The 60,948-nt window shown below is 37.0% G+C and overlaps 1 protein-coding gene and 1 non-coding gene across 6 annotated transcripts; one reads left to right on the plus strand and one right to left on the minus strand.

Moving 5' to 3' along the window:
- The first annotated feature begins 1,154 nt into the window (after positions 1-1,154).
- On the plus strand, positions 1,155-1,282 carry LOC143666437 (small nucleolar RNA SNORA11). The gene has a single exon (XR_013167635.1). It is a non-coding gene; the product is annotated as a small nucleolar RNA SNORA11 (small nucleolar RNA).
- Positions 1,283-7,492: 6,210 nt separating this feature from the next.
- Positions 7,493-51,886, minus strand: GUCY1B1 (guanylate cyclase 1 soluble subunit beta 1). 5 transcript variants are annotated; one of them, XM_077139702.1, is made up of 15 exons: positions 51,027-51,081; positions 44,211-44,286; positions 43,409-43,541; positions 32,904-33,004; positions 31,257-31,375; positions 23,765-23,962; positions 21,124-21,354; positions 19,231-19,347; positions 18,178-18,311; positions 15,294-15,491; positions 12,044-12,281; positions 10,942-11,082; positions 10,281-10,435; positions 9,810-9,936; positions 7,493-8,669 (listed from the first exon to the last, which is right to left on the minus strand). In XM_077139702.1, the coding sequence occupies exons 2-15, from the start codon at positions 44,227-44,229 to the stop codon at positions 8,646-8,648; spliced, it is 1,935 nt and encodes a 644-aa protein (XP_076995817.1). In that variant the 5' UTR covers positions 44,230-44,286; positions 51,027-51,081; the 3' UTR covers positions 7,493-8,645. The 5 variants fall into 5 exon arrangements, with proteins under 5 accessions (XP_076995817.1, XP_076995818.1, XP_076995821.1 ...); XM_077139703.1 differs by lacking the exons at positions 43,409-43,541; positions 44,211-44,286 and adding an exon at positions 51,754-51,886 and having other exon boundaries at positions 51,027-51,100; XM_077139706.1 differs by lacking the exons at positions 43,409-43,541; positions 44,211-44,286; positions 51,027-51,081 and adding an exon at positions 47,609-47,697.
- Between the last annotated feature and the right edge of the window lie 9,062 nt (positions 51,887-60,948).

Below are 60,948 nucleotides of genomic sequence, written 5' to 3' on the forward strand. Positions count from 1 at the left end.
CAATCTGCGATCCAACCAGCTGGCAAGGAGGAAACAAAACAATCAAATATCTAAGATGATTTTTCATTTTCTATGGCAGATCCATTCTGTATCTTGTTTAACGAGACCTGTGCCATCCAGCCTGATGGTTACTAGCATCACATGACCAATAGGCACTTGAAATTTGATTGGTCTGTATCAAGGTATGTTGCAATGTAAAATAAACATAAGAATTTGAATATTTAGGATGCAAAAACATGACAAATATCTCATTAATGATTTTATATTGCTTATATGTTTAAATTATAAAATCATGGCTCTATCGAGCTTAAAATATATATTAGAATTAATTTCACCTATTTCTTTCTACTCCTTAAAATGTGACTACGGAATATTTTAGATACAGAATTTCATTTGTGACTTGCGTTTGTGTCTCACATCAATTAGACTGTGCTTATGTCGACTATTCTAGAAGTTCTAGACAGATTTTTAAAATATTCTGCTTTGGGAGAAAAAAATAACTGTCCTAATTTATCAAGGAATTACAACCACCCCATTTCACGTTTTCCTGTCCTGTATTTACAACTGAGAATATAAAATTATTAAACTAACAAGATGTTCCAAAAATTTCACAGAACACACAAGTGGGCACCCTGCAAAAGGCTTTGGCCTCTAGACATACTTAACTCCAAAATCCTTCCTGCCTATCATTCTCCAAACTATTGACCTTTCTCACTAGATCTTGAAATTGAAATCTACATATTTCCGGATAAATATTTTCTTCCAGCCCTGTTCTTATCTTGTCTCATATTCCAGGATGAAAACTCCTCATAGATGGATCCCGTCCCATTCAGAGTGTGATTATCCAGGAGAAGAGGAATCAGTAGCTGCGTCTTATACTCTGATGATCCTGAACTCCCTTTGGCTATGTTATTTGTACTAATACATTCAAAGCGATATGTAACACACACTGACGCTTTTAGTCATTAATTTTTAAAAAGTCACCTTTCTTTTCAAAGGATGCCCTTCAGATTTGGGGATTTAAGCCCTATTTGGGAATCTAATGTGCCACAGTCCTGATGCCAGAACTGGAAGACAATGTTTCAGATGAAGATATGTTTTCTTCCCTTATTTGTAAATGATCAAAATATAACTTTATTAAAATTTTGAGCTCAGGGATGTTCTCAGAGCAGGGGGCCTGCAGAGTGACTCCTCTGTTTACAACACACCCAACAGGAATCTGGGTTCATTGTGACAAGGGGCACAATACTTGTGGCCTTCTCTGAACAAATGTCCTCCTCCACATGTCTCCTTTGCACCTCCAAGGGATTTCTGGTGAGGGCTAATGGGACAGAGCTTGATACTGGAGGAAAAGCTGCAGTATTTAGTGAGGTTGTTTGCTCTCTAGAGTCTGTTCAGTGTGTGCATGGGTGGACCAGGGGTGATCTTAGTTAGAAATGAGGGCAAAAAGAAATTTTTTTTGAGCTTAAATAAAACGAATTAAGTGCATGCGTTAAGGCAACTGTTTAAAGAAACAATATATATTAATACCCATCCACCCTAACCTGGCTCAGGTCTATTTGAATTTTACCTTGGAGTAAAAAAAATCTCACCAGCTGTTTCCCTCTGATTTGCTTATTTCCTGGAGGTTAACTGTAAAGTCCCTCAGCTCATTTACCCAATGTTCTTTGACGACTAAAGCTAGTACAGTTAAGATTTGTTATAGTCCCCCAAGAGTCACATCAAAATCTCAGCGTTTTGGGTTGGAATTTTTAAGAAAAAAACAATGAGATTTTGAAGCAAGAATTAACCTTAGGTATCATATTCTCCATCCCTTTTTTAACATATTAGGAAAATAAGTTCTAAGTAGTTAAATGATTTGTCAAGACCACCTGCCTGGCTTTGCCAGACTTTAACTGAAGTCTTTGTCACAACTTAAACCTTTCCTCTATCCATTTTGTGTGTGTGTGTGTGGGGGGGGGGGTGTTTTTTTAAAACCTATACTGTTTCTGCTCTCTGATATGGTAGACATAGCAAGGAAGAATCACAAATGCATTTCTTTCTTAATACAAAACGAGGGATTTTCCAATTTCCTCTTTCTAAATAAACAGCACTTCCTTATCTGTATAGGATAGCTTTGAACATGTTGGATACAACTAGTTTGCTTATGGTAACACTGTAAAAAAAACACAAGTTCTATTACAAAATGCCTCTTGTAACAATTTATAGAGCTTCGTACAGAATGAAAGACTTGTGTGAAGTTTCTGAAGAAAAGAAGCGTGAACAATTTCATGTTCGTAATTGGGGTAGAAAAGATTATTTTTATGACATTCCTTCGAACGTGAGGGAAGGTGGAAGGCATGAGATCAAGGTCACGCACGGAAAAAGGGACAGTTGAAAGTAAAGATGATGAAATGCACTTTTTTGAAATTGTTACCTCTGAGGTCTTTTCTGGACCTCAATTCCAAACAGTGTTCTCTGCTGCCCCCTGCAGGTTCTAAGAGTCATTAGTGAGGGCAACAAAAAACAGGCTTACAAGTAGGCGGAAAAGAAAGCAAAACATATCACTTGACAAATCATTTGTAGACTACAACCAAACGAAGTAATAAACTAGTTTGGAAATGTATGCTTACACACACATGCACACCTATACATACACACACACATATACGTCTACAATATACACATATGCATAGACACGTGTGCATAGGTATTTATGCACCCCTATATTAAATTGGCATTATATTGTAAAGGCTTCGAACAGGAGATATGTTTTCAATTCAAACCCATAAACAGATAGGTTTTCTTTAACATTTGGTTCTAATATTTCTGTTGGTTTTTATTGGGTTTATCTCAAGATTCAGCAAAGTGAAAAGTGTGTTCACTGATGTTTCCTGTTGTCCTTCCTTTGGATATACAGGCAATGTCCTGTCCACGAAATTCCCTATAATTTGAAAGGCATCAGAGCTATCTCCATGAGTTAGTTTAATAATACCTACTGCTAGTGATTCTCAAATTTGTGTCTCTTATAGGATCTTTCCAGTATTCTGGAAAGGGCCATTTCAACATCCCAGCACCTCTGAATTCTCCTTTGTACTTAAATCCACCCACAAGTGACAAAACAGAGTGAAAGAAAGGTTACCTGGCTTTACCCAGGACTTAGAGCTGGTAAGATGTTCTGAAACTCAAACTTGGGTTGGCCCGATTTGAAAAAAAAAATTCTCTGTATGCATTTTAATGCCAGCTGGTGGGTATATTTCTCTCTTGAACATATCCACAAGAAATTCAAAACTTATGTTTAATATTATTTTAACTGTGTTTTTTCCTAAACTCAGTCACCCTTCTACATCTTCCATATTGCTTAGTGCTACTGTCATCTATGCACTCCCCCAAGCCAAAAGCCCAGAACTTTACTTTCTCTCTTTTCCAATAACCGGTAAGTTATTACATTCTTTTCATTCTGAAAATTCATTTCTGCCTAGTTTCCTTCCCCACTACCACCTTAGATCTGACTCACACACAAATTATTGCAACAGCCTCCTGCCTCTACCCTCACTGCCGGTTCTTCTTTCTCCACTTCAGCTTCTATTCCAAGGATGGCACGAGTTTCTCCAGGCACAGATTTTGTAATGTTATTTTTAAAGCATGGTTGTCCTGCTCTTCTCTGTATTCTCATCTTTCATTCTTCATTCGTTTCTAGTCTAGCTTCTATCCTACCACTTGAAAAGACTACACTCAATTCCTTCACCCAACATTTTATCAAGTACTCATTTTGGGGTAGGATCATGGGATATCTAGGGAATCCATTCTTAGCCTTAAGAAACTTAGAGCCTAGTAAGGAAACATATGTGAACAGAGGTTTATAGTACACTGTGCTAAGTATTGTAAGAAAAAGATCATAAGGAGGTGGGGCAATAAGGTAAGGAAGAATTGTGTTTTCTGTAGAGTCAGGGGAATCTCAGATGACAGGGTATTGAGTAGAGCCTTAAAGAGAAATAGGAGGTTGCCAGCAGATTATGGGTAGAGGACATTCTAGGAAGAGTAAAGTACATAATTACAGAGGTAGCAACTAGAAGATAAGACTGGTAAAGGAAGCAATTCTGCTGGCTCTGCTAAGAAGTATAGACAATGGGTAGCAATTACATGATTTTAGGCAAAAGAATCATCTTCATTTGGCAAAGATCTCTCTGGCAGCAATTTGGGAGGGGAAGGGAAGGAAACAGATTCATAAGAAGGATTTTGGAACTGTTCAGGTTATTGATAATGAGTTCTGAAATAGAATGATGGAGACAGGAACATTTAAATTTAAAAAAATATTCAAAGTGTAAAAATGGGAATGTAAATTCTTGAAAGGCAGGTGTATTTTGTTCATTGGTATGTTTCAAACGCCTAGAAGAGTCACAAGTATGTACTCAATAATTGTATGCTAGTTTCTGGGAAAATGGCAGTATCAGTGAAGTCCTTAAAACTTACCCAACCTCCATTAAGATAGGCAGAAAAACTAGGAATACAAAACCAAAAGCCCAGACATCTCAACATAAACCAGATGCCCAAATTCACGTATAACTGTCCAAATTTAAAATTAAAAAAAACCCAAACCAAAACATATCCAACATGTGGGACTTTGGGAGACCACTGAAAGTTACAATAAACAAGCAATGTCATCATCTATGTGGGAAGAAATAGAAGGGAGGAAAAGATGCTAAGACAGGAGAATCCTCATATCACCAGCCCATACTTACTGGAAAGCTCCTGGATCAATATGAGAATACAGTAGTCAAAATTGGGAGAGGAGTCTAAAGACAGGAATTGATTTTTGAGTGCAAGGAGACTAGAAGATCTAAAGATGTTGGGATGGGCTTGGACATATGATAATTGGAAATAACAAAATCTCCTTTCCAGGAGAAATGTAATTGTACAGAGAAGAAATTGCCAGTATAATCCATAATGATAAGGATGGAACAGATGGGACAAAGAACAGAAGGCACAGATAGAAGTGGAAATTAAAAACACATGATTAAATGTTGGGACAAATTTGAATCCAATGTAAAATTGCAGATTTTCCAAAAATAATGATAATTTAAAACAAGACATATTAAATTCTACTGAGTATACCCCAAGTCAGTAATCAGTTAACATTATGCTGCTAAGAAAAATTTATAACATTAATTTCTTAAATCAATAAAAAAGAAATTCAATATCTCACACAAAAAAAATGGGCAAAGAAAAACAAACTCAAGTCAAAAGGAGAAATTAATGAAGATTAAAGTCAAAATTCAGGAGAAAGAAAAACTGTACAACTAATTAATAAATCAAAAAAGTAGTTCTTTGAAAATGAAGAGAAGACAAACTGCTAATTTACACGATGTTGGAAAAAATAGAACAAACACTATTTGAGGCAAAATAACCATCAAAAGTGAGAAAACTGTAACATACTATAAAAGTAATTTTTGTGTGGTTATTAAAACAAACACTCTAAATGAAGTTTCCCCAAAACTGACAAAGACTGCATCATAAAAGAAAACTATATTCTTCCTTATAAATATTTGTATAAAATCCTTTGAAATTTTCAAATAAAATATGAACACATTAAAAAGTAGAACCTGCTTAGCCTTTAGGCTGTTGGGATGTTGTTGTTGAGAGAAAGCATAGAGAGTACTGAAAATAGAACCTGGCACAGGGTAAATACTCAATAGCTGTTAGCTTATGATTAGTAGAAGTCACACGTTTGATAGACCATTAAAGGAGATAAGTTCAGAATCTTGGGGAATACCAATGTTAATGAAGTCACTAGAGAATAAAGTTGGAGGACAAAGACGTCCCAATTTCAAAACTTACTACAAAGTTACACTAATCAAGATTATGTGGTACTGGCATAATGTAGACACATAGAATACAGAAAGGAATATAACTGAGAATCCATAAATAAAATTGTGTATTTATGGTCAAGTGATTATAGACAGGGGTATACAAACAATTCGATAGTGATGGTACAACTGGAGAGCCACATGCAAAAGATGCAAGTTGGACTCCTACCTCACACCATATACAAAAATTAATTCAAAATAGATCAAAGACCTAAAAGTAGTGCCTAAATCTATAAAATCCTTAAAAAATGTCTAAATCCTTGTAACCTTGGATTAGGCAATGGTTTTTAAAATATGGCACAAGCAACCAAGCACAAAAATTAAACTGGCCTTCATCAAAAGTCAAGCTTTTGTGCTTTAAAGGACACCATCAAGAAAATGAAAAGGCAACCTATAGAATGGGGGAGAATATTTGTAAATTATGTATCTGGCAATGGTCTAGTATTCACCATCTACAAAGGACTCTTAAAGACTCAACAATCAAAAGACAAAAAACAGAATTTTAAAATGGGAAAAGTATTTGATTAGCCATTTCTCCAAAGAATACATGAGTGAGCAATGAACACATGTAAAATGTTCAATATTATTTATTTGGGAAATGAATACCAAAACCACACATGCTATGCCTTCATCCCCACTAGGACGACTAGAATTGAGAAGATGGATGGTAACAAGTATTGGCAAGGCTGTGAAGAAATTGAAGTCTCCACACATTGCTGGTGGGGTTGTAAAATTGGATAGCCGCTTTGGCAAAGTTTGGCAGTTTCTCAAAAAGTTAAGCACAGAATGGCCATATAACCTTGCAATTCCACTCTTAAGAATACAACTAAGAGAACTGAAAATACATGTCCACACCAAAACTTGTATGCCAATGTTCAATGTACTCATAATAAACCAAAAAGTGGAGGTAATGCAAATGTCCATGAACTTATAAATGGATTAATAAAATGTTTTTCCCCATACAATGGAATATTATTTAGCTGTAGAAATGAATGAAATACTGGTGAACCTTGAAAACATTATGCTAAATGAAAGAAGCAAGATGGATGATTCCATTCATAAGAAATATTCAAAATAAGCATGGTAATAGAAACAGAAAGTAAAGTAGTGGTTGTCAGGAGATGGAGGAAAGAGTGAATGGGGGAATTTCTGCTATTGGACACAGGGTTTCTTTTGGGGGCGATATAGTAATCTGGAATTAACAGCAGTGATTGTCGTACAACCCTGTGAATATACCACTGAGTTGTACTTCTAAGAGGTTGAATTTTATAGTACATTAATATTTCAATTTTTAAAAATTAATCCGACCACAGAAAGTTAGAAAAAAGATTGAGGGAATTGCCAGAGACACAGCAAATTTTAGAATCCAGTGGGAATATGGGTGCACACTGTACAATTCTTTTCCCTTAGGTTAAAAATGTTGAGGCAATAATGAAAAGAGAACTAAAAAACAAACCACGAAGCAGCCCTCAGTGCCGATGCATTACAAACATTGCAAAGATTAGTGTTCACTGAATTCAGCAAATCAAAAGACAATTCAAAGTCGTGAAAGCAGGCGAAATAGTAAAATATATTTACAAAAATGGCATTGATAAGATGAAAATAATCATGTAAATATTTTTATTAAGATAAAAACTGTCTAGAGACAAGTGACAAAAATAATTTATTGCAGAGTCCTTTACATAGTAACATGGAACATTTATACATACATTCGTGCTGATATGAAAGACTAAATTTAAAGAAAGGCATTTTTTTTACACAAAAGTCTTTGCATTATATTTATAAAGATAGATAGTAATAAATTATCAGAGACTTGAAAGAACCACAGGCTGATTATTCCAACAGGAATGCATTCTGCGTTGAAATTAAACTAACTTTTCTGAAGGTGATGCCCTGGGTATAATCACATTTTTCTAAACTAAGAAAAAGAAGCTCATTTCTGGGAAGGAAAGGTTCTAAAAGGAGTATCTCATCAGTGCCTCCAGCTTTGTTCTTGGATGTGGTTAGAGCTCCTAGCATTTAACCCAAACCAGTGTGAAACAGGTCAACTTTCTACAACAGCTGCATGTGGTTAATGAGATTCAATTAGAGGGATACAATATAAATGATAGCATTTTAGAGGAATTGCAACTGCCACATGATTTGAATGAACCAACAAATATCTTCTTTAAAAGAAATGCATATTCCTTATTCCTGAAAGGAAATTAGCTTATTTAAAAAATAGTCACTATTTTCTTAGCATGGTGTATTAATGCTTACTTTGGAAGTCGGAAAATAGATTGCTTTTTTTCTTCCTAAAACTTAGAATTCACTCCTTAAAAAATGATTTCTATAATGATAATATACACCAGCACTATATAAACTTTGTTAAGTGTTCTAGTCATTAAAATATACATATGCATATATACGAAGCACTAAACAGACTTGGTAAACCATGATATACATACACATGGCTAAACATTGTTTAGTTTCAGTTAATTAAATTCAACAAATAATGACTGGGTGCCTACTATTTGCATGTCACCATGTTAGAGGCAATGCTAACAGTAGATTTTTTTTTTAATAGTAGATTTTAAGACACATGAAACTCACATAAGCCGAACTTCAGATAATGTACCTTAAACAAAATAATCAAAAGCAGAGCTAAAGTTGAATAATGACTAGGAAGAAAGGCTTGGGATGATTGAAAAGGGCACAGCAAAATATGTGCCCATATAGAAAAATTGCTACTGGGCTTGGCACGTGTTAGGGTATAACTGGAACCTAATTTGCAATCCTCTTCATCTCACAATCCAAGATTCAGTTTTCATCCTGTTTTGTTTCCTTTAAAACATTAAAGAAATCGGAGATTAATTTTAGGTGATAAAACAGCATGTAATACCGTCAAAATATTTTTTCTGTATATGAAAATCTACCATTTTGTATCTACCATTTGTATGAACCATTTTCACTACATTTCTGGGTGAAACAGGACCTCCCAACTAAAATGACCAATGCTTCAGGTATAGTTTGATTTATCACAAGAAAGACAACAAGCGTGCCAACCTGTGGGTAAATTATTTAAAAATAAAAGCAGTTTAAGGAAGATAGAAATAAGTATTTTAAGTCTTGGCATTCCTTTCCCTTCAGGACTTGTTATACTCCAAATCTATTTTAATGGATGTACACATACATCAAAAGAAATATAATCCACTATTCTCACACCCTCTGAAGACTAGGCACATCAACGGGGGCCCAAAGCGTCAACCATGCTTCTGATACACAGGTTGTAAGGGGGGAAGGCAGGGCATCTCTTCTGGGCACACACCCCCGCTGTGAGCTGCAGGAATCCGGTATGGACATGTGGGTATTCTGGGGCATACTGAAGCCCCCAAGCTCTGGGTGGGGTACAGTCACAGTGCTAGGAAGGACCTAGAGCTTCCCCCACTGAAGCATTTAGATTCTGGAATATTGTAAATCCCTCTTCTTCCTAGGAGAAGCACGCAAGAGGCTAGAATTTTCCAAAAGTCCCTAAACACTCCACAGGGAGAAATCTTGGCCCTTTGATGGATCTTAAGCTTCAAGGTTAAGAAAACTTCCAGGAGCTGCTGACTCGACTTGGCCTCTTCGTTCTGACCTCCGAACCAGCTTAGGGAGCTGAGGGAAAGGGTCAGAGAGAGTCCCCTGACAGCATACATACCTCGATTGCATTTGAGTCAAAGGAAAAGAAAGAACAAGGCCATCTAGATCTACTGTCTTTGGGTTTAATTTCATTAGTGGATAAAAGCCGGCGACCATAAAATATCCCCTAAGGAGTATTTATTGTTCTGGCTCACTAATGTTTCAGTATTTCCGTTGCTTTATTTAAGAGTTAATTTCTGTAAGGAAGAATTCTTTTCACATGAAACATATTTTCAGTGATTTCTGATTCACTCCCCCTATTTATACTATCTTAAAAAAGAATTATGCTGTGATTAGTCATACCTCTGATCCTGTATTTTTTCTGGATAAAAACCAAACTTGCATTGGCTCCTTTTTGCCCTTCATGGACACTGGGCCTCTGTGCTCCAAATGGAATTGTGGATCTGAGTTTTCTGGTGTCATAAGACATCTAAAAATCGGGTGGCAGAGAGTGGGGAGAGAAGCACACAAAGGATGTATGGGAAATGTTATAGGTTCTCTGGCATACATTGAGATGAAGAAACATACTCAGCTGCATCTAAAGGGAACTAAAGGAACATTATTCTTAGTAATAATGATCGTATCAAGAATCATAGGATGGTGTGGAACTATTTTAAATGGGAGCAATGGCCCAATCTTCTCAACCCAAACATATCCACAATCCTAAGAGAGGGGGTGATAACTGTTTACAGATAGCAAAATCACTCAGAGACTTAAACCCAAGCAAAGACATTTCCCCTGCAAAGCAGTCATTACTGAGATTTTTTTTCTCACCTGTATGTATATTCAGACACATTTATTTTTCCCTTTTCTCCAGTGGTTTCTGTTCTGCTTGTGAGGTTAACGGTATTTCCAAAAAGACAGTATCGAGGCATCCGCTGTCCAATGACTCCTGTAACCACTTCTCCAGTGTGGATCCCTATCGTTATCTGCAGAAATAAAGGCTTTGCTTCACTAACTTCTGTCATTAAGACGCTTTTTTTGCACCGACTTTAGATTACAGAATGATGCAGTCATCATTAAATATATAAAACTCTCTAGATGAACTCCAAGTATGTTACAACTGTTTTGAAAAACCACGAAAGCTCTGTCTTCTGAGCCATTCTCTTTCGAAAGGTGAAGATTTCAGAGATATGAATCTGTCAACTTACACGTGATAAAAGAAAGTGATTAAAAAATAAATAAACCAGAAGGAGTTGGGGGGGAGGGTTGACGTCATCTTTATGCCTTTCAGCAGGCGGGAGAGACTAGGTCATTTCGAACAAGTAGATTTCTCATCCACATGAACAGATGTGATCCTACCAGCTCGAAAACACATAATCTTTGTTGTCACGATGTCTTTCCTTGTGCTCATTAAGACTGCCTGGTCAAAACGATGAATCAATTGACCACAACGGTCCACTGCCACCATCATAATCTTGTTTTATTGACTAACCTGAACAGGTTCACCATCTACTTGAACCTGGCCAGCAATTTCCATCATGTCTAAGGCCAGGTGACAAATGGATCGTGCGTGATGGATGCAGGGCTCTGGTAGACCGCTCACTGTCATGTACTTATCACCAACAGTCTCCACCTGACAGGGCACATATTCAGAAGATCGCTGGTTAGCACAGAGATTCATGTGCTGCTCTTATACAAAAAGAAATAAATGTATAAGCTATCAGAACTTTAATTTTTTGCCCCCTTCATTCTCTTAAAATTCGAATACAGTCACCTCCAACAAGTATAAACCTCATAATCATTTGAAACTTATGCAGCTCTAAGGGTCTAAGATTCTAAGCTGGTAAATATGTAGCATTGTTTTCATTAGTAGGCACTGCTTTCCTACCTCAAGTTTCCTTATAATTCAGAAGAATAATTTATTACCATATTTCCTCCTAAAACAATAATAGTTTGATGGCATAAAAGCCACAGCTTGAAGTTCAGTGACTGATCGTGGTCGTTAATCATTTATCTTTATGATGTGCTCACCAAGTGCTGCATTGTACTTTAGAAAAAGACTATAAAATAAATAGTCCTGTTAGAGCTTATATTACCCCAGATGCCTGAGGATGGTTTAGTTAACATTCTTCTCTTATGAAGCAGAATTCCACAAACTTCACTTTCCCAAGATTATATTTGTTTCTAATTGAAACAAAAGGCAGCGATGCCCTACAATTGTTTATTTTCTAGTCAATGTTACCTGAAGGCAGATTTGAGATTTTTTTTTTGCTGTGCAAACCACTTACATGTTTGAGTCAAAATGTCTCTTGCAGAGTGTCAAAACTAATGTTTATACCAAGCATGATAAGCAACTTGCACTGATCGGTTAGCCTAAGCGCAAATAAGCTGTGGCATCATTTTATCTAGGGAATCATCTGCTCCATGAAACATTCATTCTGGTTGCAAGAGAACGTTTTATAACAAGAGGTAATGATTTAAGAAGATGGTGAGTCCTGAATGAATGGAGGCTTCAGCATGGGAGTTAGAGCCCAGCGGGAGTGTGTCTCCTGGACTCTGAAAGGTCCTGCCTTAGGCTACGGATGGGGACTCGCCTTATAGACAAATGGGTTCTTCCGTGAATCCGTCAGCGTGTCAAATCTGGTATAGAGGTCGTTGAGAAGATTTACTATCTTCATGGCCCCTTCTCCTGATGCATGCTTGCTACAGAAAGCGTTGAAACCTACAATGCCACTGAAGAGGATGGTCACATTATCGTATCTTTTGGCAGGCACCGGACGCTTATGTCTCAACTCATTGGCCACAGAAGGAGGAAGGACAGAATACAGCAACCTGTTCAGTGGAATGAGAAGAAAGCAATTGTTGGAAATGTTGGGCATATTTTTGGCACTTCTCCCCTCTTTTTCACAGGACATCAGTCTCCTCTGTGCTGTAAAGGAATGGAATCTGATGGGGCATGCCTCTAAAATTAGCATCAAATATTAACCATGTGTATAAGCAAAGAAAGAGGCGTGTAGAAAACGTAAATTATTTGTTGGTTCTAAACATATAAAATGCCCCCAAACCCAAACCCAGTCAAACCAAACCAAAATAAGTCAAGACAAATATTATAAAAGTACATAGGACTGGCCACAGAAAAATCAGAGTTCTCGTTTGCCTCCCAGAATTCTGGGACTGCCATTATGAGATTTACAGTATGAAGACTGTCACTACCAGTGTTGGTACAGCATATCACCAGAAACATGTCATGCTATTCGGAAAGAACTCTATCTCAACTTTAGTAAAATAATACTAAAAGAATTGGGATTTCCCTCCCATCTCATTCGTGCCTCTCTCCTATGAAGAATAAACTGATAAAACAAGTGGAATTTGGTCTAAATGGGAAAATATTTTATTTCTAATAATATTAACAATATAAATGCTTTATTCACATAATACATTTTGTATTGTGCTATATATAAAATTATTTCTAATAATATTGCAGCATTGTGTCCACTGTCATGGGCTTAGAACCATGCTGAGGGGTGAGTGTGGGAAGCTCAGCAGGAGAAAGTGAAAACAGACTGATTAGAGGGAGAGAAAGCAAGCCCAAGGGGACTTCAGACTCTTGACTTTGAAACTCAGAGGACAGTCTCTTTACCTTTTCCTCTCTAAAGACAAAGAGCACATCATGCTGAATTTAAATGTATCAAATGGAGCTGAGTTCTTACTGGTTTACTTACCCACAGTGGAATTTCTCTAGGTTTTTGTTTGTGATTTTTTAAACAGAGCACATTTTACAAAATATCTTAAAGCTAGATTCAAATATAAAATGTGAACAGTAAAACTATTTAGCTTTTAGTGAAAATTGATAGTCACTTTTAAATTATCCTTGCAAACCTAGTAGATGCAAAAAAACCTAATCATAAATCTAACAATTTAAAGTATATATTAAGGATTCTTTAAGCACAACAACTCTAAATAGTATAGTTTCAGAAGACCAAAATGCAGCTTGGAGAGCCAAAACAAAGGACAGTCCTGTGATGTGTATTTATAAGCTACTCATTTGAAACACGCTCCCCTAGCTGTACCCGCAATACCTATCAATTTTGAACTCCTGGTCTAGCGAGAGAAGCAAGGGTCCTGGTTAGGTCAGCACCAGCAAACTTTGATTCACAGCACAAAAAAAAAAAAAAAAAAAAAAATGAAACTGAGCCATTTATTAATGGAACAAAGCAGTACATTGAAAAACTCAAAACCATTATGACGTGAGCTTAACTCTTAAGTACTATCTTACAAGTTCCGTCACATGTGCTATGTTTCATGAATGGAGTTGTACCACCTACCAATAAAGCACACGCTTTGAGTTATTTTTCATGAAGTAAGAGGAATTTGGACTGCCTGCTCCTCACTCTGTCTGCAATTTGCAAAGAAACATGGTTAGACTTAGAGGTACAATTTAGGACCATCAAGAAAATGAAGTGGTCTCAAAGGACTATAAACACTGCTTTCAACTTCACGAAATAAGCGAAACAAAAAGATATGAATAGGTGTTATGTTGTTATATGGTGCCAATATCAACTTTTAAAAAAAATCCATGGAACTGCACAGCATAAACAACCCTAAGTTAAACCATGGCCTATGGTCAGTAGCACAATTATAAAAATATGCACTCATCAATTGTAACAAATATTCCACACCAATGCAACATTAATAATAGAGTAGTAAATGGGAATCCTGTGTTTTATGCGTGATTGATTATTCTGTAAACCCACAACTTCTCTAATAAAAAAAAAAAGAAGAGACAAGGATAGGCATTTAAATGACATTCTCTATCTCACCCATGTTATTAATAAGTGGTTAACTGATGCGTATATTTATATGCATAAGGGGAATCTACACAGGTATCAATACAGAAGAAGTAATACAGGAATAACGTGAGTAGTTTTCTGGATGTTCAAGTAGTGTGAAATGGTGCTTATGAGAGGTAAAGCAGATAAGTTCATTTCTTCAAAAGAAAGCAGTTTCCTAGTATAAAACTTTAAAATATGAACACAACTTCTAGGGTAAAATCTCTTATGAACTTCAGGAATTTAGTGCTTCTTTTAATCAATATTGGGAAACAAGGCCAAGCTGTCTATGTGATGTGCATTTTAAATAATAATTGTTTAAATGCATTTACCTGAAAAGGGAGTATTAGCTTTACTTTCCCAGTATTTTTCATAATTTAATCCACCATTCATAGGAAAATAATAGTTTTATATTTATATTTTTGCTAATGTATTATATGTCAGATTCATGCCTGCCAAGTCCTAAAATAATTCAGAGATCAAAGAAAGAAGTCTTGCAAATTATAATGGTCAGTTCTAAGCTCAGTGCTCAATCTAAGCCTCAGCACTTGGGTAGGGGTGTCACAAAGAAGATGCCCAGCACATATTTCTTATATGAATGAATGAATGAATGAATGAACGATTGAATGCGTGGACTTTAAATACGTATATCTAAATCATTCTAACAATTCTCAGAGAGGCGTCTGACTTGTAAACAGAGAAAGTATATTCCCTCTACTAGTAATTTCTTCCCGTATGCATAATTTTCATGTTAAGAAGAGATGTGGGGTGGGCCACGGTGGCTCCGTGGCAGAGTTCCTGCCTGCCATGCCGGAGACCCCGGTTCGATTCCTGGTGACTCCTGCCCATGTCCAAAAAAAAAAAAAGAGAGAGAATAGATGTGGAAGACTTTACTGAGTCCTCCGAAACTCGCATACATGTTCAGTGTGGTTACCAATTTTAACTACACTACAATCAAAATACACCGCGACTGACAGCCGCGCCCTTCTTTAACCCGAGAGGATTACGTTCTTACGTGTCGGTCTTTTTCTTCTCATCTTCCAGCGCGCGTAACGTGAGCTGCAGCCGGTCTGTGAGGATTTCCAGTTCTTGGGTGAGTTTGTATTCCTCTCGGAATTGCTCTCCCAGAAGGACGAGGTCGCGGGTGGCGTCGTGCAGAGGGATGTCACTCAGGTAGAGACCTCTCCTTGTCAGGTCATCCAGGTTCATCACGCTGTGGACGCAGAAATGGGGCCACATCAGTCCCAGCCTGCCCAGGGGACAGTGGCAACCCCGATGACTGTCAAGGAGTAAAATCCTGACGTCTTTACAAGTTACAAGCCTAGCCTGAAGGGGGGAAAAAAACCCTGCAGGGAATGGCATGGAGAATATTATCTTTACTCTTCCAGGTATTTAAAATCGATCAGAGGGAGCAGAGCTGAAATGCATTTTTGCCAAATGGACATTTCAGTGCCATCAGCCTGAAGTGAGAGATGGCACAGACTTCCTTAGGAAACCTGCTCAGGTATTTAAAGCAAGGCTGTTACTTATTATTATCAGGTTTTTCAGGAGACAAAAATGTTAGCTATCAGGAATAACAATGGTGGTTCTTTTGAGGAACTAGTGCATTTTCGCTTAATGGATTCTATGAATCTTGTCAACTGGGTGCTTTTTCCTTTTGTATGTGAGAATTAAAAGTTTACAATCAGATTTATAAGCCATTTTCAACAGGTATTTTTCATATTTAAGATTTTCTGACATGTATTTTATGTGCTACTCTTAATGTTCGATTCTCTTCTATTCTTAGTTTCTTTGACCTATGTTTTTTTGAAACTTTTTATTTGAAACATGAATTGATCTTGCTGAATTGTATGCATCGTTGTAGCTTATCTTAAATCAGTTATATCATATTTATTGATTCAGTGAAGACCTTGTAAGTAAAAAGTTGACTTTCTTCGTTTGTTTGGTTTTACTCTAGCTGAAAGACAATTAAAATATTAATTATTTGAATTTGCTAAATACAAGGCAATTACACGTGGTCTTTCACAATTATGATTTCTTCAAAATGATGTCAGTGAATTAGGACTTCGGTGAAGAATTTTGGGTAAATAAAAGTCTCCCTAAAATATCTGTTCAGCAGAATTGTTCATAAGTCAGGCAAAAATAAGTGTTCCAGTATTGAAAAGTCATCAAAGAGTTTACCAATAAAGACAGAGTCTCTTTAGATTAATTTTGTTTAAATGCATATCTAGGTCGGGCGGGCTACGGTGGCTCAGTGGCAGAGTTCTCCCCTGCCATGCCAGAGACCTGGGTTCGATTCCTGGTGCCTGTCCATGCCCCCCAAAAAATGTACATCTAGGTGAAAACCCACTTAGAGAACACCTGCAAACAGGCCAGATACAAATAACATATAAAACCCCTCCGTGAGCAGAGAACAAAAATGACTATCAGCTCAAAATGGAAATTAATGGTTAAAAAGGCTCAAATTGCTTTAGAAAATTTCATCAAACCATAAACATCTCAGTGTGCTAAACAATTTTTTTATTATTTTAATGGCTTCCTAACACATTTTTCAAAAATGTGGTCTAAATCTTTTGGAAATATTTGTTTTATAACTAACGTTTTTAATTGACATTGTTTTATTTACTGTGGGTACAAATCTGGTTATACACAGGGGCAGGTCCTCTGTGACAATCTGTGAGTGTGTTACTACGTGAACAATTACTGCATGTGGCAATTAACAGACTCCAAATTTTCTCCTCCTGTTTCCGAAGAAACATCTCTCTCTATAAACAGAAACTGTTCCTGCTGAGATGCTATCTTTCAAAGAATATCATTCTACTGTCATTTCACTGAATGTCAACCTGGAAAGAGGGAGAAGAAAAAAAACATTTGCTGATAGAACAAGAAGATAATAGTTAGATCAATATAGACTATTAAAAAATAACTGGTTTATATTCCCTAATTTTATCTCTTTTGTGTTATATATTTCTTAGGAAAAAGCAACCATTATTCTGATATAGTTTTAATATTATGTTAATGCTATTAAAGGAAGTGGTTATAAAAATTACTATATTTTTCAAAAATGTTGACAGTATCATTAAATGAAAAGTAATCACAGTAGATTTTAAATTAAAATTTTAACCAATAGTCCATACAAACATGCTTTCTTATGGGTGATACAAAAGAATGTGCATATGTTTTGGTATGCAAAGTTATAAATACACAAGTTATCACTTAAGAACAATTTCCACATTTATCTTTTTCTATTGTTCTAAAGCTAAGTTAGACATATTTTGCTATCGTAAATCCCCATGCGTCTTTTAGCAGAATCCTCTCTCGGTGGGAAAAATAGCAATCCAGTTTTATCTCCCCGATGTTTACTATAAATTATAAATTTTATATGTTTCAATATAATAATATATGTTGAATAGTGTGTCCTAACTAATAGTAATAGTAAATAGTGCTAACTATTTTTAATATAAAATAGTTCAAAATCAGAAAACCATCTGCGTTCTCTTTGATTTTCCACTAACATACTATGGAAAAGATAATTTTTTGGTGGCAAATACATCCCTGAGTTTAGATGCTCTATAGAACTGCTTTTCTACCTGATGCCTCTTCTGAAGGTACAAAACTATAGAATTAGATAACCAGAGTTTAGTATCCCAAGATCGAATGATAGCATAAATACCCAACTGACTAAGACGCGATGAGTAAAATAGAATACATGATTTCTTCTGAGTTTATTAGCAAGTATTAAACGAGATCACCTTTGTATTAGAGAGGCGTATAACAAAGCACACAAAATATAATTACAATTCAGAAAACGTTGGCATGATTGAAAAAAAACTATTGAATTCCTTTGTTTGTTAGCGATGGATAATTCTATCCATTATAACGAATTGAAAATGCATTACCTTGGTGAACACAGAAAAAGTATGCTATCTGCTTCGGGTAAGTAGATCATTTGACCCTTGAGACGTAAGCAGCTGGTCTCAGTTCCGGTAAGTTCATCTTCATATTCTAATTTCTCTACATCCAATAATCCTTCCTTGAAAAGGCAGGACATAACCATTAACTGGTGCCTTTTGCCATATCTAACAATTCAGCAAAAAAAGGACACACGCACTTCACTTCCCAGCATATCAATAGGAGGATAAGTGCATCAATTAAAACAGGAGAGGGCATTTCACCAGAATTCTCCCAGATAGCAAGCCTAGAAATTATCTTAACAACGCTGCAGAAAGGTGACTGACATTCTCTTCTGAATCTAGAAAGGCAGGAGCTGTGCTACTGTTTACATATTTATTTAAAGCCTCTGTGAATCTTTTTTTTTTTCTTTCTGATTTTCCAATGTGGCTATAACATATTTCTAAGCTCCACCAAAGAATAAACCCAGCTTCCCCATTCCCCACCCCTGCATTGAGAGCGGCCGGAAGTATTCCATTGCATGCACACAGAGTAAATGGAGGTGAGACCATCAGGAGGTTTGTAAGGAGAATGAAATGTGTACTCTAGGAAAATAACTTTTGCTCAACTGTCCCAAGAACAGAAACTATGAGATCCGGGCACTATCTATGTTACCAACTAAAATGAATATTTTAGATCACTTTTATTTCCCCACTAAAATGGCAACAGGCATTACAGACAATTTAAAGAAGAATAAACCAGTGGCTTTTGGTGAAGTTTTAAAGACCATCTCCATTAATTCTCCTGATTCCTAAGATAAGGCACTGTAGCAGTACAGAGGATAAAAGGTTACCTGAGGGCCACTGCTTTTCATGCAAACCAAAACCCCAGAGCATTGCCTTTAAATAGGGCTCCCTCTGAGGTTTGGTTTCCCTTTAACTATACCTCCTCTATCTCATAAAAAGGGATGATAGCTAAATTTTCCTCCCCACCGATCGCTAATTTGGTGTCAAACACATCCCATTACTTACTCAAATTTAGTGAAAAAACATCTTGATTACCTTGCTTCTCAATACAAAAACCGTATTGATATGTGAAAGGATTCCATGAAAACTAATGTCAATATGAGGTCGAACCAGAGAGAAGACAGACAAAAGGTTGCAATTCCCAGGCTGGAGCTAAAATAAACATAAAAAGAAAAGGCCATTTAAGTTTGCTTAAAAAAAATTTGTGTTGATATTAATCTTTAGATTAAGTCAGCTCAATTTTTTTAAAAAATTGAAAATTATAATTATTTTCTAGAAACTCACTGATGAACTTAAATCTTGACCTGTGCAACTCAATGGTTAATGGACATAAAATAGTTGCTTGACCATGGAACTTAACATGGATTCAGATGACTAATATTCACATATAAGCTAGTGCCAATTTAAAAAAGAATTTTCAGAAGAAAAAAGAGAAATTTATCTTGTAAAACATAGCATGAAGTGTTATATGCCTATTTAAAATACAATTTAAACATCAGAAACACCACAGCACAAACTCTCTGAAAGTATCAAGGAGACCTAAAAATAATAGTAGCAATAATAATAATAACGATAATGATTAAAATGAGTAATTTTTATTGATCCTTTACAGCTGAGCAGAAAACGTACTAAGAGTTCATCATGAGCTGTCAGTTCTCGCAGTATAACAAAAGGAAAGTAGGCAGAGTGAGGTGAAGCTACTTGCTTAAGATTAGACAAGGAAGAAGTGGCAGTCAGCTTGGGGACCCAGCACTAATACTTTCTCTGCTTCCAGATTATAAGTTTCCCCCTTGATCCCATTTGGTTATAACCTTGAATTATCAAGACTTTCTAATTTTAAGCAAAAAGTACTGCTGGAAAAATGTCATTATGACTCCAAAAATTAATTCACAAGACAAGATGTAATGGAGAGGCTGGAGGGAACTGCCTGAAAATGTAGAGCTGTGTTCCAGTAGCCATGTTTCTTGAGGATGATTGAATAATGACATAGCTGTCACAATGTTACTGTGTGATTGTGAAAACCTGGTGTCTGATGTTCCTTTTATCTACCTTGTCAACAAAGGAGTAGAACATATGGAATAAAAATTAATAATAGGGGGAACAAATGCTAAAATAAATTTAGTTTGAAATGCTAGTGATCAATGAAAGCGAGGGGTAAGGGGTATGGTAGGTATAATCTTTTTTTTTTCTTTCCTGTGTTTGTTTTATTTCTTTTTCTATTGTCTTTTTACTTCTTTTTCTGAATTAATGCAAATGTTCTAAGAAATGATGAATATGCAACTAAGTGATGATATTGTGAATTACTGATTATGTATGTTGATGTTTTATTTGGTTTCTTAATTTTTTAATTAATAAATAAATTAAAAAAATTAATTCACAAGAAAAAAGAGTAAGTAAAAGGGAAAGATTTTACAAATGGGTATGAATAATTCAAATCAAATATAGGTTCTCATCTTCCCAACTGCCATCCCTTGATGATTTTTCTGCTATATTCCATGGCAATCTTTCTCTTTCTTTTCTTTAGGGTTTATAAATTCCATGAAAGTGCCAATGCTTCATTTTGAAAGATCTTTTCAGATAGTAGGCATACACTCAATATGTACTCAATGAATGGATAACTAAGTGAAAGTGAGTGTTAGTATAAAGTTATCTATTTTCTCATTATGACAATATACTATTACCACATTATTTTCCTAATGTCCCTATAAGTAATTAAAACAGAAGAAACAAAAGTTACCTTAGGGAAAGTTGCAGAATGCTATAATTTGCTTAGCTCACGTTTAAACAATTCATATGACAGGTGATGTGCTGTCATCACCTATCACATAAGTGATAGAAAGGGTCAATGAAAGAATGGCCATGCGTGACAGTGCTGTCGTTATGGCTTTTTGTCTCAAGCCTCATGAAAAGATGACAACGTTAGTTTACCTGGGGGAGAACTCTGCATATGGCATTGCCACACTGGGTGACCACTAGGTACTGGTCAAATATTATGTGAAAAGGAAAAGCTTTACAAAAGGTATACGGGCTGATCCGTGATTCCTGGGTACCATTTTCTTCAAATCGGTCGAGATCTTCAAAAAAATCCTCTTCTTTTGACTCCTTTTCTTCAATTAAAAATTGAGTATGGTCGCATTCTTCATTTCTTTGCTGAATAACCTAGATGTCAAGAAGAAAAGAGTCTTAATTGTCTGCATTTCAGTTTAAATACCTAGAGCAACTTAGGAACTGGAGGGCAAAATTGTGTTTCGGCGTTCGATTACATAAATTTTATATATAGGCAAAAACTATATGATAAATAGAAAAGTATTTCTGGACATCGATTTGTGGAATGTGAGGACTGACTGACTATTCACAATGAAACTGCAAATCTGGAATCGGACCCCCATCAATCCACAAGCCTCCTCTGACAGAAATATGAGAAATCACCCCCTTGTCTGATGGGTTCAACCCCTTAACCAGAAACACTTGTACCGGACACAATCCACATAATCACAGAAGGTGATGCTGTTTACTATGATAAAAATGATATTTAAAGACAGTGGAATGAAATGAAAGAGATGCATATTAAAAATTGCAATATCATTGTTGATGCATCAATGGAAAATATATAAAATCACAACACCAAATTGAGTAGGATACAAAAAAAGAGGCATACTAAACACTGCTGAGGGGAGTTCTATTACTTCTTCTGAAGGATAATTTTTTTTTTTTTTTAAAGGAAAGACAGAGAGAAGGAAGGAAGGAAGGAAGAAAGGGAAACATCTTTTAAACATTTTCTTGTTTTATTGTATTCTGTTTCTCCGTTTTTGTTACATGGGCTGGGGCCGGGAATCGAACCGAGGTCCTCCGGCATAGCAGGCAAGCACTTTGCCCGCTGAGCCACCGCGGCCCGCCTCTGAAGGATAATTTGATAATACGCATCGAAGTCCCTAAAAAGCTTAACACTCTGGCTTAATTCCAAATACAGGATTTCATTCCAAGGTGGTAATCATAATTGTGAACAAATTTCTATTATCTATTGAAATAACTGCAATTATAAAACGGCACTCACAAATACATTATTAAAGCTAGAAAATAATTTCCCTTTTGAATTTCAGAAATTCCAAGTAATGCATTCTCTTATAAAGGGAAAAATCTCTAATCTCAGCTGCAGCCAAACCCACATGGAGTAGGGCAATATCTCTTCAATTATAGCTAAACAAAGACAATATATTGCTCATTTTCACTTTTTTTGTTTGTTTGTTTGGAGTTCACTGCAGCATACTCAGGGCCCTAAAGAAACAATTAGATTAAGTAGCCATGGATGTCACTGTATATGCAAAGATATATTCTCTCATGGAAAAATTAGGATATTGTTATTATATATAACAGTCCTACCTAGCTACTTCACCTGGTATATTTATTATATCATTTGAGATTCTGCCACACAAAAGTTTGTTTCCCTAAAGTCTCATAAGCAAAACAGAGTCAACCTTAAAACTCAGGCTTAATAGCAGTGTTCTACTGTTTCCATTTTGCTTAGAAGAACTGAGTTATAATGTGCTCCAGTTCTACTTTTTTTGTGATGATCAAATTAGCAAAATGAACTGCTTTTCTGATTTTATTTTGAATCTTTCTTTTGTAGATCACAACACGGCATTCTAACATTCCTTATGTGGTTCAAATTGTTTGTTGTCCCTGGACATGTTACAATTAGGCATTTGACATAAATCCACGTGGCTCAACCTTAAGGCCACTGCGAAATAGCTCTTGAGCTGACCATGCAAAAAAGCAGTTGACTGGGAGAAATGTGTGCATCACTGATACAGAAATACAGGGCTTGGGTGATGCAATGGTGGCTCAGTGGCAGAATCTTTGGCTGCCATGCCAGAGACATGGGTTCGATTCTTGGAGCCTGCCCATGCCAAAAAAAACAAAAAAAAAAAAAAAAAAAGAAAAGAAATACAGTGGTTTTCTTTGTTGCACAGTTGCTATATAAGTAGCCTGAAATTATCACTCTACATTAAAATTGCGTATTATCAATAGCAACGCAACTTTTTAAAGTACTAGACCTGGTTTCTTTCATCCAAGATAACTTCATAAAGAAAAAAAAAGGCAAAGCTTTTAGTTCACAGAATGGGACATTCCAGACGTATTTCTGGGGCAGACATAAAAGCTTCCACCAAGAAATGATGATCAGTTGATCAGTAAAACAAAATCTAATCTTATATTATCTTAGAAGGCGAGTATCCCATTATGGTTTTATTGTGTTCTAAAGCTAATAACTCCACTAGTCACATATCCTCCTGCTTCCCAGCTGGTGTCCACTCAAGGAAACACAAACTAAATTTCATCTTGCCTTAAGTAATGTATAATTAGGGAGAAAAATCTGCTGTTGCAAGGGGAAAAGTCCTGTTTTATGCATTCCAAAGCCAAATACAGAAGATTTCTGATGTTTCCTCTGTTAGGGCTTATATATACGTCCTCTAGTAGAGATAGCTAATGGTAAATTCACATAGTATGATTCTTAATATTCTAAATCAAATGTGTTTGGAAGAGTCTTCATTACCCATGGAGACTTCATTACCTTCATGTCTATTTCAGTGCCATGTATTTGCTGAGCTACCGTTTTGATGATTCCAATGACAATATCCTGAAGTCCTTCTCTCTCTGAATAGTAGTGGAGAATGAGTCCTTTGCCCTTTTCGGCATCAGTGCACCTAAAGGAAGGTGCACGCATCCCTGGGTAGATAGTAGCAAGGTGATCATGTAGAGCATCGAGGTTCTGCAATAAAGAGGAAGTGGTGATGGTTAAATAAACCTTCCACAGTGACAGCAGACTTTGGGAAAGTAAGATACAGAAACAAGGCCCAAGACTAAGCTTATTGGGCAGATTAACAAAGTGAACTTTCATACAGCACCATTCGTCATTTGTTTCACTAAGATGTCTATAAGGCAAGATCCACAGAGAGAATAAAACTAAAATAGCATAATTAAGGAAAACATCTGTGGCTATTAATAGTTAATATATTTTAGGAAAGGATAACAAACTAATGGGATGTAAAAAGAATGCCTGGAGCAGGAAAAAGAAATGAGGCTTTTCAGAGTTAAGAGCCAAAGTAAATTTATGAATATTTACAGACATTTGGGGCAGTTGCGTATGTAAGTTATGATCAACAGCATGGAATGCCCAAAGACAAAGACGACACATTACCCTTCTGTTTACACTACAATCCCAACATCCAATTATAAATTGGAGAAAATTAGCACAGTACTAAGCATATGAAAAGCGTTTGGTTTCCTTTTGTGAGATAGTATTTTTGAAATTGAAAACACATTTTAGCCATTAAAGCAGTGCAATTTGTGCCTGCTCAGTAATGGTCTCCAATCAAGATTAAGCTTCATTGGCTAAACTGTGAAATAATAATGAAATGTCTTGGGAAATTAATGCATTTGTCGATAAATACTTTCTGTTCCCATGGCTATAAATTTAGAACATGTCAAATACAGTTCAGGATACTATAAAACTCACTAATATACAAAATTGATTTCTATAAGGATTGCCAGAAATGGTGAAATTTTACATTTTACCTGTCCAATCTGACTTTTTAAATAACATTTAGTTCAAAATATGTAGATGTGGGTGTTGCATATATATTGTAGCATCCACACAGCACACTGCATGGTACAGAAAATAAGCACAAAGTGAGTTTTAGAGTCAAATAAACTAGAGCTTAAATCATGACACAGTCATTTCCAATGTAAATCAATTTACCTAAGTTTTCTAAGACTTGATGTCTTAGGGATAAACTGGAGATGTTAAATGCAGAACAATTTTAATTTAAATTAAGATATTAATATGGATGAAATACTGTTTAAATGTACCACTTAAAACAAAGAGCGATAAAAAACGGTAAATCAGAATGTTAATCTTTTAAGCCTTTCTTGTGCTGACCAGCTCTCCAGAGGTTTAATATTTGATTGAGTAAACTATTAATTAAATAGACAAGAAAAGCCTTGTCCATAAAAGATTTAGCACCACTGAATGCAATATTGATTTTTTTTAGATAGCATCTAACATAAAAACCACCCTTGGGATTTCTTTAGTTACAGCTTTCTATTCTTGGTATTAGCCTCTTAAAATTAAAGTGATACAGCCAGCCTATTACAAGAAACAGAATTGGTAGTTAAAAATTAAATTATTTTCATTTGAATGCATTTGATTGAATACATTTATAACACTAAGACATATGGCTTCTTTCCCAGGCAGCTCATAGCTGTTTTTCAATAAATTCAAAAGGAAGAATTGTGAGGCACCTGACAGAAAAAGTCTTGACTGCTTTGAAGTGACCGTGTTAAGAATACAAACCTGGAAGGAATTTCTGATGAGGCATTAGAAGGAGATGAGGCACGTGCTACTGTTCATTGGGAAAAAGTGCAGTTCTTGTCATAAAGTGGCAGAGAACCTGACAAAATTCTGTTCTCATGTCAGCTCGAAATGGAACTTGTAAGCAATGAATTTGATAACGTAGCTGAGATTTCCAAGCAAAGCTTGGCAGCTGCAGCCTGGCTTCTCCTTGCACTTTATAGCAGGAGGAAAGGAATAAGCTTGAGGACTGCTCTCTTTTTTTTTAATTTTAATTTTTATTCTTTATTAGAGAAGTTGTGGGTTTGCATAATGATCATGTATAAAATACAGGGGTCCCATATACCAGCCTATTGTTAACAACTGACATTGGTGCGGCATATTTATTACAATTGATAAAAGCACATTTTTATAAATGCACTGTTAACTGTAGTTCATGGTTTAACTTAGGGTTTACTGTTTGTTTAGTACAGTTTCATGGATATTTTTTACTTTAATTTTTATTCTGTTGCCTTATATACAATCCAACATTTCCTCTTTTAATCACAGATAATATTTCAGTGCTGTTAATTGAATTCACAATGTTCTGCTATGATCACCACCATCCATTACCAAACATTTCTGTCATTCCAAATAGGAACGCTGCATATTTTAAACCTTAACTTCCCATTGGATATCTCCATCCTGCCCCCAAGTAAGCTATATTCTAGATTCTGACTCTATGACTTTACTTATCCTAATTATTTCCAATCAGTGAAATAATACACTATTTGTGCTTTTCTCTATGACTTATTTCTTCTAGCAGCTTCAGAGATCTAGCTCTTATATTAAGGTGTTTGATTCATTTTGAGTTGACTTTGTATTTTTTGCATGTGTGAATGGAAGATACTCAGTTCTTCTATGTTTTGTTAAAGACACTCTTCCTAATTGAGTCATCTTTGTCCCCTTCTCAAAAATCAGTTCCGTAAATATGACGGTTGATTCTAAGTTCCCAATTCAATTCTAGTGATTTATATGTTTGTCCTTGTGCCAATAACATGCTGTTTTGATTACTCTGATTTTGTAATGTTTCAAGATGGCTTTGGCTTTTCGGGGCCCCTTAACCTTTCATATAAATTTGATGTTCGGCTTTTCCATCTCTGAAAAGAAAGTTGTGGAATTGTGAAGGGGATTGCATTAAATCTATAAATTGACTTGGGTAGGACTGACATCGTAATGATATTTAGTCTTCCCTTCCATTAATACAGAATGTTCTCCCATTTATTTAGGTCTTCTTTGATTTTTTTTTTTTTAGCAATTTTTTGTAGTTTTCTTATTCTCTCAGTCACAAAGATAGCATAAACTGATGGTCTGAAAAATTCTAAGCTTATCCAGATTTAGCATTTCCTGAGACTTGGGCCAGAAGTGACTCGCAGGGACCTTCTTATGAAGGTTTAACTGAACAGCCCTCTGCTAAAGAGGGTGTGGCTGAACACGGATCCAGTCAGCCATTTCAGTATAAGTTCAGATTGGAAATGCGGTTAACCAAGAAAGATCTATTGTGCTATGATTCTGACCCACTTGAACTGCACACAAAGCCAACACAGTTTTGCAAAGTTTGCGTGAGCATAACCATAGACAGCCTGAATTGAAAGGGACAGAGAAGGGATGAATAGAAGGAAAAATGACTTCAAGGGGAGACCATGGGAGCCAAGGTCTGTTCCAAAGAGATCTCCTTCGGCCAAAAGAGCATGCTTCCCAAGTGTGTGGAAAGGGCAAGCCCACCTCTGTACTTGGAGGAGGCAGGCCATCTGTACCAGCATTTGGAGCAGGTGGACTTTGACACTGTTATTCAGGGAGGGTGCCACCTCTCCAATGTTCAGAAAGTGGGGCCTGTGTCCCAAGCATTTGGAAGGCATGGGGCTCCATCAGTGGATCCTCCATCAGGCCCAGAGGACAAAAAGATTCATCCATAGATGACTTTCAGACCCTGAAATCTAACGGAGTTGTCCTGCTGGGCGATGGACTAGTTTAGGACCTGTGAACTCTATTTTCCTTCCAATTTCTCCATTTTGGAAGAAGATAATTTGTGTTCTAGGTTTCACAGGTCCACAGTCAGAAGGGAATTTTACTACAGGATTGGAATTTTGCCACAGGATCGGAATTTTGCTTTATAAAATTAGACAATAGGAAAGGGATACCCAGCAATTCCATTCATCTATTTTTCCTTAAGATGTCAAAACTTTATACCACATTCATCGCTGATTTCGACGAAACTTTGTATTTAGCATTGTCACTGAAATGACCTAAAGCTTTAGGGATGCTGTGATGGAATGAATGTATTTTGCCCGTGGGAAGATCATGTCTCTGGGGGTCCAAAAGAGAGACCATGATGAATTGAATTATATACCCCAGTGTAGACATGTTCTTATTCTTGATCTGCCTTCTAATGGTGTAGACTCACTGTAATTAAGATCTCTGAAACATGCTATTTCAGAAAAGGTGTACCCAACTGAATCAGGTTGGGATTTCATCTGAATTGTTGGAGTTTCTTAACAGCAGAGTGAAAGTCAGATGGACAGAGAAGCCATGGGGAGCAGAAGCTGGAAGCCAACGGAAACCAGAAGAGAAAGAAGATGCTACCACATATACACTGCCCCATGACAGAAAAGCCAAGGCTCAAGGATTGCTAGCAACCAGCCCCAGAATGTCACAATCTTCTGGGAAAAAGCATCACCTTGTTGATGCCTCGATTTTGGACTTCTCCTGGCCTCAAAACCATGAGTCAATAAATTCCCATTGCTGAAGCCAACCCATTGTATGGTACTGGTTTTAGCAGTTAGGAAACTAAAACACTGTATTCTGGATAATTACATTTTCATATCAAAGTTGGTATTCTGTTTTATTTTTAAATATTCCCACTGAAGTAGGTATAGAAAGAAGGGAGCTGCATGGCCAGTTTCAAAGAAATCTGTACTTATTATGTAGGAAAGCAAAAGAGACATAGAAAAAACTATGAACGTACACTTCAGCACGAGTAGATTCTCAGGAAATGAAGCAAATTTCAAGCATTATTTTACGTCACTCTACTTTATTAAATTAGAAAATAGGGATACACAGCAATTCCATTAATCTGTTTTTCCTCAAGATGCCAAAAGGTTATATGGATGTTTTAATTTCATTTCTTAATGCCCTGATACTATTTTACTGCTTTTTCTGCAAGTAAAATGAACATACTCTTTGGACTCAGGAATGTGGCGGTCCCTAAGTTAAGTTCATCTTGCCACTCATCATTTATCATTTACAGACCAAAATTATTTCTTGTATCCTAAGAAATTGTATCGGAGTTCCATATTTAGGACCCTGCATAGATTTAGGAGGCAAAAGATAATTTAATATTTATTTTAGAAGTACTAACATTTTCATATCTTTTAAGCTCTTGGTACATTTCAAAATAATGCAAATTTTCTCTTTGCGATATACATGGCGAAAATAAACTCATACATTGAAGAGGCAAAAGACTCCAAGAGTCGGCTACCTCCTCTCTCTTCTTCTAGGTCATCTAATAAAAAATTCTTAAGCAAGCTACATAAATAGTATAGTAAGACAAGATCTTGAATATACCGAGGTAGAGAGATTTTTCAGTCTCCTAGAATTCTTATCCTAGAGAATTGGGAGAAGTGAATCATCTGTATTATATGAGAATATTATTTAGTTTGCCATCGAGATATGTAATTTCAAAACCAAAAAAAGAAATTGTGTAAAAAATGGTTACAATATTGATGAAAACTTTAAATATCCTTTATAATTTCTTTATCATTCACATTTTTGCCTTTGAAAGTAAAAAAAAAATTGTATGTAATTTATTATCTAAAGCTTCCAATTAATTCTGAGTAAAAAGGACTTAAAAGTATTTGAAACACTGCTTTCTAATTGAAATGAAGTGAGCCACTAAAGCAATCACAAATGTGAGACACGTATAATGTTAAATTTTCTAGTACCCACATTCAAACAAGGAAAAGGAAACATGTGCAATTATTTTTTGTAATATATTTTATATAATCTAATATATCCAAAATATTATTTTGGATAATATTTTAATTTAATTTGGATACTATTGATCACCTTCAACATGTGATCAATATAAGTATAATCAATGACTGATTTTACATTCCTTTTTGTTGTTATACTAAGTCTTCAAAACCCAGTTAATATTTTATATAGCAAATTTCAACTGTGCAGTAGCTACATGTGATTTGGGCCATACAACTGGACAGAACAGTTCTAGAACATAGAAAAATTCACCGAGAGGCTGCTTGCCCTCTTATAGTCCCATAACAAGTTTAGTACTGGCTACAATGAGTAGAGGTAAAAAAATAAAAATAAAAATAAAAATTCGTGAAACTACTTGAATTACTTGCTTTTGTTACATAAATGGATCATTAAGCCAGAAAGTTAAAATTAAGACCAAAAAAAAACCCGGAAGTTGAAACCCTGCTAATAGCTAAGGGTGGTCAAGAAAAATGCTAAAAACATTTAAAAATCCAAAATCCCAAACTACTTTTTAATATCACATTTTAATCCATTTAAAACCATCCATTTAATAGAGGTTGTTGAACTTTAAACATCCCTGGCAATTACTTCATTTCGAAGTGACAGCTTTTTTGACACCAGTACTTTGGTAAATCCACTGCAGGAAACAACAAACCGGTTTCCAGTTTGATTTAACACTGTTTTAAGTTTACAAGAAAAATGTTACTATGTAAACAACAGGCATTTTGATTAAACACTAAAGTTCTTATTTTGGCTGTTAAATCAATAATGCAGCTGGATGGAGAGTAGTTTACATTCCCTCAGAACTGGGCTTCAGTTCAGCTAGTATTGCACTGACATCATTTTCCAGCAAGACCTGGCTGCTTTCAGCAGCCAGTTTAGAAATATCCATTGCAAACAACTACATGATTTTCAATGTTAACACATTTCTAAAAGAGGGTCTCACAAATGCCAGACCTTAAAATAGCACAGTAGATCCAGAAATAGTCTCTCATCTGATGTGTAATTTACTAGCAAACACTTTTAAGGTAATTTTAGCAAGAGTATTAAGACAAAAGCCCTTTGGTTACATGAGTTGTCCTTTAGTTCACCTGAAACAGACCTTGAAAGATTTCCTATTTTCCTTTCTATAGTAGATTAATGACTATGTAACTCAGAGCAGCAGTTTTCAAATTTGTTTTGGTGATACCTGAAAGATGTGCTGCATTTTCCGAGACAACAGGCTACTGGCAGAATTTCTTAGATGCTGAAATACTATTTAAGTATACTAGACAAACTAAGACTACTTTACGAAGAGCAAATAAGACCAAATATTTGAGAGCTATACCACTCAAATATAAAACCACAGCTACTAGCATGTATAAACATTGTTTTAAAAAAGCAGATGAACAATCACGATAGGCCATTATTGAGTTTGTTAGAGAACATTAATTTCAGAGACTTGCGTACTGTGTCAACAATCAAAAACGAAATTTAAAAATGAAGCAAAAAATGCTAAAATGCATTCAAGGCTATCCAATAACTATTATTTTATGTGAGTTAGAACAGGATTGCTATGATAACATTTCAGCAGTAAAAAACACTCTTGGTTCAGGTGGGTGAACACAAGCACTCATATAGCATTTTTTTTTTAAGAACTATGGCCTCAGAAATTTTAACTTTGGGACCTCCAATTTCTTACCTGTAGAAATTCTCTGACATTCGATCCCAGGACACGCAAGATTGTATCATAACCAGATTCCTGACAAAATACGAAAAACATCTTTCCAAACATTTGAAGGATTTCTCCAGCATTGAGATCTATTTTAAAGGTTTGAGAGAAAAATATATTATGGTTGGAATATCGTTACTGAAAAGAGTGAAGATAACTGTACATTAAAATAATTCAACATATCTTCAATTTTGGTGCAGATCAGATATGGAGCACATGAAAAAAATATGACCAGGAATATACAATGAAATTTGAGAGGACAACATATACATTAATAACTTAAATTTGTACTTATAAACAAAAAACTTGGCTTCTGTAAAAAACTAATTAATTCTGAGCTTTTCAAAGAATATATTTTACTGTATTACTTATTTTTTCTGAAAAAAAGTAGAAAGATTTTTAAGAGAATCAAGAAAACACAGGAGTATTAATATTGTGGTATACCTGCAGCTTTCCTAATTTTTTTCTCTATGTAAATATCTATAATTAATAAGTTGGGAGCATAAAGTTCATACCCAATACCTGCTTTTATTCTTAATGCTCTACCATTATTATTTTTAAAGTTTGAATAAAATTTCTATAGCATCAATTTTTAACCACATTTATTCAACTTATGAATGTAAAGATTTATTTCCCTCTTATTGAAAATGTATGCATTTTCAGTTTCTAATCAAATAAATAACTCTGACAAGAAAACACTCATTTATAAATCAAAATGCAAGGATACCTAAACATTTATTTGGGGAAAATTCCTAAAGAGTTTGAACATTTTTATTTAAGAGATGTCGACTCCCATTGCCAAATCGTTCTCAAAAATGGTTGTCTTAATTTACCAAAATATAAAAAATGTGCATTGTTTCTCCTTTTACTCTCCCTTGACTATACTACTTATTCCTTTTTTAAAAAATCACCAAATTTGTACGAAAAATTTATCTCATATTTGCTTCCATTTCAGTTACTAATGAGGCTGAACATCTTTCTTTTTATTACTATTTACCATTCTTTCTTTGTAATTCTGGTACTCTGTGCTGGGGATATTTGCTTCTCTAGTTATCTTTGGCAAAGCCCAAAAAGTTTCATTCTTTTCCTAGTTATAAATTAAGCACTCTGGGATAATTTCAGATACTACTTCTAGAACAATTTTTTTTTCTCTCCATGAGGCCTTTTGAACTTTGCCTTCTTCAGCATGAGCTTTGTCAGATGTAGACCTTGACTTCCTGTTTCTTTTACCATAGCTAACACAACTTGTGGTTGCAAAAAGAGATTTAGGGATAGTATTTTCTGCATACTATCCACGTATAATTACTGCATTGTTGAAACAGTAACCGAAGTTAATGCATTGGATATCAATTACTCTTTTCATTCCACCAAAGGAGGGTTACTAGGTGTGTGTGTGGGGTGTGGGATCAGAGCATGTTTTCCCCTCCTCTGTTCTCTGAACAGTTTGTAAAAGGATGGGATTCAGCATGGCCGGAGCTTACAAGTATCTGCAAAAGCCCTTCCCTCCAGGAGGTGCAGTGGTCAACCTGCTTAGCCATGCAATGGGACCTGTGGCCATGCATTCCTTGGGCTTCTGTGTGTAGCTTCGCCAAAGATGGAAGTTTACATTCAACTTACTGAGAACTTTGCTTGCAGCAGCTACCAAATCATAAGTTTTGGAATCATCATATATTATTCTCACAAGAAATTGTCCTTCTTCATCTAACTGGGCCTCTTTCCTGGAAAACAAAAGCACGAGAGACAGGTGGAAAAGCTGAAAGAAAAAAAGTAGCTATAGCTCGCTATACTGGCTGCACAAACAATGGTTTTATATCTGAAACAGATTTTGTTTTTGGAAAATTTGATTAAATCAATGTCGTATACCTAAATGACTATGATCAAAGTAGAAACTATGTCACACAGACATCCCTATATTAAAATTGTATATAATGTTTATTTTAGCAAGACTAGCATTTAATAAAATTACCATTACATAGTACTCTGATGCCCAACACAACATCTGGTATAAAACCCAATCAAGAAGTAACTTTTGACTTAACAAATAAATATTCATCCAATATTTTTTGAGTCCCTAAGTCCATATATTGTTTTGGGGCACTAGGGATAAGCTGTTAATAAAACAGAAACACAACATGCACACACGCACACACACACACACTGACCTCTAAGAACAAATATATTCTAGGAGGGGATGTAGATAAGAACTAAAATAAGTGAGTTAAAAATATAATACTAAGTGCTGTAGAGAACACGATAAGCAAGGTAGAGAATGGGAGCTCAAATACAAAAGTTAGAAAGGCTCACCAAGAAGCATTTGAGTAAAGTCTGAAGGAGGCAAAGCAATCTGCAAAAGTGAGTTCCGGGCTTGGGGAAGAGCAAGTCTGAAGGGCTGTGCAGGGACATGCCTGGGGTGGCAGGAAAGCAAGGGGATGAGGTCAGAGAGGTAACAAAGGGTCACACTCTTTGGGCCTCGCTGGACTCTGTTATGTACTTGAAAGAGATGGAGGGTGTCAACACTGGTGATATGACCAGCTGCCATTTGAGACTGGACCAAAGGGGTCTAAGACAAGCTGGGAGACCCGCTATGAGACTCTTGGAAACGTTCAGGTGAAAGATACTGTTGACTTGATTCAGAGTGGAAGCAGGGGAGTTGGGAGAGGTGGTCCAAATCTAAACCTACCAGGAATGGTTAATGGGCTGGATTTAGGGTGTGACACTAGGGGAGGATAAAAAGGTTTTTGGCCTGGGCAATTGCAAGGATGTTGTCACCAAAAGCTGAATTTGGAAAGACTGTTGGATGCAGACTGGGGGTGAGATCACAAAAAAACACAAGCTGTGTTTTAAGGCATTAGTTTCAGATGTCCTTACACGTATTATTTGTGAGATGCCGAAAGAAACTTGCGAGTATATCCCTAGCCCATTAACCACAGTAGTCACAATATGCATAACATTGTGAGTAGCTCACAATATGCACAATATTGGTGAAAGGGAATTATAAATGTTTTATATGTGTAATAGTCATGATTATATAAATATATGTATTTGGATAGAATTTGGATTACTTTTTTTCTGAAACATGCCCAAAGGAGAGAGTTGGGGATAGGATCCAATGTTCAAGATATCGCCAGTCATAGATCTGACAAGTCCCCACATATTTTTTCCGAGTTAAAGTCACAAAAATATGAGAAGCTTGAATCTCAATCCAACTCATCTTAAATCCCTGCATGTTGCCAGGACAATACAAGAGAAACCTATTATAATGAGGTGAAATGCATAACACCTTAAGCATTGCCATGACAGGACATAATAATTTCCCCTTACTCCTTTTGATGCTGCGCTATCACAGTTGCTACACACAGCTCTAATACCTGTGATGGTTTGGAGCTAATGTACCCCAGAAATCCTGTTCTTAAACTTAATCCATTCCTGTGGGCATCAGCTCATTGTAAAGTAGGATCTTTTGATGGGGATATATCAGTTAAGGGGTGACCCAACTCAATCAGGATGGGTCTTAAATCTGATTACTGGAGTCCTTCATAAGCAAAATCAAACAGAGAGAGAGAGAGAGAGAGAGAGAGAGAGAGAGAGAGAGAGAAAGAGAGAAAAAGCCACTGAAACAAGCTGAAAGCCAAGGCAACTTGGAAGAGAAGGGAGAGGCCAGAAGAGGCCACCATATGCATTGTCATGTGACAGAGTAGCTAAGGACTGGAATGGCCCACAGCAGCTCCAGAATACAGTATTTGGAAAGAAAGCATCGCCTTGTGAAAGTCTTCCTTTAGACTTGATTTGGCCAGCTCCTAGCCTCAAACCATGAGATAATAAATTCCCATTGCTGAAGGCAACCCACCACATGGCATTTGCTTAAGCACAGAAAGAAACTAAAACAATACCTGCATCTGTTCAAGGGAAAAATCCCAAATGGTGGCATGTCTAAAGTCTAGGCGGGATGCAGACCTTTTAAAAAATACCCAGTGATCTTCAGAAGATACCATCTATCTGTCTGAAACTATGTAAAACAGCGAAAGCAGAGAAAAAAGCCTGATTTTGGTAGGCAAGGAGATCTGAATTTCAGAGCCCAAAAGTTAGTCCCCAAATGACCCTGGGCCAATGACATAGATCACAGGAGCACAAAACCACTCATTCCTACCATGAGAGCGATGACATGCTTTACACAAGAGATAATATGTGCAAAGGTAACTTCTAAGTTGTTTTGTAGCAAGCAGGCCCTTTGCAGCAGGGGGGGCCCCTCATCCCTCTTTGTGTATTTAAACTATCTCCTCTTTAAAAATTCCCCAAATTCCTCTGAGCAGTCAGAACTACACATAAACAGGATGCTAACCCTGAGAATGGGTAAAACTGCACGCAGGTAAGATAAGACAAATTCCTGTAAAGGAACTCCTCCTCTAACCGCTCATCCGCTTCCGTAAGCCCAGCTTCACGCCCTTCCCGATTTAAAACAGCCATTCTTTTACCTTGTCTTTAACGTGTCATCCTGTCTATAAAAACTGATGCTAATGTTTTGTTTGGGCCTCAGATTTTCAGAGGCCACTCGGCTGAGCCTTATGGCCATGGATGAATCAAAACTTACTTCCTGGAACTTGGGAGCCTCGGCCCTGGTTTGTTCTGTTTCACGCAACAGTTTAAATATTACACAGGCTACTAATAACTAGTACTTCTAATATCTATTCCACACTCAAAATATTCTATAGCTAGGTGTTTACAAAATGTGAGATTCTTCTCTTTTCCCACACATACTTGCCCATAGCTGCATGCTATCAAACAAAAGGAACACAGTTTTTCATAGGCCTCAATTTTTTTTAATACCAAAAGTCAGTCAGTGTTATGTACAAAAATTATGAAAATACATCTAATGTAAAACACAGATTTATCTTTTAGTAATTCCATTGCATATTCTATGCATTAAAATTGTAATTATAAAACTATAAAGAACAGAAAAGGGAAAAACAATTCTCTCCTATCCTGAGAGAACCATTTGTATATATATATATACACACACAGCAGCCTATACTGCTTTAAAACCTCCTTTTTTTGAGTTCATATTTGATGATTAACTTTTCATGTCATTAAATGTATTTCTAGGCCATGTATGCATAAAATTTCAGCATAGAGATGTATTGAAGTCTTAGTTGATATTTAGATTGCTTTTTCTCTTTTTTCACAAGTACAAACAATGTTGTGGTGAATATCCTTGCAGCTAATAAGTATATTTCTATATAAAAATGGAGTAAATTTCCATAATGGAATTGTTAGTTTGAAGGACATGCATATACTAATTTTTCCCAGTACCCATTACATTTTATTAGGAAATGTTACTAGTCTACAGATTGGAATTTTGGAGCCTCTGATTTAGGACATTCTAAAAATATATGTACAGAATAGTATAATTCAATTCATGCTTTCACCAGGCCCTATTCTCTTTCTTCCAATTGAAATAATCAAATTACACACATTTCTGCAACAAACTCAGCTTCTCGAAAACACTCATCAATCCATAGCAACCATTAAATGAGTAAGGTCCAAACAGAAAACACAGTCCCTCTGAATAAAACAGAGGAAGAGTCATTTCCTCAGAAATCCCCTAACCATAAATCAATCCATTTTTTCCATTCTCTTTTTATTAAAATAAGCTCCTTTTTCTTTTAAGATTTATTTCCTGGAATGATCAGCCCACTATGCTCCCTAGAGAAGGGCTATCATAGAAAACAGTAGCACATACAAAGAAATCATCCTTTCTTGATAATTTCACAATAAATTCCACTGAATTATTCAAAATACCTAGGTCTTTTTTATTTACATTTATCTTAAAAACCTTTGGCAACTTTGAGGCACCCTTTAAGTATTCATTTTGTGCATAAGATAATATTTCCTGAATTATCTAAATCATTTATGTAATCTATAAATTTGCTAGATTATAGCAAACTAGGGGGGAGATTTTACCACAGATTTTACTGAGTGCCTGCAATATCCCAGATACTCTCCTAAGCACTTAAGTCAATGAATAAATCAGATGAAGACCCTGCCCTCACAGAGCTTACATCTTAGCTAGCAAAAACAAACAATAAACATAGTACATCTAAATTTTATGATACAATGCAGTGTTATGAACACTAGAGGCAAGGGTAGAGCAGGATAAAAGATGCGGAGAGTTGAGATGGAAGAGGAAGAGGCAACTTTAAATATTTTAAATATAGTGATTATGGTGATCAGCTGGATTTTGCGGAGAAGGTGAGGTCTGAGCAAAGACTTAAAGGAGGCAAAATGTGTCTCTCCAACCTTTCTGACCTATTCCCCTTCTTGTTGTAGCCCACCCTTTACCTTTTTCCCTCTACATGGGAAAAGCGAATTGGAGATACCCGAACACTTCAGCGTGAATGGTTAGGTATGTTAAACTGTGCAGAATTTACAAGTGTAACAGGGGGTAATAGCCAAGAGAATCAATTTCAGCAATATGGTCATTGCAGCTAGTAGAAATTTTGAGTCAACAAAGGCTTCTCCCTACCTTTCAAGTCACAATCCTGCTTTTCCTCTAACTTCTAGGCAAATTAATTTTGGTTCAGACTCTATAACGCTGAATGTTTTAGCATCTGGATAGCATAGAGATGTAATAGGTATAATCTCCCAGCATTCTTCAAGATGTATCTGTCACTTTGCTTGAAGGGAAGTTTTAATGGCTTCTCTTTAAACTTTACACCTTTCTTTGCAGGCCTAGTTTATGTGGAAGACAATGTGAGAAGTTGCTTTTTCACCTGTTACCTGACATTACAGAGCGTGACCAGCAAATGTAAGAAAGCATAAATGATTTAGATAACTCAGGAAAACTTATCTCACAATTCCCCAACTGCCACTTTGTCATTTCATAATTTCCAAGCTTTTTTCTTCAAAGCAAAGCAACAGATCAAATTCATAAACATTTTTAATAAAATTTAAGAAATACATATTTTATATGTTAGTTTTCCTTAGGGCTTAAATTATCTAATTTCAGACCTGGGCACTAACGAAATTTTCTAGACTCAGTCATCCCTTGTAGTTATATTTTTCTGAGCATCAACTTCGTAAACATGCCATAGTACACAAAGCAATTATTAAATTGTATTTAGATTACATGTGGGAAAAACCACAAGTTTCTCTAACAACCATATTTTAAAATTTTCCTGAAAACGAAAGCCTTTGGACATAAGTTTATTTTTAATGACTTTTAGAGGAAAAACATACCATATGAAGCTATAAGTAAATGGATTAAAGTGCATTCAGCAGTACTCATCAAATAAACAGCAAACAACAGAATTGCTATTATCACATGTCCTAGCTTTTGTTCTGACACTCTGCTGCTTCCTATTATTATTATTAAAAAAAATTAAAACCTTGGCTAATGCCAAATGAATTATTTTTTCACTATTTCCAAATCATATGACTTGCAGTAGTCCTTTTGTCTTTACAATATCCTCAACAATTCTGGGTTAAAGTTTTAAATTCTTCTACTTGGTGCATTACTCAACAAAAGAGGTCAACAGACAGTAATAAATATTTAGTGAAGGCTTATTTTTAAGGAGGCCTAAATGACCATGGATGAGATTTAAAAAAAAAAAAAAAAGGCTTCTTTGGCCAAGAAGCAAAAGTAGACACTTGGTTTCATCTATGTCATAAGTCACAATCTTCACTCATGCACTATACCCCCAAAATACAACTGAATAAATCTGACTTGCGGTTGCAGTAATCTTGAGCAAGTTAACCTTTGTATTTTGGTTTTCTCATCTGCAAAACAGACTAACAGAATACTAACCTGGAGTCCTTGTGTTGGTTAGCAGGGTCAATCTATGCAAAATATTTATTATGGTGTCTGTGCCCATCTGAATCTGTGGTGGACCTCAGAAAAGCCATGCCCTTTAATCCTCATTCAATATTGCTGGGTGGGAGCATTTTGATTGTTTCCATGAAGATGTGACCCATCCAATTGTGAGTGGTAACTTTTGATTAGATGATTTCCATGGAGGTGTGTCTCCACCTACTAAGGTAGAGTTGCTTGCTGGAGTCCTTTGAGGGAGGAGACATTTTGAGAGAGTCCCTTTTTTGGTAAAGCCACGAGAAAGCCAGCAGACACCGCCATGTTCGCCATGTGCCCTTCCAGCTGAGAAACTTTGAACGTCGTCAGCCCTCTTGAACCAAGGTATCTTTCCCCAGATGCCTTAAATTGGACATTTCTACAGACTTATTTTAATTAGGACATTTTCCCGACCTTAGAACTGTAAACTAGCAAGTTATTAAGTTCCCCTTTTTAGAAGTCATTCTGTTTCTGGTATATTGCATGCCGGCAGCTAGCAAACTAGAACAGTGTCCCTCACATAGTGAGTGGCCAATACATGAGTGGTAATACAGTAATTGAAAAAGATGAGGAGGAGGAGAAAGAGGAGTAAGAAATGGCAAGTGTACAAAGAATAAGGGTGAAGAAGGAATGGCAGCAAACATCAAAATAAAGTGACTATGACCTGAATTTGCTTGTGGATTAGCTGATGGAAACTATTAATCCAAATAGCCAAAGACCAACAAGCTCTATCTCCTTAAGAACTTTAAAAATAGAGCTCAAATTCTCAACTAGAAAGAAAATATGAGAAATAATCATGTTCTATGTATTTATGCCACAATAGCTATTTAAAAATAGTTCATGCATAAATGAACCATTTACTTAACCACAATCACTTTCCTACTTACTTATGGAAGAGTGCTATTGGAATTTAAATCAATCCTTTATTTACACTCTTTATGTCTCTCCCAAAAGGAGGTGGGTATTTGTGTGGTAGTGTAACCCAATTGCTTAGACTCGAGTATGTGCTCAATAAATGTGTGCAGGGTTTTAAGCGAGTGAATTAATGAATTAAATTTCCTCACTTGTTTCCAACCTCCCTACTAAAAAAAAAAAAAAAAACAATCAAAGACTACTGGCAAAATTACTGGCAGAAGTCCATAGCTTGTTTTCGGTATTAATTACTTTTTAAAAATTAGGTTAGAGGTTGTCAACTTGGCAGCATTCATAACTTCAAGTTAAGGAGAGCTTCCTTCTTAACTGCAATCTGTGAATGCACCAAAAACTGAATTCATATTCGCATACAGAGTTTCCACTACCATATACTTTCCAAGTAAGTTTAGTATACGGCAGGACTGCTAGTTTTTAGATAAAGTGGATTCACATGGAGATATGAAAATGGGTGTTCTGAAATGGGAGAGTCTGAATCCAGGCACCTGGAAAACAGCATCTCAAAATGAGTTCTGGTCTCAGGCAGAAAAAGGCATCAAACAATCACCATCCTCAGTGACAGCTCAAAATGGGTATTGATCCTTAAAAAAAAACAACGAACGAACGAAAGAAAGAAAAAGAAATCAGAGCAGATGCTGATTCTACATATGTGAGAGCTGAGCCATTGGAACAAGCAAGGATGGACTTTTCGGCACTCCTCTGGGAACTTTCCAAACTGACATTTCCCACACTCCCGCAGCAGTCTCCTTGTGATAAAACTCCCTTATTCAACCTTCACAGTTGTATTACTGGGATAAACTCCCTCCCTGGATATCTGCGCTCTGGGAGTTACAACCCTGCATAACTAAGGCAGCATTTAAGCTTCCAGCTCCCAAGAGCCCGCCAATGAAAACCCACCTAACCCTTACCCCCAATCCCTTTAAAACTCTCCCTACTGTCCCTCTGCTAATAAATCTTCCTTCCCCCACTGCTGGTGCCCTGTCTCTGTTTTGGTTTCTGGTCTTCAACCTCTGCCGAGCCCAGGACTTTCAATGTCAAGGTCTTCTTGGAAATGAATAGGAAGTCCATTTTAGTGAGCTGGAAGGACTTCATAAATGCTGGGTTGTATCCACAGATAATACCTGTATGTAACATCTAAAAAATTAAGACTTTATATTGCATTTTTCTGAGTGGTTGTGAAAGGTAATGACCTCTGAATTTTCAATAGACCAACCTAATGGACCCCCAAAGGACAGCCTCTAGTCTGATGGAACTGCTGAAGGAAGAGACAGGAGCCCTTTAAATCCAGTAATGGTTTTCTGCTTAGTCTTTCCTTCTGTTGGTAAAGGTCAGTCTTTTTCCAGTGAATGTGTTCACTCACCAAGTACTGTAAACAGTTAACATGTTTTCATGAGCCACACTGATATCTTCGCTTTAGACAAAGCAACCTAAGTGCTGCTATATAAAGGTACTTTTTCTGACTGTGTGCCACTTGCCACAGAAGAGGCTTAACGGTAACTGCCCCAATTTGGAACCCACATGCACAGGCATTGAAAATGAGCAGTTTTCAGGAGCTTCATCAGACAACCGAATTCACTTAGTCACTTAAGTGTGCCTTCATTGTTAACTTTGTTAGTGAGGGCGGCAGGTCCCCACTCTTCTCAAAAGACATAAGTTGCTCAAAAATTTCCAAACCTTTGATTTTCTTTAAGAGTAATGTGCCGCCTGGCAAATAAAATCACCTTTAAAAAATATTATAGTCAAAATCATTCAAGGACAAGCAATTACCTATGTAAGTGCGTGAACAATCCTGGAGGAAAAAATAAAAGGTGTACTAACAAACCTACATGCTGCTCACATCCATGCCAAATTGGTTGTGTGTGGGTACCAGAGAAGTTTATAGGGCTTCTCTTTGGGGGAAAGTGCATAATATGTGATTACAAGGCTACCTATGTCCAAAGCCCTGCTCTAACAGGTTTAGGCAGGGCTTTTAAGTTTCTAAACTTCATTTATAAAATGAGGATAATTAATAGATTTTCTATGGTGGATGTACGGACTAGGGAGATAATGAGTGGAAAACACTCAGTAATGTGAATACCAAACCTTACCTAAGTGTCCAACAATGAACTATTTAGTTCAAACCAGAATGACAAAGTGAAAATTCTCATCTGGTTTTTAAATTTCATCTCAGTATTGCAAACATTTATCTAAAGTCTACGACACTGAGTTTAAATGGTACCATGTATGCCTGCCTTTTAGAACTTGTGAAAGAATTTGGTCTTTTGCTGCGTCCACTCCAGTAACTATCTTTCCACATATGAATTTGGCAATCCAATGGTAGCGCTCTTACTCTTTTTATTATATACGTGTATGAAATGAGATGTCATAGAAAAACTCCATCCTCTCCACAAGGAAGTGCTATAATTTACTGCTATATCTTCTGTCTTTGCCAGTCTAAGAAATAATCGATTTCAATCATATTTATATTTCATCAAATAGTAGTTGAAGGTGTCATCATTCTGACATAAATTCTGGTTGAGGAAAAAATTGTAGATGAATATGTGTGTGCTCTAGTCTTTGGAACTTAAACTTGTGAAAGGCAATTCAGTTACATATTTTTATTGAGTGTCAATACTCTTTCAGCTCTCTCCTAGGCAATGGAGAGCTGGTGAGCAAAACACAGGGTTATAGAGGTTAAAGTCTAGTGAGGCAAGGCTGAATTAATCAAGTAATAGTACAAATGCACAATCACAAACTCTCGTGTGTGCTCTGAAAGAAAAGCATAATTTAGGGGATAAGAGAGGCCTTGCCTTAAGTAACATCGGTCTTACAATTTGACAACTAAGATGTATCTATGCTCATGGAACGGAGTGGGGAGAGTGAAGAAAAAGGAGACCCTTCCAAGCACAGGCATTATCCTGACACATATAAAAGCTCCGTTTGGCTGAGGAACTAAAAGCTGGCCCATGAGGCTGGTGTGCTGTGAGTAAGTAAGATATGTGGACTGGAAGGTCTGCATGTCTGGGAGATTTGAAGATTGGTCATAAAGGATTTCAATAACGCAACAATATAATATTGCATGGTTTTTAACAATGAATGGCAAGATCAGAATACGCATTAGAACCAAAGTCACAGTAACAAAGAGGAGCAAAAAATACTCCAGGGTGTTTCTCTTTTATCTTGAATAGAAACCTCATTAACCTCAACAGCTTTTGATATTTTAAAAAAGGTGCCCCATTTTACCAGACACAAAACAAATAAAGATGCGGTTTTCCCCACTGTTTCCTCTTTAAGGAGCAATGAAGCAAAGTAGCAAATGGAAAAACTGCAAGTGTCCACGTCTTCTGAGCTGTCACTTGCTGGGGCAAGTTACCCAGATTTCTTTATAGTGTTCAGTTCCTTAAATGTGCCTTCCTGCTGATGTCTGCACAGCATCAAGCCATAACTATTGCTTTCCAACACATTGAGGAGGAATATTTGCTGGAGTCCTTTATTCTGGAGGGAGGCTATGAGTATAAAGGACACTGATCTTTGCAAAGAGAAGCAACGCCTAGTTAAAAAAGTGTCATTAACTAGGTCTGGATGTATCAAGGGCAAGAATATATATTTTCTGATTTCTCTTCTGGTATCTCTGACCCACAGAATCAAATTATATAGATTATTACATATTTTAATTCTCAAAAATATATATATCATTTGATTCTGATATATATATATATCATTATATATTTTAATTCTGAAAAACTGCAGTAAGCAAGGAAAACCAGGCTTTCTTATATTTATTTGTTAAATTCTAGCTCTCCTTTGATCCATTCATCATCTTTTTTGCATGGGCAGACACTGGCATGGCAGGTGAGAATTCTGCCCGCTGAGTCACCACCTGCCATTCATTCATTCATTCATTTTTATTAAGGTTATAATCATTTTACGTTTTTGATTTTTGAGAATCCATGTTCCAGGGAAGTTAGAAGATCTAGAACTGTGTCCAGTAATTTGATGGAAAGATTAGTCTAGCCCGGCCTGCTATGGGGATAATAGAGGTTATCCCCACAGTAAGCAAGGAAAATCTTGCTTACTTGTGTCATTTCAAATTATCAAAGAAATAGCGTTGACCAAGTTTTATGTCACAGTGATGACCAAGGTTTATGACCTACATAGGAGAGCAGCATACAAACCTAAATAGGAGAGCTGCATACAAACAGCTCATTGGCAGGTATTTGGAGGGGTTTGCACTTGGACATCTAGTTGCACCTGCAAAAAAATAACTTCACATGTTAGTGAGCTTATTAACTAATGTACTGGTCCTCCCTCTGTCTTTCAAGCTAGGTGGCAGATCTTTCTACAGGAAAAAAGTTTCCGATTCTAACAAATATCTGTTTTATCTGTGAATTAATTTGCTTATTTGTATTGAGGAAGTTTCTGCATACTAAAATTAATATGGTTTCATTTTTATTGTGTATACTACATTAGCTCTTATTTCAAAATTGTACCTGAAAAGAAGCATTAAACCTGACACCAGAAGAGCTGGTTTGGAGTTCTGAATGTAAAATTCCATAGATTAATCACTTTATCTCTTGAGAACTCAGATTTATTACTTTATTTTTAAAATGTTGTTCTAGAAAGAACTTTCTTCTTTCAAATGGATGTTGCAGCACTCAAACAAAATTACAGAAGGGAAAGTTCTTGGGAAACTTTAAAGATAATGTCCCATAAATATTTTGAAATGGATATAAATGTGTTCCTACTTGGACAAAAGTATAGAAAGCTACAGAAATTTAATTTAAGTCCTTATGAAGATGAAAACCCGAATCTTGTATGGCAAAAGACAGTATACTAGCTTGTTTTAAGTTGTTTCTATAGAATGAATATTAAGAATATAGGCTGTAGTTTCAAACAACAGAGACAGACAGCGCAAGTTGATTCTAAAAAACTTGTGCAGAAAAAACAGCATAATAAAAGCAATATTCTTCCTATAGTCTGCAGGATGAAAAGTCAGACACAGAGAATCTAGCTACTGGATGGTTTGAGAAGTGTGAGGCAGGTGATAAAAACCAGAACGAAATGGGAAGGGGGGAATTCTAAGAGGCACTTCAAATTCAAAGGTCTGGTACCAGCTGCATTGACGGAAAAGGAGAAAGACAGGGTGAAAAATGACAAAATTGACAGTTTCCCTACAGTGATGAGGAAACATTTAGACTCATGTGGTAACATTGCAGTGAGTTATTGTTATTTAAAGAGAGCCTCATATCTTTCAGGTAAGCTAGGAAAGGGAACAGTTGAAAAACTCTAATTCTAGAGTCAGAATAAAAATGATAGCTACCATTTATTAAGCAGTCATTTTCCAAGAACTACATTAAACATTTCACAGATATTATTTAACGTATGACTCTCAACAACCCTATAGAGCAGGTGTTTTTCTTCTCTTATGCAGATGAGAAGTGGAGAATTTTTATAAGTTAGAGAATCACACAAAGAACTTAAAGCAGAGTTTTTGGTTATGTGAACTATAGTGATTACTTTCTGATTAACACTAGACATATTAGTTTTGAAACTGGAAGATCAGCATATACTATTCAACAGACAAAATTTTTTTTTGAGTTACAGGGAGGAAAATTTTAAAAATAAAATAATTAGTCTAGAATCATCCTGACATCTCTGGCATTTTCTTAAAGGCAAGGTTGATGTGCTGGTTTGAAAGGATGTATGCCCCCTAGAAAAGCCATGTTTTAATCGAAATCCCATTTCATAAAGGTAGAATAATCCCTATTCAATACAGTATGTTTGAAACTGTAATCAGATCATCTCCCTGGATGATGTGATTTAGTCAAGAGTGGTTGTTAAACTGGATTAGGTGACAACATGTCTCCACCCATTTGGGTGGGTCTTGATTGGTTTACTGGAGTCCTACAAAAGAGGAAACACTTTGGAGAATGGGAGATTCAGAGACAGCAGAGCAGAATGACATAGTCACGAGAAGCAGAGTCCACCAGCCAGTGACCCTTGGAGATGAAGAAGGAAAACGCCTCCCGGGAAGCTTCATGAAACCAGAAGCCAGGAGAGAAAGCTAGCAGATGATGCCGTGTTTGCCACATGCCCTTCCAGCTGAGAGAGGAACCCTGACTGTGTTCGCCATGTGCCTTCTCACTTGAGAGAGAAACCCTGAACATCATCGGCCTTCTTGAACCAAGGTATCTTTCCCTGGATGGATGCCTTAGATTGGACATTTCTATAGACTTGTTTTAATTGGGACATTTTCTCGGCCTTAGAACTGTAAACTAGCAACTCATTAAATTCCCCCTTTTAAAAGCCATTCCGTTTCTGGTATATTGCATTCCAGCTGCTAGCAAATTAGAACAGCTGATATCACTCACTTTTCTATTCTCAGTGTCTAAAACACCAGACTATGCTCATTAAAAATAAGAGGAACAGGGCTGCAAGGGTAGTTCAGTGGTAGAATTCTCATTTGCCACACGTGAGTCCTAGGTTTGATTCCCGGCCCAAGCACTTCCCCAAAACAAACAAGCAAACAAACAAACAAAAATTCAACAAATGGTGCTGCAATAACAGGATACTCACATGGAAAAAGAATGAAATGTGACTCCGCCATACAGAATACAAAAAAAAAACAATAATAAGCAGAACAAGTGAACAGAATGAGTGAATCAATGAATGAAAAAGTAGAACGTCCTGTTGGAGGTAAATCACATAAAATCATATTAAACCAATACAGATTCTTCCCACAAGGGAAGGTGATTGACAGCTTCCTTATGAAACTTAGTCCAGTATTTATCGACTAATGGGATAATTAAAATATTATCATTTTTATGTCTCTCATACCACATTTTGATCCAATCGTTCATCTCAGATCTTCTAGTAAACACAAAAGGGTTAATCGACACACTGTGCAGCACTTTAGAGTTTAGAAACTATTTTGAATTTGTTCCTCAGACTGCTCAAGTCTGAGTTAAATAATTACAGTTCCTTTTCATTGGTAGGAAGCTGCTTTTTGATTGTCTTTTTTTTTTTTTTTTTTTTTTTTGGCATGGGCAGACTCCGGGAATTAAATCTGGGTGTTCATTTTTTTCCAAACTTTTTATTGTAAAATATAACATATATGCAAAGCAAAGAAAGAAAAAAAAAACAATAATTTTCAAAGCACACTTCAACAAGTAGTTACAGAACAGATTCCAAAGTTTGTCATGGGCTGCCATTCCACTATCTCAGAATTTTTCTTCTAACTGCTCCAAAACATTGGAGGCTAAAAGGAATATTATTAGAGTGATTGAGCAGTCATACACGTTTGTTAAATACTATTTTCTCTATAGGATTACCTCCTCCTTTTCTCTTTATACTTCCTCCTTTCTCCTTTGAAATGCCCATTTATTGTTATTAGGCTTTTAATCATCTCACATTTTTATATTTTTTAGAATCCGTATGCTCCAGTGAAGTTAGACAATCTAAAATTGCATCCAGTAATTTGACGGAATGATTAGTTTAGCCAGGGTTGCTATGGGGCTATTAGATGTGATTAAATCAAATGTTTAATGCTTTTCTAAAATTCATAAGTCCTGACCTTGAGTATTTTTCTGAATTGATGATTTTTTTTTTCTCATCATTTAGGAACCATGGCTTCTTGAAAGGACCATCTGAAAATTGAAAGGAAACCAATAAAACAGAATTTGAAGCAGATTCATCTGTTTGGTTTTCAATGGTATAGACTCAGGGTGAGCAAACTATAGCCTGTGGCTTGACTCTTGCCAGCCCCCTATTTTTATCTTATCCTCAAACGAAGAATTTATTTTTTTTACATTTTTAAATGGTTCGATTTTAATAGTTTCATAGGTACCTACCTAATATCCTCAATTATGACCCTTGGCCTGCAGCACCTAAAATATTTAGTACTGTTTCTGTACAAAAAAGTTTGTATTGGTTTAAAATTGGTTTAAACAATTTTTTTTTCATAAAAAGAGAAACTTAAACACGCTTATGAAATGGTTATATTGTTGGTAAGACCATAAGTGAATAGTGAGTTTAGAATGGAGTACTTTTGGCTTTTACCCACTCAGAATTTTCTGCATAGATTCTGTTACTTAAGGTTTTATTCATCATTAAATGTTTCGCGTCCCTTCTCAGGAAGGATAGATGGGTATTTCCAACTAAACCCAAAAAGCATTATATAACATTTTAAAAACATCCATTCAGAAAGTTTCTCACGGACCAAAAAGGAAGATAGTGAAGTGTGGTACTTATTGAATCTGAGAAAACAAAAAGTCATAAATGTATTTTCTCATAAAAAGTTAGAACAAAGTATCTTGAACAACTCCACTGACTGCAGTGATCCTTCCGGAAGCAGAGGGCAGCTTGGGAAAAGGGATCAGAATCATCTGAGAAGCATTTTTCAATATTTTCCAGTATCTCTTCCCTCATGCCATGTCCCTAGCCAGTGCAAACCTCTGTTTTAGGAAGCAAAAACTCTCTCCCATATAGGTCACGCAATAATCTCTCAGGGGTAGTAAATTAAAAATCAATGATCTGCTTTAATCCCTCATTGCAGAGTTGAATCATGTTCTCTAGCCCAGATACTAAATTACACCCTAGAAAAGATGGGATCCACCAAGGGATGCTTAGGTAAAAGATAATCAAACTTAATCCTGGGAATACAAACAATATTTTAATAGCATTTTTCTTCCAGCAGCACATAACTCTTGAGTTAATTTTGCAATAAAAACACCCATTTCACATGTTTCATTTTACCAGAAAAAAAATGTTCTGCGTGCTTTGCATCATTATCACTTAGAAGGATTAAGAATACTGTTTGGAGCTACTTAAAGATAAAGTAGTGAGTTTAAAGATACTGACATTTAATGAAAAATTTATAAATTATTTTGAAAGTAGAATGTAACAGTATTCTCAGTATGATTTCACAGAGTTATGTTCTCATCCATGGAATCTGTATATTTTTAGATATTTTGACCTTTTCTGGGAAAACTATAACCAATATAAACAAATCTCCTCATAATTTACCTTTTCAAGTTTCAGATACATTTCTCAGTGAAGTATAACTTTCATTTCTGTATTTAACAATGATTTAAATTAGTAATGGGAAGGACATAAATTCTCAATTTGGTAAATTATGTAATGACTTTTTAATCATAAGATCAATCTTTTATTATGTGGTCAACACTGGAAATATATTAATTGTCATAGTTCTTCCATGGAGAAATTTGGGAATTTCCATTTACGGAGGAGAAAATACCATATGGGGGAGATTTTTATTGCTCCCATAAATTCACAAATTGGTTTAAAATTAATCTTGTTACACTGTTTAATATCCTGCCCTTGATGTCTGCCCCTTCTATAATTCTATCAAGCAAAACTAAAATTATAAAGCTATTAATTAGGTAGACAGAAAATTCAAATCCCAAAGCAACCTTCGGTGCCTACATTGCTCATTTACTCAACCACTTAATTGCCAAATCTCCATTTCCCTTTATAACCTGTGGGCAACATACAGGCTCAGGTGGAGGAAAAGTTGCATTCTAGTGCTTGATGTATAATCCTGGTTACTTCCATGGAAACAAGTAATTAGTAATTTTAAAAAAAAAACACTACCATAAAGCTGCAAATCAATAATGCCTATTAGAATTAACTGCTAATCAACATAAAACACTTAAACAGTAAAGCATGGAAGCATCACCTATTTGAGAAAACAAAGTGAAGTCAGTGACTACAGGAAATCAGAGAAAATACTTTTAAAAATGTGTTGTCTTCCCACCCACGTATGCTCTCTCTCCAACCTCTATGAGAATGTTATAGTTTACTGCTGTTATACAGGGACGGTCCACAAACATGATTTGGCATAGCTAGCTATAGTGATAAGTGGTCAACTGCACAATAAGTTAAAGCAAATTTCTCCACAGTGACAGTGAGAGAAAGATGGTCTTTTGATTCAAGCATTCAAAATGGCTGCAAAGATGACCCATCACTGAGGTTAAACTTTCAGGTAAGTGAGGTATTTCCAGTCATATCCAGAGTACTGGGCTCACAGCTCTGGACTCACACAATTCACAGCTATCCTGGAGCTTAGCTTTCACCATAATAGAAAAGTATCTGAATGCGGTTTCATGGGGAAAACGTTAGGTTGTTTATATGGTAATAGAAGAAATTAAAAAAAAAGAAAAAAGTCTACAGAACTGCATTGCAAAAACAGAGAACCCTAAATTAAACCATGGACTTATTAATAGTACAATTATAAATATGTGCTTTTATCGATTTTAACAAATGTACCACACCAATGCAAGGTGTTAATACTAGGGTAGGAAACGGAAATCCTGTATTTTATACATGACTGTTCTGTAAAACCACAAATTCTCTAACTTCAAAATTAAAAGGAAATTTGGGGAAAAAATAATAGTGAAAATATTTCAATTTTACTTTATCTCAGAACGAATTTAGGGCTCTTAATTCACTGTCGCTCAGGAGATAATCTCAAGAGGGCTTCATCAAACCAAAAATGCTTCGTTAGTTTATATAGCTGCAAGGTGTGTGAATCTTAAAACAAGCCAAAATCTTGCATTTGTTTGGAAGGCCTGGGAGAGCAGATACCGCGCTGAGGCGTGTGCGGTCCCCAGGGTCCCTCTCCGCGTGGGAGCCTCCGGGCCTGCAGAGCTTGGGAGCCGCGGGCAGCGCGTTCCCACGCTCAGGCCGGGTCAGGAGGCCGCGGGGGACTCCAAGGGGCTCTACCCCCGGCTCTGCTCTCCCAGCTCCGCCCAGGCCGCGGGGTCCTCGCGGGGTCAGCCCTCCTGAGCGTGGGAGCGCAGCTGTGACGGCGGCGGCGGGCGGGGGCAACTTGGAGGATGCGCCTCCGCGACCCCGTGTTGGGGGGAAGGCGGGGAAAGAAGAGGCGCGCGGGGTGCGCGCTGGGGGGCCGCCCCGGGTCCCCCACGCGCTGCGCCACACTCGGGCCACGCTGGTAGGTGCCGGACACTTACTTGATGTCTTCCCACACCTCGGGGCCGTAATTGCGGATCACCAGCAGCTCCAGGGCGTGATTCACAAATCCATACTGCGGGAACAGAGGAGGGAAACCTGGGGGTCAGGGAGCAGCTGCAGGTGGGAAGGGGCTCCGGGATGGGGCTGCTGCGTCTGCTCCCCGCGCGCTGCATTAACCATTTATTCCGGCCGTATTCGGAATACTCGGAGCAGAAAACGGTGAAATATTAGGGGGCACAACCACCCCACCTTCCCGTCGCCCCATCCCCCCAAACCCCAGGCCAATCGGGTAGACCCTCCTGTCCGTCCGGATCCGCCTCATATCCACGCCACCTTACCCCTGTCACCTGCGGCAGCTCCGAGGCCGGCCAGGACGGCGCGGCGGGAGGGGACCTGCATCCGGCGCGTGTCCCTTCGCGGGTCCTCAGCCTCCCACACCCGCAGGGCCCACCAGAGCCGGGAAGCCCCCGCGCACCGGCCGCACCTCGCGTCCCCGAGCTCAGGAACCCTTGAGAAGCCAAAGGCACCGGCCACCCCCCCCACCCCCCGCCGCGCGGCGTTGCCACCATCCCAGCGCCTGACGCAGCGAGGCTGGTCCCACGGCCGACGGTGCGCTCCCCGGGCCCCGGCGCCAACCTCCGGCTGCGCTTTCGGTTCCCTCCGGCAGCCGGCACGGTCCTGCCCGCCGCGAGCGGTTCTTGGCCCGACCCGGCTAAGGTCACTCACCATGGCTGTCTGTGTCCGGAGCCCGGGAAGTCACCCCAAAGCAAGGCAGCGGCCAGAAGGACCCAGGCAGCGGCTGCAAGGGCGACACCGTAAGCGCACACCGCGGCGGCAGCACCGAGCCGGAGCGAGCGCAGCGGCCGGGGCCCGCCCTGATTGTCACCTCTTGGCAGCCAATGGCAAATCAAGCCGCAGGGGGCTGGCCGCCGCCTCTCGGTTCTCAACCGATCAAGGGCAGAGAGGGAATTGGGATGCTGTCGGTACTGCTGGCTGCAGAGCCTTCCCGCCCCCACCCGGCGACAGGACCTTCATTGGAGGCCATAGCACTAAGGATGGCGAAGTCTCAGCTCTGCGCCTTGCATGGGTTTCTGGATTAGGGGTAATGCAGCTGTTGTGGTCCTATAAATATGCCTCTCCCTATGCAGGAAGTCTGTTCTCAGGGGCGGCAAGAATTATGAAGGGCCGTGTGTGTGTGTGTGTGTGTGTGTGTGTGTGTGTGTGTGTGCGCGCGCGCGCGTTTCCCACGACAAACCTTAAAAGGAATCAACTCTTGTTGTCTGCATGCTCGTGTTTATCGTGGTCTTGCAGATGAACATTTTTTCTGCTCATTGGTGGAGCAACTAACTGTTCATGGCAGACTGAAGACTAATATACTATATTAAACTTAGTACATTTCACTTAACAGTCAATAAGACAAGTTGGGTGACTCAGGTATAACCTTCAGTAATATAGTTTAGTAGGCACCATGTCAAAACCATGTCTCATTTGCACACCGGTGTTTATAGCAGCATTATTTATGATTGCCAAGAGATGGAAACAGCCCACATGTCCATCAACAGAAGAGTAGCTAAACAAGCTGTGGTATATAAGTATGATGGAATATTACACAGCTGTAAGACTAAGTCATGAAGCATATAACAATGTGGATGGACCTTGAGGACCTTTTGTTGAGTGAAATTAGCCAGAAACAAAAGGACAAATACTATGATCTCACTAATATGAACTAACATTGATGAGTGAACTTGGAGAATTAAGGTTAAGAACGCAGGTTACCAGGCGATAGAAATAGGGTAGAGACTGGGCAATTGATGCTGCAGAAATACAGATTGTGCAACAGAACTGATTGTAAAAAAATCAGAAATGGATAGCACAATACTATCCACTGTATGTATACATAAAGCAGACTACGGACCAGCCACAAAAGGAGACAAGTTGTGAGGCATGCAACTAGGTGAATGTACCTAGGGACCTGTATGTTGAGTGAAATGTCAGAACCAGAAAAACGAATATTATCATGCCTCACTCATAGGGACTGTGATATAAAAACTTGGTGAAATGACGGCAAGACCATGGGTTATCTGGTTGGGACCTATTGTAAAGGGTCTTAGATTATAAGTTCTTACAGCAGTCACATATATTCAGGAAGTATAACTGTTACTTCTAAATTCTGACATATTGAGCTGTTTGTTTATAACCTGGTCGTTCCAAGAAACCTTGGGTATTTATGTGGCACCTGAGACTCAGAATTAGAGCTCTGAGGCTATGAAAGTCTGCAGTACCCCATACAGGAACTCTTTTAAAAGTTGAGAAAGGAATCTGACTTGGAGAAGAGATATGAATGAAGCTGATCTGGGTAGGACTAAGGCAAATCAGAATACAGGGTGAAGGATGATATGGTCCATATTTCAAAATTTCAACTTCTGTGGGAGACCAAAGGGAGAGATGTTTATTGGTGCAAAATTTATGTTTTGCGTAGTGCATTTCCTAATTTAACTTGTATGGTCAGTTTAGTTGAACACCATAAGTACAAGGAATCTTGAATAGGGTGTGAGACTTTGTTGGTTTGTCCAGGTTAGTACGAAAGCTTGATATGTCCCAGAGTAATTCGGGCAGTGAATAAAGAAGTTTTGCAAGGACCCCTTGGGGCACTGGGGAGAAAGGAGGAAGTGTTCAGCTTTCCCACTTGGAGAATTTCTGATATTCTTGCAAGCAGTGAAGACAACCAAGTCAGTAAGCCAAGCCCTCAATCTTGGGGTTTTCCCCTGTGGGACTTATTCTTACAAAGGATATGCTAAGCCTACTTAAAATTAGGCCTAAGAGTTACCCTACCCGCCCCCCCCCCCCAGAGAACCTCTTTTGTTGCTCAGATGTGGCCTGTCTCTCTAAACTGATGTGGCAGTTCAGTTCATTGCCCTCACCACCACCCCCATATATGAGGCATGACTACCAGAATGTGAATCTCCCTGGCAATGTGGGACAGGATCAGCATCAATGGATGGAGAGAGCCTTCTTGACCAAAAGAGGTAAGAGAGAAATGAGACAAAATAAAATTTCAGAGGCTGAGAGATTTAAGAGTTGAGAGGTAATTCTGGAGGTTATTCTTATGCATTATATAGATAACCCTTTTAAGTTTATGGTATATTGGAGTGGCTAAAGGAAAGTACCTGAAATTGTTGAGCTGTGTTCCGGTAGCCTTGATTCTTGAAGATGACTGTATAATGATATGGCTTTTACAATGTGACTGTGTGATTGTGAAAACCTTGTGTCTGATACTTCTTTAATCTAGTGTATTGACAGATGGGTAAAAAGTATGAATGGAGAATGAACAAGTAATAGGGGGACAGGGATAAAAATAAATTGAATGGATGGGAATACTAGTGGTCAAAAGAGAGGGAGGGGTAAGGGGTATGGTGTGCATGAGATTTTTCTTTTTATTTCTTTTTCTGAGGTGATGCAAAAGTTCTGAAAAATGTTTATGGTGAGAAATTGATGCGATGATATTTTGAGCCAACAATTGTATATCCTATATGGAATGTTTGTACGTTAAGATTTATCATTTAAGTAAAAAACAGGTCTGCCTTTTACAAAACTTGTAAACGAGATCTGTTGTTGTTCTCGATACAAGCAGAACTCTCTATACCAGGAGCCACGACTCCAGGCACTTTGCAAGTTTGTAGAATTGTTCTCCGTTACTGCCTCTCAGAAGTAACTGATGACCTGGAAAAGGCCCAGAAGTGAACAGACTTTTCATTAATTTATGAATCTACAGCCTACCAGGCATTGGGTCCCTTATTGCTCTGAGCCCCATCACAGAGAGAAGGGGAGGAGAACAGGAACTGCAGGTAGATTAAACCTCAATCGGTTCCTACACTGCAGAGATACTAGTTGGCATAGAATACAGGCAAAGAGAAAGGGAAGGCAGCATTGCTTCTGTATGGCTGGTGTCAAGTGGACTTGAGTGGTCAGGTCAGTATTCAAAGAGTGAATAGTTCTCTTGAGAATAATCCCAATATGGTTGAGAAAATGTAAACAATAATAAGATCTTACTGGTAGGTGTCCAAAGACGTACATAGAAGGGTGAATGATAGAATTAAGTACACAGCAAAAAATACAAAACAAACCACCTATAAAAATACGAATTTCCATCAAAGATGGAGTGAGTACAGTCCTTCATAAAATGGAACACCTTATTTTATACAACTATTGAAGTATTAAGACATCGTTGAATATTAACCATTAGTATTTAACCTTTAAAACAGTGCCTTACTCTGTCAGCCGTTAAAAAACATAAGGGAGACTAGATGCATAATGATGCAGAATGTTGTGTTGCTAAGTAAATAGATGAAGCATGAATGCATTCATCATCAATTTTTAATGGTTATATAGAGAAAGATGCTATTTATATAAGAGCAAAGACATATTGTTAGTATGATATTATGGAAGGAGGCATAGGAAAATGTTGCTATGGTTATTATCTTTTAATAGAACCAGTAGATAGAACGACCGAGACTTTTAGACTTTTCAAATGGACCATTTGATTTTTTTCTACATAGACTTAGTAACTTTTTAACTTGTTAAACATAGTTTACTGTGTGTCTACTTGTCCTCCTGCAGACAGCAGTACATCCATATGTAGAGTATGCTGTGGTGTCCTTCACTTTAAAATTATATAGGCAAGGATAAGGAGAGAAAATCACTCCCTGGTAGTAAAAATGAGGATTGTGCACCTGGAGAAAATGTTACATAAACATCCCTACCAAATTCTCTCTCTTTCTCTCTGAATTTCCAACTTCTGTGCTCATTACTCCTTTTTGCATTTATTGCCTGTTTTGGATTCCTTGTTCCTAAAGCAAATACCATCTCATGGGGTAGCTTAAATCATAGGAATTTATTGACCCACAATTTTGAGGCTAGGAGAAGTCCAAAAATCAAGTGTCATCAAGGCGATTCTTTCTTCCAGAGCACTGTGGAGTTCTGGAGCTGATTGCTGGTGAATCTCGTGGTCCTTGGATTTTCTGTCACATGTCAGTGCACATTGCAGCCTCCCCTGGCTTCTTCCTTCTCTTCTGGGTTCCATTGACTTGCAGCTTATGGCTGCTCCTGGTTTTCTGTCCTTCTGTGCCTTTCCCTATAAGGCCTTCAGCAATAGAATTAAGACTTATCCTGATTAAGGTAGGCCAAATTTAACTGAAGTAATCTCATCAACAGATTCTATTTACAATAGCCCACCCCCACAGGAATGGAATAGATTTAAGAAGGTATTTTCCTGGGGCACATAACTCAAACCACTACATTCCTCTTTTGTCCAACAAATATTTGCATTTGTTATTATATCATCTGTCTTGTTTTCTAATTGTCTTATATATTCAATCTGTTAACAATATAACAGTTCAGACCAGTAGAGACGCTTCACTAAATCTTTGATGACTTTTGTTTGACCCACAAAAGTTCCTGCAAAGGAATTGGCATTCAGTGACAGAAGGGTGCAGAGTGAATTATGAACGGAGATTACCATGTGTCTGCAAGTGTCCTTCTTGTCTGCACTGCTAACCAAGAATCGTAGGGTATCATCACCAAGTGGGTTATATGCTGTATTCTCAAAACAGTATATCTCCATTTTCTAAGTATGTTCCAAGGGTTAGGGAGGAAAGGAGGGGCTTAGGGAATGGTTGGTCCAGCCCTAAAATCAATATCACCTATTTGAAGTTCTGTCCAATGCATGAGAAAATAAGTAAATTAAAAGGAAGTATATAGCTTTCAGAAAGGTAAGCTGAAATGACTCAAAATGTCAACCTTTATTAGATTAATTAAGTATTAAGACTATTGTATTGTCTTCATGGCTTTTCCACTAGTGTAAAACTAGCAACTATTATGGAGCTAGACATGAGCACATTTGGGGAGGTGTTTTCGGGTCTGCACTTCTTTTTCAAAATTTTGTTGCTTTTGCAGGTTTTTTTCCATCATGGAATAGGGACTTCTAATTTTGGATCATTTTGTGGTGCAGCATGTTTTTAATTTGAAGAATTCCCTATAAAATGGTGTGCTTTATATTCACATGCTTCTTTAATCTGTGTGGCTCATAGCACAATATTGTTTCTTTATGAAACTTCTGGGGTTAGTGTTAGATAAACATACAGTTATCATATCTCTTGTGATTTTTGCTAATACAGTCACTGATACGTAAATCAAGAAGTTCAATGTGCTTATGAGCAAAAAGAAGAACACATTCTGAATGAAACACAACAGATGTGATGAAACATTCAGATGTGATTCTGAATCTGAGGGAGAAAAAAGAGAATAGATAATGCAAATTAAAAAAACAGTTTCACACACAAAAAAAGCAATTTCAAATTAGCTATCTATTAAGTCACATGACAATATAGATTACTGAATATTATGAGAAGCATTTTTAAATGTTAACTGTTCAACACAAATTCTCATCAATTTCTGTCTTGTCATTAGAATTCATGAACGCAAAAAAATAATCACATGTATAAATAATAGACTTGAACTCTGTAAATAAATGAACAGAATAAAAAAGGATTGAACGTGATGTGTAGTATTGATGTTATAACAATTAAAAACACTAAAGTAAATCTACTCATCACCTATATTTATACTGGGAATATATGAAATTAAAAATAGGTTTCACTCCTAAGAAAAGCTTGTAAAAACTAGACTCAACCCTAATATTATACTTCTGGAATCGAAATGAAAACTGACTGGTTTTACCTTGCCATGGTTAGTTTTATACGTTACTGGGAGAAATTTTCTGTTTTTTTTATAAGGATAGAATCATGATTATGCTGAAGTTTCACTGACTTTGAGCACTGAAAGACATTTCAGAAGTCCTCTTGTCAACCTTTGTTTTTCTGTGCCAGGAAACCACTTTTTACACCTTATTTTGTTGGGGAAGAATGAAAAATCAGTCTTAGCTAAGAAGTTATAGTCAGTAATGTAATGAAGTGTCCCCAGAAGCCCTGGAGGGTATTTAAGATTCTCATCGTATTAGAGCTAAATATGCAGAACTATCCTATTATCTTCCCCAGTGGAAATCAAAATCTAGTACTCCCAAAAGCAGCCTAAAACTTTTAAAAGCCTCCTGATAACGGATTTAAATATTGCTCTTTCCCAGCATATGTTCAAATGCAGAGTAATATTGATAAAGGACAGATAAGAAATAGGAGATAATGGGAGCCACAAATTTGATTGTTTGATTACTTGTCTATTTATTTTTTCATGCTTGAAAAAAGGAAAGGACAAATGGAACAATGGGCCCAGTATGGTGTAAGTGATAATTGCACAATTTTTTGGTCAGATTGCCTGAGAGTTAATCCTGGATTCTACCACGTATTATGGTATAACATTGGCAAGTACTTAATTCCTTTGAACCACAGTTTCCTCACTTGTAAAATGGATAAGATAATAAATCGATCTACCTTAGGTTTGAGTAAATAAAATATATATTGAATGGTTTTATGCAAATGTGACATTTAAAGCAGTAGGTGGCAACATTAAATACTCAGAAAGTGTTAGGTAGTATTATTTTTGAGGTGGTTGGTTGTTATCACTCTTGTTGGAGTCAACAGGAGTAATTGATAAACCATTGATAAAATCAACCATTAATGTGATGAACCCTGTCTTAGTTTGCCAGCCTGCTATGATAAGTATCACTCAATGGCTTGGCTTAACAACAGGTATTTATTGGCTTGTATTTTTGAAACTAGCAAAAGTCCAACATTGAGATAACAGCAAGGCTTGCTTTCTCCCAGAACCCTATAGCATTCCAGTGCTGGCTGCCAGCATTCCTTGGGGCTCCTTGCTTTGTCTCCACTTCCCATCATATGGTAGTTCTCTACTCTCGGGTTTCTTTGACTTCTGGGGTCTCTTTATAAAGGCTACAGTAATTCAGATTAAGACCCACCTGCATTCAGTTGGGCCATACCTTAAATTAAAATAGCATCTTCAGGAGGTCCTATTTACAGCAGGTTCACACCCACAGGAATGCGGAATAAGATTAAGAGCATGTCTCATTTGGGGTACATGATTCAATCTACCCCAAACCCTTTGTGTCCATTTCACAGAAATGCAGTATGTCCACTGGTAGTTGATTCATAGTGAAAAGAGGTGAAAACTAAGGAAGTGAGAATTTTCTGAGGACCAATTTTCCTATCTTAAAACAATTACAACAGTGCCTGCCCTACCTTCTCAACAGTTTCAATGAGGATCGAGTGAGGTGATGTGCATGAAAGCTTGTCACAAACTTTAATGGGCTATACAATGCTCTTACTGATTGCATGGAATCAGTTACTGAATATGAAGCAATGAGTAGAAAATCTCTTTGTTCCACATTTTTTCAAGAATTGTTACTTGTTACTCCTACTTTTCACATTCGGTTTACTGTTTTTCTCTTTGAAAATAAAATCCAAATCTAACTAGATGGTACTATAGCAGATCAATTTTTTTTTTCCTGATGGGTGCTTTAGAGGCACCATAGAAGTCAAAACTAGCTTATGCTGATAGGATAGAATGTTGCTCATTTATTTGATATTTGAAGCAAAACAATTGCATCAAGTTTCCCCACCAGTATGTTTGTAAAACATACATATAGATATATATATGTACTATTAAGTACCATATAGAATGTATTTATGTATTTTGAAGGATCTTTTTCATTTCCAGTGTCTCCATGAGACTTCTGCTACATGACACATAACTACAAATTGAAAAACATAAAAACATGAAGAGCCAAACTGGTTTGGCCAGATTCAGAGAGCCACTGATGATGTGTCATTTGAGAAGCATCCATACCCTATTGAAAGAATACCGTGTAAAACGACATTTGTTTTAATGCAATTGTTCTAATACTATTTAATTTAAAAATACCTTACTGCTGTAGTACAAGTGTAGCTCAATGTTTGAATTTTCACCTGTCATGCAGGTGACTGGGTTTCTATTCCCAGAGCATGCGCATGGCCAAAAAAAAAAAAATGATCCTTGTTGGCAAGGAGGTTTTACTTAGATGGTGCAATGGTGGCTCAGTTGCAGAATTCTCTCCAGCCATGCTAGAGACCTGATTTTGATTCCAGGAGCCTGCCCATGCCAAAAAAAAAATAGGAAATAAAGCCTCACTGCTAAATAATCTCTGCAGAGTATGAAGTACTTTGGTTTTCTTTGAGGTAGGTATTGCGTGCTCTTTTTGGATGTGAAGGTCTGAGTTCCAAAGGAGTGACAGACTCTCAAAATAATAGGGGGCAGTGCCAAGATTGTTGACTCCAACAAACTTAAAGCTTTTTCCTTATGATATACCTTCCCTTTTTGCATCTGGAGACCCTGCTATGTTTGTTTGTATGTTGTTTAACAAAGCTGTGCAAGGGGAAAATCACAAGAGAGGGATTCTGCAAGTTCTCAGCTATGTAAGTTGGGACCATTCGTATCATTTCCCTAAACAACACTTGTCATGTCTGTAAAATAAGCACAATATAAATAGTAACTTTTATACTTTCTGCAGTGTTTTTGGTAAGGATCAAATGAATTACCATCTACAAAAGCCATGTACAGTACAATTTAAAGTGCATATGAGTTGCTATCTTTATTTTATATTCCAATTTTGTATGTTTTTCATGTAAGAAAATATAATGAAGGAGATAAAAGAATGGGATTTATATGGCTTCTAGCCCTTTTGCGCCACTATGGGGAGAACGTGACAAGTTACTAAAATGTTCTACATCTCAGATTCATCTCCTGGAAATAAGGTGACAATGGAGATTGACTATATAATCTATATAAAGGAAAGGACATATTACAGTACCTGACTCATGGTTAATGCTTGTCAAACGTGAGCTCTACAATCCACTTTGGCAATGTATTTATAGCAATATAAATAGTCTGTTTTCATATGTATTTGTGTTAAGATAG

The sequence above is a fragment of the Tamandua tetradactyla genome, chromosome 22 (assembly GCF_023851605.1).
Source record: "Tamandua tetradactyla isolate mTamTet1 chromosome 22, mTamTet1.pri, whole genome shotgun sequence".
NCBI lineage: Eukaryota > Metazoa > Chordata > Mammalia > Pilosa > Myrmecophagidae > Tamandua > Tamandua tetradactyla.

Excerpts from the sequence above, each read along its gene's own strand:
- GUCY1B1 (XM_077139702.1), bottom strand. Across the intron at positions 15,492-18,177 it reads CTTTTTCTGTGTTCACCAAG|CGTGATGAACCTGGATGACC; the intron begins GTAATGCATTTT and ends CTGCGTCCACAG. Across the intron at positions 12,282-15,293 it reads GAGAAGAAAAAGACCGACAC|GTTGCTGTATTCTGTCCTTC; the intron begins GTAAGAACGTAA and ends TCCACTGAACAG.